This window comes from Abrus precatorius, unplaced genomic scaffold, assembly GCF_003935025.1.
Source record: "Abrus precatorius isolate BTA unplaced genomic scaffold, Abrus_2018 Scaffold1, whole genome shotgun sequence".
NCBI lineage: Eukaryota > Viridiplantae > Streptophyta > Magnoliopsida > Fabales > Fabaceae > Abrus > Abrus precatorius.
In genome coordinates, this window is record NW_020874291.1 from 3,220,283 (window position 1) to 3,292,371 (window position 72,089).

General features: G+C 31.7%; 2 protein-coding genes across 12 annotated transcripts; one reads left to right on the forward strand and one right to left on the reverse strand.

Annotated features, from left to right (window-relative positions):
• Positions 1-8,873: 8,873 nt before the first annotated feature.
• Positions 8,874-10,853, reverse strand: LOC113857960 (homeobox-leucine zipper protein ATHB-5-like). Of its 2 annotated transcripts, none has more exons than XM_027490318.1 (3): positions 10,399-10,853; positions 9,628-10,001; positions 8,874-9,220 (listed from the first exon to the last, which is right to left on the reverse strand). In XM_027490318.1, exons 1-3 carry the CDS (start codon positions 10,454-10,456, stop codon positions 8,879-8,881), a joined length of 774 nt encoding a protein of 257 aa, XP_027346119.1. In that variant the 5' UTR covers positions 10,457-10,853; the 3' UTR covers positions 8,874-8,878. The 2 variants fall into 2 exon arrangements, with proteins under 2 accessions (XP_027346119.1, XP_027346128.1); XM_027490327.1 differs by lacking the exon at positions 10,399-10,853 and adding an exon at positions 10,137-10,253.
• A 3,610-nt stretch (positions 10,854-14,463) lies between these two features.
• Positions 14,464-35,378, forward strand: LOC113858366 (protein FAM91A1-like). 10 transcript variants are annotated; one of them, XR_003503347.1, is made up of 12 exons: positions 14,464-14,742; positions 14,868-15,028; positions 16,234-16,351; positions 16,538-16,634; positions 18,340-18,446; positions 18,829-18,951; positions 19,107-19,260; positions 24,266-24,326; positions 24,423-24,799; positions 30,528-32,145; positions 33,862-34,231; positions 34,940-35,378. XR_003503347.1 is itself a non-coding variant. In XM_027490988.1 (11 exons), the coding sequence occupies exons 2-11, from the start codon at positions 14,901-14,903 to the stop codon at positions 34,088-34,090; spliced, it is 3,012 nt and encodes a 1,003-aa protein (XP_027346789.1). In that variant the 5' UTR covers positions 14,464-14,742; positions 14,868-14,900; the 3' UTR covers positions 34,091-34,783. The 10 variants fall into 10 exon arrangements, 6 of the variants coding, with proteins under 6 accessions (XP_027346789.1, XP_027346814.1, XP_027346832.1 ...); XR_003503346.1 differs by lacking the exon at positions 34,940-35,378 and adding an exon at positions 34,593-34,831 and having other exon boundaries at positions 14,482-14,742; XR_003503348.1 differs by lacking the exon at positions 34,940-35,378 and adding an exon at positions 33,204-33,524 and having other exon boundaries at positions 14,482-14,742; positions 33,798-34,459.
• Positions 35,379-72,089: the final 36,711 nt, after the last annotated feature.

Below are 72,089 nucleotides of genomic sequence, written 5' to 3' on the forward strand. Positions count from 1 at the left end.
TTTTCTAGAGATTCAAAAAATTATTGATTCTTTTAAAGCTACAAGACATTCCATCTCCAAAGAGGATCACATTGATGTCATTCTTGATGGCATAAGAGAAAACTATGACTCCTTTATCACATCTATCATTTTAAGAACTAACCTTTTGTTCGTTGATAAGTGTATTAGTCAAAAAGTAAAAAGTAGTAAAAAGAGTTCTTAAATTGAGTTGTTAAATTGGAGATTTTCCCCTACTACATAATTGTTCTTTTTTCTTTTTCTTTTTTTTTCTAAACATTAACATTTTATTGAGAACAAATTTAGAGTATAAAGGTACTCTAACCCGTTACAAATTTAAAGGGAATTAACAATACATGTCAAGGGATCATTAATCTAATTTACATACATAATCAATCTTCCTAAAGGCCCTATTACAAGCCACTTCAAAGATACATATTCCAAACATTTGGCCTAAGCTTTGATCTCTTCATAGAATTATTTTTCATAAATTTAGATCAACCCCGTAACATAGAATTGGAGCCGTGCTTCTTCCTCTTCACCTTGCGAAGTGCACTTCTAACATGAATTCTTTCATGCATTACCATCTCAACAACAACATTAGATTGAAGGGAAACTAGTCCTTGACTCAATACATGATTAGCCTCGTTTGACCCATGAGAAGGCCCAATAATTAGGTCATCAAATTTGTCAATAAACTCTTTTTGTGCCACATTCTTGCCTGTTGTTGGTTCCTTATCAACAACACCCAATTGACATAATCCTTCGTTAACTCCTATGTCCCACCAATTCCCTTCCTTATAAGTTTTGACCAACAAAGGCCCACCTCGGTCAGCCTCATTTTCAAATGCATCCTCACCCAATCACACAACATCTACATTATTATTGAAAATCATGTCATTATTGATCTTCACTTCATAATTTGAATTCTCTCTCATTCGCACATTTGCTACGTTCTCTATAGAATTTGAGTTTGTCATTTCAAACTCTTCCTGATATTATGAAATGTCTGACATGAAATCACGTAAATTTTGTCTCCAATAATCCATCCCTATGTTCCCCCTCCTCTGTGCTTTTCACACCATCTTTGGTCATTATTTTTTTTTTTTTTGTGTGCTTCTTGCCGTTAGATCATGGCTCTTCTGACCATCATCTAAACTTTCATCCTCCAAAGTGTCCAAATCTAATGAAACACCGTCATAAATCTCTAATGATGAAGTATTTAAATCATGATACCACCATCTTCCTTGAAAGAATTCTCTCCCATATTCCTCGACCACATAGATTGACAACACGAGATCATTAACATGAATCTTTAGATTTTTATTAATTAGCGCATGTATTTGAGATAGTAGGTGAACTCTTGCAAAATCTATACATCTTCGGGAATTTGTATCATCATCCATGACACAAAATCTCCCAGCAGTGACACTGTTCGGAAGGCAAGTGTACCCATCGAGAAGTAATAAAGGGTTCTTTAAATTAAGTTCCCGAATTATCGTTCCATAAGGATTGTTTACCAATTACTAAGAATTTCCTAATTAATTGTTTGAGCTTCAAATATACAAAAATAATCAACACAAGAATTTAGAAAATCAATTATAAAACTAAGAGTAAGAAACACAAAGCACGTCTTGGTTACATTTATCAGAGAAAAACCTAGGGCATATGGGTGTTCTCATTCAATCCTTTATATTATTTTTCTAATTAGATCTAAATCTGATTTTCTTGTGATTACTAATCATTCATACGAATACTATTAATATTCAACGGTCATGCAATATTAATATTCTTTTCTCTAAATTAACATCCCTAATGGTCATGCAAGACATCAATTTAAGAAAGCCTATGGAGCCTATGAACTTGTTAATTCAATAACATTAGAAGAAGAAGATTGGTTTGGTCTACCTAATTTTTCATCTTATTTTATCCTATAGATCTATTAATTAATCGAGATACGATCGCCTAACGATGTAATTAATTAGGGTTAAGAGTAAGAAGCAATAAGATAAATTCTAATCACGAAACAAAAATCAAATTTAGATTTAATTATCAAAATTCTATAAATTCATAAACAATAATCCTCATAGCCCTAACTATAGATTTAGTTACTCATGTAGAAAGAAAGGGCTAAAACAGTCAATAACATGTCCATAATGAAGAGATATAGCAAACTAGAATATGAGATGAATCGTAGGTCTTCAAGTATGGTCACTTGAAGCTCCAGTCCTGCCAAGAGTGTGCTGACGATCCGTACAAGAGGAGTGGAAATGATCCGAGATCTCGAAGGGAAAGTTATGTATAAATTCGTGCTCAGCCAAAAAAAGGAGCTTTTTCACGATGCCTTCCTATCTTTATTTATAGAATCTGAACTCCTTTAAAATTGCTAAGAGTCCGTGCATTACATCGAAGCACCCCTGTGCTTCACTGGGCATGCTTATTGCTGTGAGGTTTTTAAGCCCATTCATTTGGGCCCAAAATGCACCTGAAATCTACTCGTGGCCTCTTTATATTAAACTGCACAATTAATAAATAAATTAGTGTAAAACTCAATTAAAATAAAATATGAATAAATAGACTGTAAAATAGGGCCTAATTACAGACTTATCAACACCATCTTCTGAAAGAATACCTCTGACCAAGCATGATATGGCACACCATATAAATGAACTCATGTTCCCTTATTAACAACTACCATATGAGGATGCCACCAATCAATGGTATAAAACAACTTAGACAAGTCATCTTTATACCTAACTATAACCTTCCTCAGATCCTCCAAAGCCTCCAATTCTAATAGAACCATATCGTCACCCATAGTAATGGCCTTGACATTCAGTATGGATTCCTGTAAAATGAAGTCAGACACACTATTGAGCTTTTCTGGCCAGTGTAACCTTTCCACCACTACCTTGCAGCACCTCTCAATCATATCATGATCAACATGCAACTCGCTGTGACATCATTATTTTTTCTTAGGTACCTACATTGCATTCTTGTTTGACCCTCCAACAGCACCCTTCCCCTTCACCATATCTACATAGCTTCACCTACCAACACTACCTCTTCCTTCTACCTTGGTCCCAACGTTGGTTAATGGTTTCAACACCTTCTCACACACAACATCTTAAGTTTGTCTCGTGATTACCTGTTTATTGACAGTTCTATTATATCTAGACACATTCACTGTCATCTGCATATTCTCTATCGTTATGAAACTCAGTCTCTTTTTCATGTCATGGATATCCCCGACCTCTGCAAACCGCATAAATCCAAATCTGCATCCATCCTTATCCTATTTCTTCAAAATAAACAAATCTTCAACCTTCGCATACCTCTAGAATATGTCCCACAGCACTGACACTCCATGATTATCTGAAACATTTGTAAAGAAAAATATGGGCAATGTTTGTACACAACCAACATAAATGTTAAAATTTTGTTTGAGATCTTTTCCGTTGAGCCTTCACAAGCGTCCACCCACAGTGAACCTCCACACCCTTCTCACACCCTTTCACTCTCATTTGATAGTACAATGCAAACTGCTCTTCCTCAGCACCCTTTCTTCTCTTTCTATCTCAATACTCCTCAAGATCTTATGATTCACTCCACTCTAATTTTCCTGCACCCAAACATCTTCGAATAAGGATTCTCCCTACTACATACCTTATTTTGATGCTATGTATGTTATTTTTTTTATTTTTAAAATATTAAAAAATATTTATCTATATATTATACTATTTTTATTTTTTTATCTATATATTATACTCTTTTCTTATTTTTTTTATTATTACACTTATATTTTCTATTTAAAAATTATTATATATTTATATTTTAATAATAAATTTTGGAATATAGAGTACACATGCATTATTAGAATATTCATAATTAAATAAGACAAAATTGAGAAGAGTATACACTTTTTAATTTTTCTTAAACCTATTTTTATTAAAATTAATGAATATATACAAGATTAAAAATTTATATTAAAAAAACTTGTGCATTACACAGGGTCTAATTATTATGTTTTTATTATTTGTGAATCTTAAGATGCAATATATAGTGATAGTATTTAAACTTTTTAAATAAACTGTGGAATAAAATTAGTATTAGTAAAGGTATATATTGTAAAAATTTTATAAAAATCACTTATTAATAAAATATTAATAGTTAATTTTAAACTAAATGAATTATTATAAAAAATAGCTAAACCAAACACATTTTTAATATCTTTTGTTTTTGAAAAACAGAAAATAAAAATTAAACTAAACACGTGAAAACTATTTTAAAAAAGTAAAAATAGAAAATGCAAACACGAACCAAACGGACATACTTTGAAAACTCTTCATGCAAGTTTTATTTCCTGTGAGCATCTTCACCAACTGCATTCAAAGTAACCTTTAATCTCTTTGCTTTTACTGTTATAGTCGAACCACCGTGAATATGCAAACAAAATCAATTATTCGAAATTAACCAACAAGCCACTCGGTGAACCAGCATCCACGCAAAGGATCTTTAAATGTACAAGAATGCATACTACTCTCTCCTATAAAAAAAATTAATAAGTTTTAAAAACTAACTGGTAGACTTTTAAATTAATAAGTTAATTTAGTAAAAACTAACTAAAAAATAAAAAATTACAATAAATAATAAAAAATATTTTTATATTAATAAAAATTAATATTTAATTAATAAATAATTATTTTTAAATTTTAAAAACAAAAAATAAGTCTAACGGACTAACTTCTCCGACCTGTATTTTGACATGACAAACCAGGGTGAGTTAAGCAAACCATTAAATCTAAATCACTCAACTCAACCACTAATTTTGATGAATTATATAAATAGACCCGTCAGATCAAGTTTATTTTAACAACTTAACTGTAATATTATAGATTGATTATAATAATTAGCAATTAAATGTATATCATCTTAGATATACAATTTTATTAAAATTTAAACTAGTCCTCTCTTTTGAAATTTCTTGTCCCTAACCCACCAAGAGATATGATTGGTCCAAACCACCAAAGTAGACTAGAAAGCTTTGCCATGGCAGTGTTTCATTTTAGGCCACATATGTTACTGTTTGATGGAGAAATTGGGGATTCAGTGAATTCATGAGTATGTATAATGCCATCCACACTTTTAGATAGTAAATAAATTTGTTCATAATACTTTTTGCCAGTAATGTCCTGACAAACAAATCAATTCCTAAGACCCTTACAGTATGCATTAATTACCTTATTTTGATGCTTTGGGCCAAACATCTTTCTTCATCCCACTTTTAATTCTTATCTTCTTTCCATAAATTGAAATTGTTTTTTTCATTTTTACAAATATTGTTCTTTTTAATTAATTTTATTAAAAATTGACAATATTTATCTTTAAATATTTTAAAAGGTACAGGTCAGTAACAAAAGAATCAATAATAGGGACTAATTTTTTATATTTTAAAAATATTAAAGACTGAATATTAATTATTATTTTTTTGTATAAAAACTAATTTAAAATACAGTGATTTGGAAAGGTAAAGAATCTGATTAGTTGACATTTGGTAGCTTGGAGGCTCGATATGGATCCCGTGAAAGCAGAACAGGTAAGGACGTTGGTGGGTTTTATTCGTAATTTAAAGATTTTTAGTAATTTTTAATGTGTAATAACAAAAGTTGGTTAAAAATATTATATTAGAGAATATGTTGTAAATTCGTTAACTTTTACTTTTTAAACATTTAAAATAGTAATTTTTAATAAAAATAACGTATTTATTATATTAAAAAATATATAATAAAATATTGTTATTATTGACCATTTAAATTATTAAAAAACTGAAATTAACATCTTTTAATTTAATATTAACAGTACGAGAGATGGTTTGATTGAAAATTTTATTTTAATCTTTAGTTCAAAAAATTATATAAAAATAATAAAAATAAAAAATTAAATGACATTTTTAATTAAAAATAAAAAAATTAAACGAGGTAATCCTTCAAAAAAAAAAAATGTGATAACATGTTCATTTAATTACCAAAATATACGATGCACCGCTTGATAAAGTGGTATATTCTACAATTACTTGTATTCTTTATTTACTTGACATACACTTTTAGGTAAAAAAAAAAAAAAAGATGATATTTAATTTTAAAAGATACTTATAAAAAATTATATTTATTTATTTTAAAAAGACAAATGAGAATCGTGAGACTATGATTTCTTTCCCACAACCAACTTCTGAAATTGTTTGTTTTTTACATTTTACTTAATTTCATTTTAATTAAAAAAAAAACCCTTCATCCAATTACAGGACTCTTTTTCTTATATATGATTTTTTGAAAAAATTATCGAAATATCAAATTGTTGACAAAATTAGAGAAATATGACTATTTTTCAAAAATCACTTACGATAACTTTTTTCTCTTTTATTTTTTAAAATATTTTATTATTATTTGAAAAATGACTATTAATATTTTTAAATTTTTTATTAATTTAATATTTTTTGAAAAAATTTTATTAGCAATTTTTAAAATTTTATTATTTTTTATCTCTAATTTTTATAATTACATAAAAAAAATTTATTGATGATTTTTAAATTTTAAATTTTTATAATTTTTTTTAAAAATTATATGTTAGTATATATAATTTTTAAATATCATATATAAAAAAATATTTATCATAATATTTATATCTATAATTAAAAACTTGTAATGATTAAAAATATAAATAATAGTAATAATGTTAAAAAAGAATGTTTAAAGATTGAAATGGTGAATTTGTGAGTAGAATCCAAAGAGTCAAAGATAGCAGAGAAGATGGGTCCTACTTCTGACAGAAGCTAGACTTGGGAGGATGGATAGGTATGGTGCCGTAGCCAACTTTATAGACTCACTCTTTCCCACTAACATTCACAAAAGTTTGAAAGTGACTTTTGCGTTAATCTCATCCATCAGTTTCCTTCAACACTTCTTCTTTCTATTTTCATTACTATTCTCTTCCTTTCTTGTCTTCTTTTTTTTCGTTCTCTAGCTACTCGAATTATATCACTTATTTATTAACTCTAATTGACTATTCAATAAGTTTAGTATAAATTAATTTTATTTAAAAGAAAGTTTAAAGTGATTGATTTATTTTTCAATACTTTTATTTAATTTTAAGTTTGTAGCATATTTCGTATAATTTCTTTTGATTTAATATAAAAATTATAACTTGTATCAAATGTAAATTTAATTATTATAATAATTATAAATTTTTTATTATATTTTTATATTAGTATGATATTATTTACTTTAAATTTATGAAATAATAAAGATCTATTATATTTATATGCTCTTAATCATTCTCAATTCTAGTCAATGAAAAACTTTATTTATACATCGCAATAAATTATAATTAATTGTATCATATGTTAACATAAATTTTAAATTACATTTAAATATTTTATATGTATATTTTAATTTTATTTATAGTAATTCTTCTTTATTTATATATTTATATAAAATTGAAACAAGAGTTTTTCATGTTAATATAATTATATTAAATACTCAAAGACAAAATTTTATTGTACAAAATGGTTTTATTCGATTTGAACATATTCTATCCAATAAAAAATACATGTAATTAAAAAAAAAAAACTTGTTATATGTATTTACAACATAATAAATGATTTTTTTCTTCTTATATAATTTTTTAAGTAGGGTTGATTTTGAAAATTCATGAAGTCACTTTAAATTAGTATAAAAGTGAATATACTTTTTCTTTTCTATTTTAGAAAGAGTATACCTTTCATATTATTTGTCTGGAAAAATGACAATAAAAATATTAGCTTAAAAAGATAGAAACTAACATTCTAATTTTAGTAAATTATGAAAACCAGTTAAATTCGTCAACTTTTCCATACTAATATATCCGAAGGCTAAAGATAAATTTGAGTGAAATTTATAATATTAAGAATTAAGATAAATTTTATATTTATAAAAGTATTTAACAAACATAGATTTTTGAGGAAATAATGTGAAGGTTTGTTTATTCCTTTTAAGAATTATGCATATAAAATCAATCTTTAATAATAATTCAAAACTGTTCAAACTCTAAACTTTATATTTATTTTACACCCTCTCTCTCTGTCCCTTGTTTTTAAGGACAGTACACTCTTTTCAGGCGTAGAAAAATCCTTTTTGTTGGAAGAAAACGCGCAAAAGCACGTGGGAAAATGAAAACATGAGCTAGCATTAGCATTGTAGCAGTCTTAGAAATTGGTTTTGCTAAAGCTGATTTCCGCAGATTCACCTACCACATGCATTGATGCCAGCGAGAAAAAGAATGTGAAAGCACACAAGTTATTCATGGAATAATCCCAAATGTCTCCACATTTGCGCACACTATATTTTTTGGATCTTCTGCTTTTGATATGATTTAATCGTATACAAGATTACAACAACATAAAAGCATATAATATAAAATATAAATTTATAAGGATTTTATGTTGTTAATATAATAAGTATGAGTGAAAAAAGTAAAGTTGAATGTAGTATGATTAACTCATTACAACAATTTGCTTGATAATTCTATGGAAAAGATAAGAAAGAAACAAATATATGAAGATCCATATTATTGGTTTTGTTTTTTTCAAAATCAACTTTTTCTTTGATAGACATAATATAAATTGGAATATACAAGGAAAACTAAAACTAAAGATCCATATTAAGGTAGGAATTATCTGAATCTTCTATGATTTTTGTCCAAGCAATTACAAAATCCATAGTCTTTAATGACCATAAAAGATAAATGTCATTTTAATCAGGAATTATTCGTAACAAAGCAATTTTCAATTAGATGTCAATTTCGAACTCAATGTAGTATATTGCTTTTGAATGATCCATGCAATCTATTACAGGGTAGGGGATTGATCAACTGAAAAGAAATTGCAGAACTCATTAATACTAAAGAAACTTGGCTCTTCCATTCTCATAAAGTGAGTCTGAAACGTTTTATCTGGGGACCCTCTTGAATCAGAGTCAGAGTAGTGAAGCCAATTCATCAATGAACTTGAACTGGGCAAAGATCCATTGACACACAAAAGAGAATCATCATTGATCTCTTCCTTAACCACGCCATTTGAATTGCTCTCTGATGCTCCTCTGTCTCTAACCTCTGAAATGGGAGATTCTTCTTTCACTAACTCATTGCTTTCAGCTCCACCTCTCGACAATTTTTCTTTCAACTCTCTTAGCTGCAGGTCACACACCAAAGATCACAAGAAAGAACCCAAAAGCTGCACACTAAAAAGACTAAGATCAAAATTAGAAAAAAGTCTAAATAAATTAGACAGATCAATTTTGTGACATTAACTTCTCTTAAATATACATTTATCTAACTTTTTCAGAAATAGATATCTATACCTTAATTTTAACTTATGAAAAAAAAGTTTAATTTACCTTATTCATTTTTTTCATATAAATATTCATTGAAAAATTTATCCAAATTAAATTTAACATATTAAAGTAAAAAATTTCAACTGGGTTATGCTACAAAAGTGATTAATAAACTATAACATTATCTGATTATCTGTATAGCCGACTCAACAATAAAAGGCTTGATTGTTGTTACATATGATCAAAAGAAAGTGATTTGTGATACCTTAATAGTAAGAGCCTCATTCTCTTGCTCAAGATTATGGTACTCAACCTTGAGAACATCATAATTGGACTTGAGAACGCCATAGTCTCTCTCCAATTGCTTGGTTTTCCAACGGGCTCTACGATTTTGGAACCAAATAGCAACCTGTCTTGGTTGCAAGCCCAGTTCTTCTGCTAGCTTTGTCTTGCGCTCTGGCTCTAGCTTGTTGTCAACCTCGAAGCTCCTCTCTAAGGCTTTCACCTGATCAAAACTGAGTCTCCTTTTCTTCTCCAACACTGAGCTACCATCTTCATAGCTGTCTTCTTGGTCTAACCTATCTAACATTGCCTGAAATTCATCACTGTAACCCTGTGTTTCTTTCCTTTGATTCACACCTGCATGCACAAAGAGTGGAAAAGAATTAGCCATTGAATAAAACTTAGGCGTAATTCATTAAGTGATTTCAGTGACGTTTTCCAAAAAAAATTAGAGTTTCTTCTTAGTGATCTGTAACAACATTAAAACCTTACCTTTTACTGAGAAAATACTCTAATTTTGACCGAAAACCACAAAAATTACTTAAAGAATTGTACTTTAGTCTTAAGCCAAATATTTGTTACCAAAACTGAATCCAAACAACAACAAACAGTGGAAAGGTAGAAGTTTTATTTGATGGGTTTTGCTTCATTATGCTTCATTGAAGCGGTTGAATGAGAATGTGAGAAAAGGGTATCTGAAGAGTGAATGATGCAGTTGAAGGAACCAATTAGTGAGAAAGGTTCTTAACTTTACCTGATGGGCATATGGAAAGTGAAGTAGCCATAGTATGTGAGTTATTGAGCCTCTTCATTGATAAGAACAAAGGCCGAAAGCTGATCCTGCGCTCTGGGCTTTGTACGTGGCAAAGCGAAGTTTATGGGCAAAGAGACCAGAATACTAAGATTTAAAATAGAACCAGGTTGAGGTAACAGATGAGTAGGTGATGAAAAGAAAAAAAAAATGTTGTTGAATGCTGTGTTGTTGATGCTTTCAAGACCCACAAACAGTTACTTTTATATTCACATTTTCCACAAGGTGAATTCCTGTGTAACCAAATCATAGCCAAAGGTGAATCCAGCAAAATAAGCAAGATAGGACAAAAGTGAAAAGCAATCAAAAACCTCTATCTAGCTAATCATTATCTAATCAAAAGACACACACACTCAAAAGAGACACTAGATCACAATATCATGGCTAGATATCTTCATTGTGAGTGATGAATTCAGATACACAGAGCAATTTCATAGGGGATTTGTAAATTTATAGTGAATTATACGACATTTGGGAAAAGGGGTTAATTAATGTACTAACCTATCACTGTGAATAAGAATTTGCCTACCATAGTAGGAAAGCACAGTAACATTTTACATTTTTTTTTGTTTTAACGATAAATTCCAATAAATGTAGCACTGTTTTGAGTTATTTAAATTTTCTGAATTTAAAATCAAAATAAAAAATAAACTTTTTTTTGTAGTTTTATCTCATCCACATTTCATTTTAGTGTTGCGAATAATTATATAACACTTGGATGGTTAGAACTGTAGTGTGTAGGCAGTGTAGCGTCAATTTGGTGGATGCAAAACTAATTTTTACTGATGAGGTTAGAGATATTATAAAAATGCTTAATAGAACGAATTCGTGTCTATACAAAAACTATGAATGCAATGATCGCCGTTGATTTCGTTCAAACATCTTATATATATATATTTTAATTTAATATTATCCAATTACTGATAAAAACATGCGTTCATACCCTATTCGTGAAAAATAATTTAGTACTACATTGCATTGCTCGATATGAAAAGAAGGATATTCTTACTCAAAGGTACATACCTTGTACAATAGGGGATAAGGATCAAACACAATGGCAAAAGCAGAACTTGAACCTTCCTCTCAAGACAATGATGAACACACTGAAAAAGAGAAGAATTAGCCAGCCCATTAGCATCTCGATTAGTACAAGCAAGATTCTTATCGAAAAATCATGTAATGTCTACATGGTCAAGGGTAAGTTATTTTCTTAATTGTTTTGTTAATCATATATACACACTATGCTAAAAACGAGTTTTTAAAGTACTAACTTAGATAGCAATTAATAGAAACCGCTCTGTAATAATACATTTAAAGAGTCGGTTGAACCTCTCTCATATCTATACTTTTAAGAGTAGTTCTCTATTGACCGCTCTCTAAAATCACTCTTAGAGAGCAGTTATCTCCAAAGTCTTTAATTATCTCCAAAGTCTTTAACTTTTATAAATAAAGCTCGCCCTCAACTCATGAATCTCTTTACTCTTCATCTTGCTAATAAAGTTGATCTCTTTTATTTCTATAAGTTCTTTTCGTTTCTTTTTCGTATGTAGGTTCTCTTTATCTTCTATGCTCTCTTTATCTCCTCTACGCTAATAAATTGTTATTTTTTCATATCTACAGGTATCTTTTTCACATATCTCTTTATTTCTTTTTCTCTTTATTAATGGTGAATCATCCATTCTCTCTTTCTTTTTTTCTTCTCTTTATTAACGATGAATCTTCCTACTAGTTTGTTCTCTTTTTCTCTGCTTACTTGTGTTTAGTTCATACAGATGCGGATTGTTTAGTTAACACATCGTATAAACTCAAGATTCAATTTTAGTTTGTAATAAAAATGAAGAAATTTTAAATGTCAGACCTATAAATTAAAATTTAAATGTAATAATAAATTAATTTTAGTTTGTAACATATCTAGAAAATTGATGTAGGAATTGTCTGATTCCTTTGAATATGTAAATCATTCCTAGAGAAACTTCATTCACCGACCCTTAATTCCTTGAAGAACAATGCAATCAAACAAGAATTTTAATGAAAAAATGGAAGAAGAATAAGATGGATATTGGCGCTACTCTCAAAGGGAGATAAGCCACAAGATCTTCACCATGATGGAAGGATCCACCAATAAGAAGTAAACTCAAGGTCTCTACCTAGATCACTTGACAGAAAAGGAGTTTATCAAAACTTACTAGATTTCATCAAATCTGAAAAATGAACAAAAGTTATCAAAATACAAAGAAAAAACGCCTTATATAGGCAATAAACTACACTAGCTATTGGACTAGACCCAACTACACAAGAAGGCAAAAGTCCAAAGTCTAAAGTTTCAAAATACACTATGAGAAATAGGAATAGATCTTCAAAGTGTGGCCTTCTATGGGCTTGGCCTAAGGTGACTCACTAGGCCCATAAGTTTGCCTATGGCTTCTTTGGTCTTCTTAACCCTTGACCTAGTCATAGGGCCTTAAAGTCCCTCCAACGCATCCTCCACTTGGCTCAAGCTCTCCAAGCTAGGAGGTCCTCATCATGCCCTCCATCTTCAAAAGGATTTGCCCTTAAATCCAAATCATCATTATCCTCACAGTCATTTTTTATTTGGCCTATTTGCATGCAATACATCTAGAACAATCCTACAAAGCAAAAGAGACAATATAAGTCTCAAGAAATGTGAAAGATAAGGATCAAGTATATAGTTATGGAAAAGAACCCACCTAGATCAAAGATTAGTCTCTTGACTTGTAGCATTTTATTACAAAAGTTCATATAAAAATTAATGAAATATGCCCATAAGAAAGCACATACAAAATTATGAAAGACATGGTTATTAGTAAATAATAAGTTCATTCAAGATTTATAAATAACCATTTTAAAAGCTTAAATTAGTTTACTTAATTTTTTATTTGCATAAAAAATATAATGATAATATTTCAATTATATTTAATCTATTTTTAAAATATTTTTGTTATTTGGTAATTAAATTAATAAATTTTTTAATTATATTAAATTAATCAATAAAAATTAATTAAAAATTAGCCAAAAATTTGTTTTAAGATTTATATTTTTTTTATAATGTTTCATATTCAACAACAACATCAACAATAATAATAATCAAACTTTATTTCATTAAGTGAAGTCTATTACATGAATTGTATCACTATTAAACTTGGTCAAAAATTAAAATTTTAAATTTTTTTCTAGAGCTTTGTTTGTGATTTTAGAGAGAGGGAAGAAAAGAGTTTGAAGTGGGAGGAGAGAAGAAGAGAAGAGAGGAGAAAGAAGAATTAATAAAAAATCTTTCAATTTAGAAGTGCTTAAAATAATAAACTCACGAGAATTTATAAAAGCTCAATCTTCTCTAACAACTTCTAAACAAGGTCTATCATTAAATAAGTTTTTCTCTTTATTCCAAAAATTAACTTTCAAATAAAGTATAGCATTCTCATGAGGCTTTATCTACTTTTTTTTTTTTACTAAATAAAAGTAATAACGTCCACTCTACTCTTCTTTGCTCATGTTCAAATTACTTTAATCAATATTTTGTTATTTTTTTTACTCTTAATGCTATTTCAAAATTTTTATGTATGTAATCATTTTTTTTTTGTGTGACCACTCATCTATTTTAACATTTTTATTTTTGTAACTCTTATTTTTCTTTGTTGTTACTATAAATATTATTATTTATTACCATATCAAATGGCTGATAATATAAAAACACACTAAAACTTTCTTTCAATTTTAATAGATTTTATAATGAACCAATTTTTACTTTAATAATCAAACATTAATTTAAAAAGTTTATTACAAGAACTATATATTTTTACAAAAATTGATAAAGAAATACGCTACAGAAAGAAATTAGTATATAATTATTTTAAACAATTATAAGTTTTTTGATAAATTTATTTTCCAATATAATTTTACTTTTTCTATCCGAGTCAAATAATTCTGTTTTTTTATTTTTTTAAATGCAAATTAATTCTTTTAAAAATGATACCAAAACCGCGTTATTTTGCACAAAACCCGAACAGATTGTCCGAAACGGGTAGGAGAAATAAACCAACGGAATTGATGCCACCACCGCCATAACGGAAACCACTATCTTTCACAATTCTCACTTTCCGCCAAATCTCTCTCTCTCTGTCTAGTGCTTAACCTTCCGAAGAAGCACGAACACAACATTGTCTGTGAATTCCGATTCCGAAACCCTAGCTGAACGAACTCGACCCAAACGAATGAGGATCTGATCAGTGGATTCACAGCTGAGGATTTTCTTTGGCTTTCTCAGTAAACGTGCTTAGTTGTTCTGGATCCTGCTTGATCTTTTTCATTTTTTGATTTTGCCAATTGGTTTCGATTTTGCAGTTTCGATTGAGTGTGTTTTGTTGACTTGTGTGGTGTGTGATTTTCGATTGCAGGAAGTGGCTGTTCAGGTGTTTGGTGAGTGAGAAATGCAGCGTGCTCCGGTGACAGTTGAGGATCAGTTGTTGCAAAAAGCGATTAAGGAAGAGTGTTCGTGGGAGAACCTTCCCAAGCGGATTCAAACAACACTTTCTACCAAAGAAGAATGGCACAGAAGGTTAGAGTGACTTCCTGTGTTCTATAGCAAAATCTTCTATTTTGTTTGCTGGTATCTTGTAATTGATGATCCTTAGTAGTTATAGTACTTGAGTAAAGTCTTCAGGAGTGAACCGTGTGCTCCAGAAGTTTTTGCGAAAAAATGAAGTTATGGACTTATGGCCTATTGGGCTGTTTCTGTTATTAATTATTGATTGATATTCAAAAATTTGGGGGAAGTTTTTGCATTGAGTTTTTTTTTTCCTTGTCTTATATTGCCTCCTTTTCTCTCTCTGTTAATAAAGTATGTTATTATACTGAAAAAGGAAAAAAAAAACTAAGAATGCATAGTGATCGTGGAAGCTAAATTGTACACTTTATGTGATGAATAATAATTATGCACTTGTATTATACTGTTAATTTCTGCAAGATATTTAAATAGAGACATGATCCAAACTGTTCTACTTTTTATTGGATTCTTTTTGTCCTGTGTGTGCATGTATGTTAGGAGGTGGGACTACACATAAATTTACGAGTTGCATCGATGCAACGAAGGGACATAGGAGGCCACTCAGTACACTTTTCATGTGTATAACAAGCAACATGGTTTTGGGGGGCTTTGAAAGAACCTATAAGAATAGCTTATGACTTCCATAAATACTCTTTAGCTTATTTCGACAAGCTTAATTAATGGTATAGTTCATTAAAATAAGCTTTTTTCTATTAGTTTTATGTTTAAATTAGTAACATAAACCCTTGAATAATAAGAACTTAATGAATAAGTGCTTAATTTAATAGCTTACTGAAATGCACCCTTACTATGCTATGTTTGACCCTTTGATCTCCAAATATTTGTTCTTCTGATCTTTGAGGTGAAAACATAGTTATTTGAGGTGGATAGGCAATCTAGCGAAGGACCTTTGACATCATCATCTTAACCCAGTCTTAGAGACTGGAATGGGGTTCTAGAGTGCTAGTAGAGTTTCAAATTTGTTGGAAAACATATTTCTTAAATAACTGTAGAATAAAATAAATAAAATTTCACTGGAGCAGAGATTTTTTATTTTAAAAAGCAATACCTTCAGCAATAAAACTAAAATCTCTCCTTGGGAAAACAATTAAACCAAGAGAGTATTATTCATACTGAAAGTAAATAAAAGGATTTATTGTTACCCGATTTTCTAATTATTGTCTCTTCTTTTTATTGGCAATGGGAATTTTATGCAGGATAATTGAAAGTTGCATAAAGAAGAGACTCCAATGGAATAGTTGTTTTGCTCGTAAAGTTTGTAAGGAAAGTGAATATTATGAAGAGATGATGCGTTACTTGCGGAAGAATCTTGCTGTATGTGCTGGACAGAATACTATTTGTTTCTGAAACTATACATCAAGTACTTATTACATTATTTACATGATCATAGACACTGATAAGAAAACTTTGTCGCTAGAAATTTATTTGGAAGTAAATTGATGTTCAAATGCTTCAAAATCAAAATTGCAATATTTAACATGTACTTTTTCTCAATTGCAGCTATTTCCTTATCATCTGGCAGAGTATGTTTGCCGTGTGATGAGAGTATCGCCTTTTAGATACTATTGTGATATGATCTTTGAAGTAATGAGAAATGGTAATTTTTTTCTTGCTTGTTGCAATTCTCTAATTCGTTATCTCTTGGTCTCTCCAGTATGGGATCTATTAATCTTTGCTGTATATAGCTTGCAATTGAGTGATTTTTCCATATAAAATCATGCCATGCCATCCAAACCAATTGTTGAATACCAAATGAGTTATGTTTGTAGAATATTTTTCACTGAGTTCATCTGTAACTTGAATGTTGGGAACTGCAAGAGTTGGTCATTAATGTTCAACTTAAATTCAAAACTGTTTTCATTATACAGATTTATTGTGAGACATATTCAGTATAGAGTTGTATTTGTATCAATAAGTTCTTGCTAAGCCCTTGAAGTGAGGAAATTTGTTTCTGAAATAGTAAAGCTCTTTTCTGATTTTCTCCCCCCTGTTTTTGGGTGATGCTACATAGTCTAACTTGAGGGTGTAGACTAGTACAACAAGATGAAATGTGATTAGTTGTGACTTGTGAGTATGCATGGTGCAGTAGTGATAGGTTCTCAGTTTATATAAAACAAAAATAACAAGAATCTGAACAAAAAGAAAGATAGAGAATTGAGAAAGGAAAAGATTCTTTATTTAGATGAATAGAAAAGAAACTCAAGTGGCAGAACCTTCTTACAAGGGAAAATCCCCTTATCACTGAGAATGACTCAGTTTGTATTATTTTCTTTCCTCGCCCTTTCCTTTACAATTTCCCCTTATTTTACTCCAAAAGGAACCTCTTGTAACTAACTCATCCACCACATATTGACTCCAAATAAAACCATTTGTAAAATTGTAACTGCTGCTGACATTTTAAACTCCTAATAAAACTCTTGTAACTTACTGATAACATATTAACCATCTATTATTACTGTTTATTCCTCCTACAATAAACCCTCCAAACTTATTCTTCTCTTTAATTATTGGCATGGGCTCATGTCCAACAAGTAGATTGAAAGCGAAGTCATATGTTTGTGAACTCGGGTATTAAAAGTGTATGTGCAATATTTTTTGAACCTGATGTGGATTTAAGACCATAGTAAGGGCATTGGGATTCCAGATTTGTGGTCTTGCTGGGTATTTTCTTGAAAATAAATATTTCTATCTGAAGAAAGATAGGGAAAGGGTGTCAGAAGAACATGAAAAGAGGATGACTAATCAGAAGAAAGAAAATAATCGTGGAAATGGTCAAGGTTTTGCGCAACTTGGCATGGAATAGTTATGCTATAGGCAAGAGTGTGATAGCACTTTGATGTCATATTGAATATTTTGAAATTGATATTGATTTGGCTTGATGTAAAGTTATGTGATATAAAGTTCAAAGCACCATCCATTGTTTACAATTATAGTAGAATACCTAATTAAATAAGGAAAGAAATCATGAAATATGACAAAATATGAAAACCAATCAAGAGATCATCTAAGATACCCTATTAGATATTCTGATACATAAATAATATTATAAGATATTTTGTAGATATTCTTAGTGCTTATGCCTATTTTTTTGATTTAATTTTTAAATCTCATATTTACGTCATAAAAACTATGTAATCTATAGGAATATATATTTTTGACCAAGGAACTTCATATAGTGCTTGCAGTGTCATCTCCTTTACTGTTTGATTGTGTTCTGTAGGTTAACTAATATGTAGAATAATAAATGTTTGCTTGTGGATGAGCTGGCATAAAAATTTCATGTGTGTTTTAATTATTTGCAGAGCAACCTTATGACAGCATCCCAAACTTTAGTGCAGCAGATGCTCTAAGACTTACAGGAATTGGGAGAAATGAATTTATTGATATAATGAACAAGTGCAGATCTAAGGTACTGGATTGATTTGCGTATATGGTATACAGAAATATATTTTTGATTCTTTGATTTCAGGTATCATTATGATATTGTATGCATGTCTGTGTTTTTTTCATTACCAACAGCTATCATAGTGCCAATATTACCTTGTAAGACTTACTTTCATATAAGCAAGGAAAGGCAATTGGTTCTAGAGATGCTAAACTGAATATACCTTAATGACTATCTTCATCATTTGACCCTTAACACTTTTAATCATAAGTCTTTGAGCAGACTTTCATTTTGTTTCTCATAAATTTGAATTTAGTGTCAATAACTTACTGCCCTTTGTTTGAAACTGACAATGATTTTATAGCATTCTTTTCTTACCTATCGTTTCTGCTTTTGGAGTATCCAGAAAATCATGTGGAAACTGAACAAGTCAATTGCTAAAGAACTTTTACCCACACAACCTGTGGATTTTCCTATTGAACCTTGGTGGGGAGTTTGTCTGGTGAACTTTACTTTGGAAGAATTTAAGGTGAGGTCTTCATTTCACCCTTATTGATAGAGGAGGGTTCATTTACAAATGACAATAATATTCTTCACTATGTTAATTTCTCAAAAAGAAGTAATTTACTAATTTAGGTATTCATTTGATTTGGTTTTTTCTTGCATTGTTTTCTGCCTTTACAGAAACTTTCAGAAGAAGAAATGGCCACAATAGATAGAGTATGTAAGGAGGAGGCAAATTCATTTATCCTGTTTGATCCTGATGTTGTGAAGGGTCTTTATAGACGGGGATTGATCTATTTTGATGTTCCTGTATTTCCTGAGGATCGGTTTAAAGGTGTGTTTTACGAGTAGAAGTTGGTTCTATATTTTTTCTTACTAGTTTTTACTTTCCAAACATCATTTTCAGAGCTATACTTCTGAAGCATTTAAATTTTAAATTTCATAATTAAAATATTCCTTGTCTCTGATAAATTCTAATCTGAAGGAATGCCTGTATTCTGACTAACCCAACTAACATAAAATTGAAACTGAACAGTTATTTTTTTATGGTTTCGCAACTGAATGATTCCAAATGTAATTGAATATTAGTTCTTACGTAGTATTGTTGGAAATTGTAATTATAGCAATGCTGTAACTGGGCTCCTCTAGTTTTTGGATTTCCACCCTCTTTGGTCACTCTTTGCTGCTGCTGGTTACTGTTCTAGCAACCTTTTCCTGCAAGCACCCTCTGATCAGGTCTACCACCCACAAATCTACTTATCCCCAAAGCATTGTAGCAAATAGGGCCCTCATGCGCGCAGCTATTGTTTCATGTTTCTCTCTCCTCGCCACGCCGTCGTCGGTGCATGGCAGCACGTTTGGCACTGTTTTCAACTGCTTCTTGGTCATTCTGATTCATCAAGATCTACCCTACTTAGATCTATCCTTGTTGGTTTGTTTCATGTTGCGTGACACTTGTGTTTTTGGATATTTGGCATCTTCTGCACTGTGCAATACCTAATGGTACTGGCCCATGACACCCTTACCCCTCTGAAGACATATACTTCCACTTTTCCACTGCTATAGCGTCTGTGAGAGCTGTAATACTGAAATGCAATGCAACGAGCTCGAAATAGCAGCTGACCACTGTGACGCGATGTGATACTGTTGTATCCAACCCGAAAATGAAGATTGAATCGAATTGTAGATCCTATAATCTTAGGAAGAAAGATCGTGATTCAGTACGATCCTGTTTAGACTCAACAGTTTTGATGGGTAGATTAAATGTTGTCTGAACCAAACTTTGAAACTGTTTGAACACACTAAGTGTTTTTGACATGGATTTCAATAGTAAAGCGAGTGTGGGCATCAACAAATGTAATATAATACTTGTGTCCACATTTTGAAACATAGGGAGTTGGACCCCAAGGATCAGTGTATCTACATTGTAGGGTAAACATAATTAGAGGGGAAAGGATGGCAGTTTATGGGATTTACAAAGACAACAGTATGAACAAAAATCAAGTTCAAATTTATTAATGGAAGAAACATTACACAATTTTAGAACAATTTTAAGCACTTCAGCACTAGGATGATATAGTTTGGAAGGCCAAATAGAGTATGAATCACTACTATTAGATGCAACATTTACAACTGAGGAATGTGAAATAGAATAAAAAACAACAGGATTAACAGTGTTATGCACAAAGGTAGATGTTGAAGTAGACTTTTTGGAAGGTTGAAGCAGGTTAGGAAAGTGATAAAGACCATTGTGCCCCATTGTGCTTTGAAGAAGCACATCTTTAGAAGCCTGAGATTTGACAATACAGAAAGAAGGATGAAATTAAAAAACACAGAGTTATCTTTGAAAAATTGACTGACACTTACCAAGTTCTTGGTAATGGAAGGAACAAACAACAAATTCTTAAGACAGAGAGAAACAAATTTATTAAAAGGGGAAGAAAAGTGGCACCTGGAGATTTAATGTCTAGACCTTTACCATTACCAATGGTGATTTGATCAAGGCCTTCGAAGTGAGTGACTTGGTGAATGTTCTAAGAGGCATTGTTTACATGGTGAGATGCACTAGAATCGGGGTACCAGCTAGGCAGAGGAAGCACTTGCAACATGGGCCAAGGGACTGGGTGAAGGATGTTGAAACTGAGGAGAAGATGAGAGGTAGTAATAAGATGGCATAAAGGAAGGAAGAAATGGGTAATAAAGGTAGACTTGAGATGATGGAGGAAACGAAAAATTGGGAAATAGGGGAGCGAGTGGGTTGGTTGAGTGTGAGGGATGCTGGGAAAGGCGGGGTGAATGATTATATTTGGGCCGAGACGAAACAATACTATCATCATGGTGGTGATAGTAGAAAGAAGCCTCATGACCATACTTGTGACAAATTTGACACTGAACATTAGCATAACGTCTACAACCACTTCCTTCGTCACCACTACTAAAATAATGACCACTACTGCGATTGTGAGCAGTATTAGACACATTTCCATAACCAGACCTAGAAAAATGAGCTCGAGGAAGCATGTGTAAGATTAGCGTGAGCGGTAGAATCTTGGGAGGAAAATGGGGTACCTTTAGCTACATGCACAGTACCAAGTGTGTTCTTTCTAGACTTTTCAAGATGCAATTCTTGTACAAGAAGCAGCGAAAAAACATAATCAAAAGTGAGAGGTTCTATTTTCGAACCAAGAATCGTAACCACTGTGTCATATTCATTCGGCAACCCATCAAGAATAATATCAATGTGTTCAGTCAGTGAAACAGAATCACCAATGGATAGCAAAGAATCGAGTATAGTCTGAATATGAAGGAGATAAACAGTAATTGGGCGATCATTAAGTGAAATTGTATGAAGCTCACCACAAATTTGTTTCTTCTTTGCACGAGCAATGGAAGAAAATGCTAATGAAGCTTGTCCCAAACATGCCATAATGTGGAGCAATGTATAAGCTGTGGAAGACCCGCTTCAGAGATTGTTAACTGAAGCCATGATAGGAGCAATTGATCTTGTTGCTCCCCAAACTGATATTTAGGTGAAAGTATTGCGATCCCAATCTTGGTATGAAGCAAATTTCTGAAGAATTTGTGGAGCAATAATATAACTGAGTAGGCCATGGCCTTTGATGACTAGCTGAACCTGCAATCACCAAAGAAGGTAATTTGAATTAGTAAGCTTAGCAGTGACAATATGGGAAAACGTCATCGGAGTAGGCAACAGAGCTTTTGGTGTTTGTGGCGGGAGAGGCGATGGGCAAGTGCCATCAATGTCATCATTAGTTGTGGAAGCTATGAGAAAATAGATGGATTGAAACTAAGCTCTTGATACCATAAAAGAATGTAAGGAAGAAAATAATGAGAGAAAAGAAAAGAAACTCTGTTAGTCTCTATTTCTCTTGCTTATTCTTACTTGAGGCTTGATGGCTTTTTAGTTTGTGTTGACCTTATGGTTTTGGACTTATGCTACTAATATATTATGGCCGCCATGCTTCCACCATAAGCTGCCATGGCATTCATCACTATTTTATGGCAGTTTTTAAGCTTTCCATCATAACCCACCATCTATCATTGATAACATTAACTCCTGTTACACAAGAGAGAGAAATTTCACATAGATCACTCACATTTCTTTGCATGATTTATTCTATGTTTAATTTTTAACTTTATGATAACCTTGTTGTGGATGATATTTGACGGGTTTAAAACCTAAAGTTCTTTATGGATGAATTGTAATGACTTTAAGTCAAAGATCACATATAACACTACCACAATTACAAATTGTTTATGATACTAATGCAACAATTCATATGACATTTTCATAGTTGGTTAGTTTAATATATTGTTACTTCTAATGCATATTTGAGTAATGACTTGATATATCACATCTATGATTTGTTACACTAAATTATCAGTCTACTTGCTCACTAGTCTAAATGTATTACATTGTTTTAGTGTTAATACTTGATCCGGGATATTTTAAAAATATCATTAAGTAAGAACTCATGATCAAATAACTTGATATTATACAATATTGTATTTATTATTATAACATTATATTCTTTTAGAAAGAGAAATTTTATTATAACATTATATTCTTTTAGAAAGAAAGAAATTTGAAATGTATCAATTTAATGAAATAAATAATTGTGATACAAAGGGTATATTCATAATATATAAGCTTTTGTTGCATATACTAAGAAAGGTATGATATATAGGCAAAAATAAAGCCAAAAATAGAAACAAAAAATTGGGTGATCCCCATAATTATTTGGAAATCCTTCTAAACTCAAAATATGGACTAAAAATAAGTAATTGACTGTGGCTAAATAGTAGATTGGTGCCTTAAATTTTGGTTTTGTTTCCATTTGGTTCTCTAATTTATTTTCTTGTTTTGGTCCCTTAATGTAAAAGTGATTTAAATAAATCATATCTAATAAAATACTTCAACTCTGTCAAAAATCACTATTCATTTTCTTTCTCCTTATGAAGTTCTGCGAAAACATAATATATTTTGGCAAAATTTTTGGTTCTCTTTCTCTCTCTTTTTCTCTTTTTTTCCTCCTTTTACCTTTTGTTCATGCCTTCGAGACCCATTTCACTCATTTTTTAAATTTTAACAAAAAATTTCTCTTTTCTCTTTCTTGTTCTTCATCCTCTTATCCCTTATCCATACCTCTTCCCTTTTGAACCTGAAAAATCTTCTTTTTTTCTTCTAGGCTAGTATCTTAGTTACCCTTGATGACTGTCATTGTCTCGTTTTTTGGCTTCTTCTAAGACACTAGCACCCAAATAAAAAATTCACCTGATAAAAAGAGAAGATTTTTGAAGTTTGAAAGGGGTGGGAATGGGTTGTGAAGATGTAAATGAGGTAAGATGAGGAGAAAAGATTTTTTTTCTGACAGAGTTCAAAGAGGGAGGAAAATGGGTCATAGAGGCGTGGATGAGAGGTAAAATGAGGAAGTAAAAGAGAGAGAAAAAAAAATAAAAAAAGGAGTCTATTGGAAAATTTGCCGGAATTGTCTTCGTTGGAGTTCATAAGTAGGAAGATGAACAATGATTTTTTAATGGAGTTAATGTTTTTGACGAAAAATGACTTATTTGAATCATTTTGTAAGTTATGGGATCAAAATGAGAAAAAAAAGTTAGGGGACCAAACTGAAACAAAACCAAGAAATAAGGGACCAATCTACTAATGTAGCCAATTGACTAAACTCCCTATAATTATATGGTGCTTTATATCTCATGATTTTAGGGATGTTTTTCCCCAACAGTATAACATGTACCACATTCATTTAAAAAACTTTGTCTGTCTAATTTACCTAATTTTTATATTTATGGCGGTTCAGTTTCTAGGCTCGAAGGTTTTGTTTCCAACAGAGAGCAGTCTTATGAAGACCCTATTGAAGAGTAATGCATTTAGTTCAGTCTGTTTCCATCCTTTTCTTTTCAAATGTTGTTTTCATAAAGTGAGGCTCTAAGTAACATTGTATCTTTTTCTTCCAGGTTATTGTATGCAGTTTTTGTTGTTTCAAATGAAAATGCATCTGTTGCTGAATTGGCAGCAACTCTACAGGCTGAGTTGTCACAACTGCAGGCTGCTGCATCTTTCGCATGTCGATTGGGATGGGCAACAAAAGTAATTGATCCAGCATCTATTCTTCAAGATACAAACATACCTGGGTCTCCAAGAAGTGCAGTGAGCGACGAAGATGGTTCCATTGCTAGTCGTGGTTTTGACAGTATGCCTGTTGATAATGATTCTAATCAAGGCGATGCTTCAAGTTCAGGGAACTATGGCCTTCGTTCTGCCTATACTCGTGTTGCTTTCGTAGTTGATGCTAATATAACATCATATCTTATGATGGGTTCTGTTTCACCAGGTCTATACCTTTCACTTCCCCTACTTCCTGAAGCTTAAATTTATCTACCACAGTTTTTTTGAATTATGTTTTTTAATGCTGTAATGTCTGATATTCTGACATAAAAGGTTATAGGAAACTGATGTTAAGGTTTCTTTGGATCTCATATTGATTGTTTGGTTGAGTAATCTAACATTATTAATTATCTTTGATGTATATGTTTGCAATTACTAACACACATCTATAGGTATTGTACAATGTTTAATTTATCTTTGGGTGGTGTTTTCCTACATTCTCATTTTTCGGTTCAGTCTAATGTATGATGCTATAGTTCAATGGTTTTTTTTTTTTTTTTTTTTTGCTTCCAACATTTCTCAGTTGCTATGTTTAATTTGTTATGTAAAATGTGCTGAAGTTTATTATGCTACCTAAACTTTTTCTTTTTGAGCCTTGCTTTTTTAGAAAACTATTCGACAATGATCTGATGAATTGTTTTGAAATTCTAGAATACTTTAGGCTGGTAGTGTCTGAAACAGATTCTGTTATCACTTTTTGCATGGGACTAGAATGGAAAAGCTTCTCTTTTGATTTAACCTTTTGTTTTTGGGTTTAAAGAAAATTTAGCCTAAGGAAAAGAGGGAATGTACAACTTAATGGAGAATATGAAATCCTGCAAACATAATGCTCAGAATGAAGGAATTGATTCAAGAAAAAAGTATAAAATACAGAAAAGCTGTCCAATACATCTCTAAAATTTAAACTGCATTGTAACATCAATAGGTGAATAGTCTCCATTGAAACAAGCATTAGCTGAACACCAGAATAACCCTTAAAATTTGAAACAGCTGTATCATTAGATTTATAGAGCAGAGAGGCATCCCTAAACCCTTCTCGAAACAAATGCTCCATTTGAAGCTAGAGAACAGAGGGAGAGATTGAATATTTCTTATTGTTGTTGACTTAATTCAAAGTTTTGAGAGTTACATGTATAAATAGATACAAGGATCAAGAATAAAAGGAAAGAATGATCCTAAAATCTAAAAGGTATACTCCTGATTTACTATGATACAGCAAACATTCCTAAAATACAAAATATAAATAATAATATCAAATAAAAACAGAACACAATCTACGAAATCATCCATAATGACGACAATCTCAACACTCCCCCTCAAGCTGGTCTATATAAATCATATGCATCAAGCTTGTTGCATATTTAGTCTATCCTCAGTCCTTGAAAAGACTTGGTGAGGATGTCTACTAGTTGATCATTAGATCCCACAAAAGATGTTGTAATTTCTATGGATAGAATTTTTCACTCTAATGAAATGACAGTCTCAATATAAACAACTCACGGAAATGTTTTAACTTTTGATGTTGTAGCCATATGAACTCACTCAAAGTGAGAGCCATAGCTTGATACAAAGTGATTCTCCTTCAATTCCTTCAGCACACAAGTTAGATGGTGAATGTGGTAGGCCAATTACTGCTATATATCAAAGTATTATTGGAAAAAACTGATAGGAACCTGGCATTTCACCTTGCTGTGTGTCGCTCCCATGTATGACGAACCTTGCTGTGTGATATTGGAAAACTCCCTTCTTGACCCATTCTTGACACCAATAGAATTTGCATAGCCGCCTCCTTAAACAGCCCAATTTCATGACTGCCCGTGCTTGCCTCCACCCCCCAACTTTGCGTCAACTCCTCTTGCAATCCTCATAGCTTGCCTTCATGTCACTGGATTTCACTTATGGGTAATTTGGGGACATTGGGATGCCAAAATCTCAAAGGCCTCAATGTACACTTCTACCAAACCCTCCTGTTTTCAACAAAGACAACTATTCAAATGGATTGTGAAGACATACTATCCCAAACTTGACAATCAAAGCCTGCTTGAGATTGTCCCACGTAGGTTCTTCCTCATCTCTCCACAAGTTGACCCCGTGTATAATGGCTCCTTCCATGCATAACTTGGCCAACTTCACCTTCATCGCTTTTGTGGTCTCAGGCACCTTGAAATACATCTTGACCTTGCAAGTCCATCTCGTGGAATCAATGCCATCAAATTTTGAAAGTTTCACATTCTTGGTTGGAGAACAGAATTCCTCAAAACTATCAAGACCCCAATTGATCATTCTGCGAGGCTCAACTATTCTGATTTTGATCTCTAATTCTGCTAAATTTCTGAATTTCTCTAAGTAACATTTATTGTGTTACCTGCATTTCCCACATTTGTTTGTTAAATGCTGCTTGTTGCTCACTTGTTCACGATAAGAAGTCTGTAGAACACCAATAACTTATTCCACTTGCTCAACCCTAGATTCGAGGATTAGGTTTTTCCACATATAAAAGGAATATAGCACTGAAAATGCCAAGTTGCTGCCTAAGTAGTTAAAATTGGTAATTTACCTTGAATCATAAAGGGGAATGAAAAATCGTAAATGGAATTGTAAGATTTTACAAAATTCATATATATACACACACATAAATTCATATATATCTATATAAATTGACAAATTGAAAAAAAAAAAAAAACATTAAATCACTAAAAACTCTAAAATAAAGTAGCACTCATAAATCATAATTTATACAACAATAACCAAGTCTTATCCCACTAGGTCTGCTCATAAATCATAATCTATAAAGTGTTGAAAAACTTAGCAACTCAAAATACAAATTATCAATCTTTTAACAAATTACAAGGCATAAAATTTAAACACCAAAGAAAAATAGTGAATAAGAATTGGAGCTTTCAACCCTAATTGGGCTGGGCCCAGACCCAGTACCAGCAGCACTAGCACCTTCTTTTGAAGCCGTTTACACTCGAACTCGCTGACCAAAACAACAACACTCAAACTCAGAACAAAGCAGAGAAGATGCAAGCAAGGTGAGAACAACAGTACTACACTTGAGCAAGAGCAGAAGATGAGAAGAAAGCAGAAATGATCATGTCTTAGACCAAGTTGCAGACAGCTGGCCCAGGTGCAGACCAGGTTGCACACACTGAGGCTGTTGGAGGTAAAAAATGGTGTCTAGGTTTGACCAAGAACAGAGAGGAAGGAGCGTGACTCAATAAGTGATATAGGGTTTGAACGAAATTGTTTTTTGGAGACCAACCAGGTCAAATCTGAGTCACACTATAAACTGGGATTTTGAGTCAAAGTAAAATTGTAAGATTATGGGGATTATACAATTTAAATCCTGATTTTACAACAATTTCTCTAAGGAGTATTTTTCCAGCAACTTGAATTGTTCAAGCCTTCCAAATCATAAAATTGAGGGATTTTATTATTCAAATCCTGAATTTAGTTACCGTGGTTGCTGCAAATGAGGTACCTAGCAATCAAGCTGTTTTAAAACAAAGCAAGCAGTTACCATTGAGGAGAAAGGGACAGATAGTGAAGTAGGCGGAGACTAGGAAGGTGGGATGTGAGACTTGTGCTGGTGAGGTCTTGAGAAAAAAAAGGTGGGTGGCAGTGCATGAAGAACAGGAACCAGGATGCAATGGCTCTTGGGGGAGCAGCTGATCTGACCATGTTCACGATTATGGGACAAGTGCCGGAGCTCTTAGGTTGCCAGAATAGGACTGGATGGCAGAAAAGCTAAGGTTTGTCAACTTTCATCAGGCCCACTGAATGTGGGCTCTGATACCTACTAGAAGCTTGAGAAGAACAAGGAGAAAGACTGTCTAAAAGACATAATCCTGATTTACTATGATCCACTGAACATTCCTAAAATACAAAATATACAGTAATAGTATCAAATGAAAACAGGACACAATCTACTGAAATCACCGATAATCATGTCATAATTTCAGCAGCTCCTATATATGCACATTACCGCAAGGTTCTGATCTCCCTTTGATGAAATCTTTCCAGCATAACCATCTAAAGACTTTCCAAAAAAGGAGGCAGATAAGAACCTTGGGAGAATCATACCACAAAAACTAGCAGTATAGTTGGAAAGTTCAGGGCCTTATAAACTCCACACTAGAATCACATACTTCCAACTCAAGTCCCATACATTGCAATGGGATTCTAACAGAGGCAAACATTAGAGGTCACTGAGGGCAATAAACAGCTTGCTCTGTTACAAAAGGTAAACAGCTTGTTCTGTAAAAAAAAAGGGTAGCCACCTTTAAAGTAAAATCAAAATTACACTGTTATGTATACATGTGATAACTGTTTATTATTATTCTTAGGCCTATTTGATTGTGTTTTATTTTTTTCATAATGTATTTTATAAAGCAATTTTTATAATTTTTTTTGTGAAAAAAAGAGAAAAGAAAAAAGAAAGTATCTGCTTGGGTAAAACATTCTTGAAAATAAATTTATGTCACCTACTTTGTCTCCTTTCCATACCAAATGACCTCTGTCAGCCACACCTTAGCAGGCCACCTTGAGACCCCAAGATTCTTCCCCCATTAGCTACCTACCTCCCCAATCACTGTCTATGACCATGTCCCTCAACCAAAGCTGCCACTAACCCATTCAACTGCTATTGCTAGTGGAAAGATCAAGTACAAGCATCTGAACCACAGCCAAGAAGGACATGGAAGCTTTTGGAAGTGTACAGAGTTTTAAGCTGGAAGTACCCAATTTCATTTTTCATTCATGGGGCAAGTGGTAAAATCTTTAGAATTTGTTGAAGTGGCATGTGATTCTTGCAATATAAGATGGTAGCTTGCAATTCATAGGTTGGGGTCTTTGACACAAGGTTTCCTCCTCCCTTGTGAATGAAAATGGTAGAATTGGTTTCCTTGTCCAGCCACAAATTAGATGGATTGTTGTCTCACACCAAAGAACTTAGAAAGATGACAGGAATTGAAAGTCTTATTTCAAAATTGCTGGCAAAAAAAGAAAACATTTTGAAAACAACAAAAATGGTGGAATTGGTTTTTGTGTCCAGCTATGAATTAGATGGATTGGTGTCTCACACCAAAGAACTAAGAAGGAATATGGCAGGAATTGGAAGTCTTATTACTAGTTGCCACCAAAAAGAGAAAACATTTTGGAAACAGTGAAAATGGTGGAATTGGTTTCCATGCCCTGCAAGGAATTAGATGGATTGTTGTCTCACACCAAAGAACTAAGAAGAAAGATGTAAGGAATTGGAAGTCTTACTACAAAATCACCACTGAAGAAAAAGAAAACATTTTCAAAACATCTCATAGCTGTTCCTGTTCTCTGTTTTATAAGACAGTATTTTAGAACTTGTTTTCAAAACTTTGAATGAGAACACAAGCATAATCAAATAAGTTCTTTTGCTATTTATCTTTTGAAAATAATAAAGTATTTTGAAAAACAGTATTCAAACAGGCTCTTAGCCTCCAATTTCATAGCAAATAGAAAATCTTATTGAGCTGGGAGATGACATCTAAATTTGTGGGTTTGCAATTTGTAGAATTAAGAGAGAGAGAGATAGATTAGTGTACTGGAATTGGATGCTCTACAATGTGTAAAGACCCTTATATTTATAAAGATACATATGTAACCCTACTGGGCCAAGCCCGTTATTGTAATACTAACATAAACCCTAATCCTAATATGTCTATTATAACTATTCATAACACAATTACATTGATTATTGATTAATAAATCCACGTGTTTTAATTCTATTTCAAAGCAGCAAAATTTTCCTTTTGATCTTTTCATTATAACTGTGTTAATCTTCTATTGTTTGTCTTCGTATGTCTATATCTGTCCATAGTCTAACCGAAATTATTTTTCCTGATGAACTTTGTCAGGCTTGAAATCTCATGCTGTTACACTCTATGAAGCGGGGAAATTGGGTCATGCCAGCATTTCTGATCTTTGCAAGGATCTTAGCACTCTGGAAGGTGCCAAATTTGAGGGAGAACTGCAGGAATTTGCAAATCATGCATTTAGCCTGCGTTGTGTATTAGAATGTTTACAGTCTGGTGGAGTTGCTTCCAATGCAAAAGTGGATGAAGGTTCTGATAAGATACACATGACTATTGCAAGCAATGATGAGTCCAGTTCTCTAATAGCTGAAATCTCTTTGACTGACAAATCAGGAGACCCTGGTATTGCAGAAGCTGGAATGAATAATTATGATTTATTAAATTCAGATTTAGAGAAGTCTGTAGCTGCTTCTGCTTCCTCTGAGGCTGTTCATAATGATATTGTGGGTGGAACCTGTTCTATTCCTTTGGAAGGTGATGGTAGTAACATACAGAAATTTAATGAAGACGGGAATCTCCAGACTGATGAGCAACTAATGGTTGAAGGTTCAGATGTTGGAACAGACATGTTGAAGAGAATAAAGAAATATCGTGTTGACATTCTCCGCTGTGAAAGCTTGGCTTCTCTTGCACCAGCAACTCTTGATCGTTTGTTTGTTCGCGATTATGATATAATTGTGTCTATAGTGCCTCTTCCTCATTCATCAGTTCTTCCTGGACCCACAGGTCTGGTACATTTTGGTCCCCCCTCATATACTTTTATGACTCCTTGGATGAAATTGGTATTATATTCAACTGTAGCTAGTGGGCCTCTATCAGTTGTTCTGATGAAAGGACAGTGTCTGCGCTTGCTTCCTGCTCCATTGGCTGGTTGTGAGAAAGCTCTCATATGGTCTTGGGATGGTGCTGCAGTAGGAGGGTTGGGAGGGAAGCTTGAAGGAAATTTAGTGAAGGGAAGTATACTCTTGCATTGTTTAAATTCACTTCTTAAACATTCAGCCGTGCTGGTGCAGCCTCTCAGTAGGTTTGACCTTGACGAATCTGGAAAGGTGATTACAATGGATATCCCTTTGCCCTTAAAGAACTCTGATGGATCAATTATCTCTGTTGGAAAAGAATTAGGAATATGTGAAGAGGAAAGTTCAAAGCTGAATTCTCTCTTGACTGATTTGGCAAACAAGATGGAACTGTGGACAGTTGGGTATATTCGCCTACTGAAATTATATAATGGAAGGGAATCAGATCAGTTCTCACCTAAAGAAGAGAAATATGAATGGGTTCCATTGAGTGTTGAATTTGGGATGCCCCTGTTCAGTCCAAAGTTGTGTAATAATATATGTGAAAGGGTGATTTCATCTGAATTACTTCAATCTCAGTCATTTGAAGAACACCATCATGCAATGCAAAGCTTAAGGAAAAATTTGCGTGACATTTGTACTGAGTACCAAGCATTAGGTCCTGCTGCAAAGGTTCTTTACCAAAAGGAGTCAGCTAAAGAATCCCCACGAAAACTTATGAATTATGCTAGTGGGAAGTGGAATCCACTTATAGATCCTTCTTCTCCCATTTCAGGGGCATCAAGTGAGTATCAAAGGTTAAAACTTGCTCATCGACACCGCTGCGGAACTGAAGTTTTAAGCTTTGATGGCAGCATTCTTAGGTTTGTTAAATTCTAAATGTTCAATTATTGAAGATTGCATAATTTTCACTTCATATAAATCAATGGATATTTTAAGATTGTTTGAACCAAGATAGTTAAAATTGGAATTTTACTTTAAATAGTAAAGGGTAGTGAAAATCGTAAATTGAATCACAAGATTTTACAAAATTCTTATATATCTTTATAAATTCATATTATGCATATAAAATAGCATAAATTAGGAAAAAAAAACCTTTAAATCAGTAAAGGCACTTAATTTAAGTAGCACTCACAAATCATAATCCATATTCTGTAAGAATGTCATCCATTGGCATGAGTTAAAAATATAGTAGAACAGAAAAGATGAAAGAACAGGAGCACTAGACTCAAACTTAGGGTTTAGCCGCAGACCAGGCTCACATTGGGAGGACTGTAGAATTGACCACGACTTTAGGGTTCAAAGCTGCTGGAGGTAAATTGGGTTCAATAAAAAAGAGATATGAAAGAGGTGTCAACTACATTAGGGTTCAACAAATGACACTTTTCAAGGAATTTTCAGAATCAAAGTGAAATCATAAAATCCTTCAAATCGAGGGGTTTTATGATTTAAATCAGGATTTTACAATGATTTTATGCAACTAAGATTTAAATTGGTAAGGCTTCCAAAATCATAAAATCGTAGAATTTTATAATTTAAATTGAGATTTTAACTACCATTGTAGAATACCTTAGATGTTTATGGTAGCATATCATGTATACTTTGTGGAATTTATTAGAAGCAATCTAAGGAACTAATATAGGATTATATATCTGTATAATTAGGATTAAGTCATTGTAATTAATACTAACAATAACATAGTGACCATATGGTGACTGTCTGAAAACAATTTTATCCCTGATTTTATTGTAATTTGTTCTTGTAATTCTGAAGTTAGTATTGGAGTGTTTGTCAACCCATCTCTCCTGAAACCCTAAATTTTCTGTGCCCACTGCTCCATGGCAATCCCTTCCCCTTTGTTTGTCAATACTGCTAGTGACTCCACCCTTTTGTGAATATTTTTGGAGATTTTTCACTGCAGATAAGTTTTCCAGTGACCTCAAACCTTTCAGATCTAGTCTGGCAATCCCTGGGATCATAACTGCTTACTCTTGAGTCTTGACACCAAACTTGAAGTTGTGCTGCTGTCATCTTATACATGCACTACCATGCATCACCAGCTTCACACTTCTAAAAACTTGCAACCCTGCATGAGAGATCCCGAGCACTTTTGCTACTTATCCTGGTCACTTCAAGGGTGTTTCAGATCATGGGTCCTGCAATTTTGACATGCATTGCATGTATTATCAACACAGACCTGCCCCCTCCTTTCAACATGCTCCAAATATTTCTGTTATTTTTGGTAATTTCCCTTTGATTTAAGGCAATTTTAGATGTTTCCGTTGTCTCTGGTTTCTGAGACTAAGACTGTTCCCTCTTATTCCACTAACTAAATACAGACCAACATTGACATCCATTGCTTTTTTTTCTTTATTTTTTTTCATTGTTTTTTAATTAATGTTGTTGTGTGAGTGGAGATGATCATAGTAGTTTAAAATTAAAATGGCAATAATTTTTACTAAGACATTGAAATATTAAGAAACCTGGTATAATTCCTTCCATCTATTCGTTATAGGCAACAAATTTGGTGGTTTAATCACACTAATTCTCAGAAACATCGCTTTTGGATGGTCATACAGATCTTATGTCTTAACTCCTGTTTACGAAGCTGAAGTCACTCAAGCCAACGCAATTAAACCTGAACCAGATGAAATTGATAGTAAAGAAGTAATCCATCCTGGAGTAAATCTTCTTTTTGATGGTTCTGAGTTGCACCCATTTGATATAGGTGCCTGCCTGCAGGCACGTCAACCTATTTCCTTAATAGCAGAAGCAGCAGCTGCCTCAGCATCGTTAACCATCAAATAGTTCTGCAGTTAATACTGATTACACCACTTTCATGTGCATGAATTGAAATGCTAGCGAGTCACGTGCCAATGCTATTGCTACTGTTTGGTTTGTTACCATCCTCGAGATTGTTGGTTGCACAAAGTTGGATTCTGGTTGAAGGTAACTTTCATCCTTTTGCTGGTCTGTATTTTACAAGTTGTGACGTTGTTTCAGTTGTTAAAAGCTACTCCCAATGCTGAACCTCTAAAGTATTCTTTTTACTCTCAGCAGCTTTTAGGCTTACTGACTCTAATTTTTAATTTGAAACAAGGATGTGGATAAAATGATGCCCAAACAGATTTGTGGAACTTGCAGATAGAATCTCTTTTAATTTTCTCTGCGTTTTTTATTCCTCCCTTGTCTGTCATATTTTTGGGAATACCTTTCTATCTCTGCTTTCTACATTTTAATTCAATTTTTTTATGCTTGTGTCAATTTCCTTCGTTAAATTGGACTGGTGCAATCCTGTTAATAAATGCAGGTTTCATTTGTTTTGGGTTTCGCTAGATCCAGAAATTCACGTCTGTTAGGGCTGTGAAAAGAGGAAAAGTGTAATATTTGTTAATTTCATTGATGTACGACATGACATTATGCTCCTGTCATCTATTTGCAGCAAAACGGACATTGAGCCAACTTATTCATATTAGAGGAAATATGGCCAGTCTTAAAAATTATTGCGTTCAATTTACATATTCTAAAATGTGAATATAGTGTTACTTTAGTTACGCGGCGCCCTCCATTATTTCCAATGTTTTTGTGTGTTTTCAATTCGAATGTTAAGTTAATTTAAGCAGTGTTGAATCACGTCTGGTGCGGATGCTTTTGCAGATACGAACTTTTTGCCGGTCGTTGGTGAGACCTTCGACCTTATTCAAGATTAAAATTCACAGAAGGGCCTGCCAAGTATTAAGTGATTCTTCAGTTGTGACACCTGACATAGATCGAACATGATGCTGGTTTTTAAAAAATGTTAGGAATCCAGTTAGTCCTACTATGTTTAAAATAATTATTATTGTCACGTCATCACTGAAGATTTAAGGATTTAAAGTGTTGACTTTTTAAGAAAATTATGGACTAAAACTATGAAAAATTTGACGAACTAAAATTAAAATTATATAAAACTACAGGGATTAGAAGATATTTAAATTTATAAAAGGATGCAGAAAATAATACAAATATAATGTAAAACACTGCTAAATCATGCAGGTGTTAGACAATATGTAAAATATTCGAGTGAATATGACTAATGATGGGTGCTTTTAAAGTTTTAGAATGTCGTGCATTCAGAACGGTAATTCAATTTTTAATTTTTTTTTTATAAAACCAAAGCCAAATGAAGATGTTACAAATTTTTGAAATAAATTATTATTATTATTATTATTTGGTTTGGTAAAGTTTTATTATTTGAATTATTATTGATTGCAATCTTCGCAATCTTTTTTGTTAACAGAATGGATTGGGCCGGCTATTAATGGTTGCTGAGGGGGTAGAAACAGAGCAACTTTGCATTAAAGTGATAAATTTGACCCCCCAAAAAAAAGTGATTAAAGTGATAAACCATCTGTTGAAAATACTCTTTCAATTTCTCTTTTTTTTTCTTAGCTCTTCTGAAACTTTTATAGCCAGCCAATCTATGATTTGACCTAGTTTTTGGTCTTTTATTCGATTAGTCCTTTCTTTATTTTACATTTTCATTTATCTTTCTTTCCTGTGATTTTCTTCTAATGCAATACCAATCATTATAATTCTTTACCCATTCTTTATGTTTTCATTCTAATCATGAATTATGGGATTGCATGGATCGCCCACTTCCATCGTCATTATTTGCATTCATGGATTACATTTTCTATGAACTCAGAACTTGGGAGACTCATAATTGAAGTTTGTCGAGATTAGATCTTCTAGAATACTATTAGAGTATTGGAGTAGATAAAAGATGGCATATTAAAGGAGGATATTTCCATTTGTTGAATGCTTCCTTATTACTATTTTCAATTCAGTTGTATATGGGGGGCTGTGCTAATGCTTTGAGTGTTGTTTATACATTTTGATATAGAGATCATTGGCTTCACTCGTTACATTTGTAATGTCTTTCCATCAAAAGTGGATCGAGTGTGCCTTTCCAGATGATCGTGATCGTAGAAAGTATATACATAATTTGTCGTGCCTGGTGGTCAGACCGTTCCTCGGTATATGTACAAACTGAGAGAATGGTAAATTCTTCCATAAAAAGGAATACTATATTCTACATTCATTTCCATGGTATATACATTACTAGGTTCATTACTAATATCTACTATGAAATTATAGTGACAATGCTGCTGCCACTCTCTAAGTACGAAATTTAACCTATTATACATCATTACTTCTAGACTAAACATTATCGGTGGAGTGATCATCCTGCTTTCCTAAAACATTTTAGTAAGGATGAGCCTATTTTCACATTACTAAACATGATTGATAGTAATATCAACTCAGACATACATGAATAACAAATACATTCTAGAGTAATTTCATATACATACAATGATCCTAAATATTATGATTTCCTTCCATCATCCTTTTTAATATTCCTAAATTCCTTATTTCAATCATTCAATGCCCTTGGGATCCCTTGAAATCTCCCTTAGTATAGATAGTTGCTGGATAATCGCAGCACATAGATACAACGTATACTGACTCAATCCTTTTTAGCAAAAATATGGTCAGGAGTTTAGGTCAGGAAATGACTGTGAGGTCTGTGGTGCTTTTACTCTCATTAGTTATGTGAAAATTAAAGAAAAACATCCACTACCCTCATTTTTCCATGATTTTTAAAATCGTCTCTATCTTCCACATTTCTAGTATATCTTTGAACTATCCACACTTATCTTTATGATCTTTCCTTTCTCATCATCATTTCACTTTTTCATTTTTCTCATTATAGTTTCTCTCTTTTTCATTTCTCATCCTATCATAAGTTTATCACTTTTAGGGTAACATATTTTTCATCTTTTTTCTATTTCTATTTTATTCAATTCTACTTTTACATCATATATCAATCATTCATTAGACCTGTCAAAAAGGGTTAAGGCCTTAGGGCCAACCCTACCTAACTTTAAACTAACCCATCTAGCCCTAAATATTATAATTAATTAAAAATAATAATTTGGCCCTAAGTTATTTAGCCAATAATATATGGGTTAGGGTAGAGTTACCCATGGGTTAGCCCTGACTTAGAAATTTTACTCAAAATCTCAAATTTTATACGAATCGTAGGAACCCTATCTCTCCATTGGCTCTCCAAGCTTCATGCTTATTTTGCTCCTCTTTGCTCTGCTTCTCTTTCACTGCTACGTTTCTCTTCCACCAGCCGCTTCCACAAAAAGGTATGTCATAACTCAACAATTTATTCTACATATATGCATTTGTGTTGTCGGGCACGTGTGTCTTGAAAACGGTGGTGTTGGTGTTGGTTGTGAGTTTGGAAGTGAAGGGTTCGATGGGGAAGTAACTATAGCGGTTGATAGATTTGTGTCTTTGAAGCATAGAAGGAGATCTATCAAGTTGGGAGTGTTCATGTTCATGTTCATAGGTTTGAGTTTGAAATTGTGGGGTGTTGTGAAAACGGGGGTTTTGGATTTGTGGGTCATGGGATTTGTAAGGGTAGGAGTAGAAGTTGATGGATTTGAGTCTTTGCAACATGGATTTGTGGGTCATGGGATTTGTTGTTGTGGGTGTGGAAAGTCATGTACTTAAGGATCTTGTTGTTTGTGGGTAATGTTGGCAAGTTTTGAAATGATGAAAATGGTTCCAATTACTAGTTGGAGGTGGAGAAAGAAGACAGTGGGATTGAACCAGGTGAAGAGGGTGCCCTAGAATGTCAGTGTGGATGAGATTGATTCCTCAAGCATGGTTTAGATTTGAAAGTGAAGATTGGAGAAGTTTAGGAATGGAAAGGAAAAGGGTTTTGAATGTTTAGATATTTACCTTAGCTTTAAAGTTGTAATTACATGTATGATGAAGGGTTGGTGTTGTTGGCATAGTTCATTTGCTTTATTATTATTGACAAGATTAATGCTTTGTACCAGTTGTGCAACTCTTGGGATTGAAGAAGAGTTCCATCCTCGGGCTTTTTGACATGAATAATGTAAGTCAACAAGTTGTTGCCATGCTCTTCAGCAGTTGAAGTTGGATTGACACTAAGCATGAAAATGATGAGGCCAAGAAGGGTTGCAAGCTCCACAACGTGCTTGCATTTTTCCATAGTTGGAATTTACAAAAGAAATAGAAAGTTGTAATTGCTATGGCTTATGCTTGGTCTTGTGATATGTATATATACATATACATAGTGTGTACAATAACAAAAAATAGATGTGATTAACTATGTCCAGTTGGCCATACTACTTAAAAAACAAGGACTTGCCATTTGTTGGCCTTGGACGGCTTGTTAGTTGTCCATGTACAGCTAGGTGTGCAGCAATATCACAAGATCAAGACAAAAGCTTGTGCAATAAATTTGTATAATTCTTATACAACAAAGTAAGAAATAGTAAAAAGAAAGATATAAAATAAGATGATTGTTGTAACAAAAAGAGATAAAAATAAATGTTAATTTTAAGATAATAGGTAATTAAATTAAGCTACAAACATGGTAATGTTCATCTAATTTTTCTTTCTTTTTTTTTATTTTAGTTATATTGTTTATACAATAATTTTTATGACATTTCTATAATAATATTATTTGTTGTGCTTTGCTTGCAGTCTTACTCTTGCTGTATTTCCTTTTGCTGCCTTTATAGTGGGAAAGTTGGCACAACGAAAATATATTTTTGAACGTGTAAGTGATTCAGCTGAATGAGTTTTTTATTAGATTGCTCAAGGAAAAAGGGTTCTATAATAGCATTAAAGCCTTGTGTACTGCATAACCTAAAATAGTTTTGGAATATGGTCAATTGTGGTGTGCCATTTGCTCAACCATATAATCTTCAATATTTACATAATGATAATATTATATTGACTTTAATATTGTAGGTTGTTGTTCTACTTCGTATAATTATTACCTTTGATGCAATTTGCTATTTGGTTTTAGTAATTCTCAGGTCAATTTAGTATTTTTGTATATATTCTTCAAATTTTATACCAGAGCCTTAATTAGGATATCTTTTTGTTTTGACTTTTGTGGTTACTCATATGTCCATTTTGAAAGAATTTGCTAATAGAATATTACTTTAAATTGCTAATAGATTTAGCAGAATTTAGTAATTTCATAAAATAAAAATCTACTGATATAGCTTTTATAATAGATTTTGCTTTAATACATTTATCAAATAATACTTATATGTATTTGTTCTAATTTTTTTTATCTTATGTTTGTTTTAGTGAATAGGAGCTATAAATTATATTATGGATTCTATGAATAAGACTGTGAATATAAATAATGAAGTTGTTTTTGAAACTCCTCATGTATTATTTGAAAGTGTCAAGACACCTAAGAAACAATTTTCAAATGTTTGAAAATATTTTACTAAAATTGGTGTAGATAAGGATGGAGTTGAAAGAGCTGTGTGCAAATATTGTGGCCATGATTATGCTATTGGAAAAAATTTCAAGACAAAAAATTATTATGGAACGTCACATTTAAGTTGACATGTTTCAGTTTGTAAAAACATTTATAGTTCAAGTGTAGATAAGATATAAATTTTGGTGCAAGAAAGATTAACCAAAAGACTGAACGTAACATTCTTGCACAAGGCATAATCAAACATGATCTTTCTTTCAACTTTGCAGAGTATGATATAATCAAAGAGTGGATCAATTATGTGAATCCTAATGTTATAATGCATTCTAGGAATACTATTGTGTCACATGTTCAAAAATTTACATGAGAGAGAAGGAAAAACTCAAATAAGTCACGTGTAATATTCCTAATAGAGTATGTGTCTCACTTCTGATGTTTGGACATCAACTACGAGTGAGGGTTATATTTGCTTAACTGTTCATTTTGTTGATGAGAATTGGAGATTAGTAAGTAAGATTCTTAATTTTTGTCAAATGAAACCACCTCACACTAGAGTTGAATTAGAAGCCACTTTATTTGATTGCTTAAAGCAATGGGAAATTGATAAAAAAGTTTTTTCTATTACCTTAGATAATGCTTCTGCCAATGATAATATGCAAGATATTTTAAAAAATCATCTTCATGTGCAGAATAATTTGTTGCGTGATGGAGAATTTTTTCATGTCAATTGTTCTGCTCATATATTCAATTTGATTGTACAAGAGGGTCTAAAAGTAGCTAATGAAACTATTTAAAATTAGAGAGAGTGTTAAGTATGTGAGAGGATCCAATAGAAGGATGCTTAAATATCAAGATTGTGTGCAAGATGCTGGAATAGACATAACAATTGGGTTAAGATTAGATGTTTCTATTAGGTGAAATTTGACATACTTAATGCTTGAGAGTGCAATCAAGTATGAAAAAGCTTTTGATATTTATAACATTCTCAAATTCTTATTTCATATAGATAATAATTTATAATAAAGAAGGGAAATGAAGTGAATTTCTTTTGTATTTATAGCTTAAAGAATTGAAGAAAATATAGAACTTATATTTCTTTTATTTAATTTATGAAAACTTAAAGGTATTCAAACTACTACAAGAAATAATTTCAAATTTTTAAATTTATAAATAGAATAAAAACTAAAAATTTACATCTTGGTGATTTATTTAATTTGTATTACATGCTTATGAGTAAAAAATAAATGAACACTACTTTTCGGTAGAGTAAATTTCTCTCTAAAATTGAATGAAAACTAAAAATTAAAAGTAGCTGACTTATTAAAATTAGGTTTATACTTCAAATTATTATTTACAACAAAACTTATCAAAATATTATAAATCCAGAATAATTAACATGAAAATGGTTACATATTCTTGTCAACTTTGAATGGAAACTAAATTAGAATTATTAAAATTTTCAAAATTAATCAACGTCCTAACGGAGCAGTCTTCTCTATAACTCCACTGAGAATATGATCCTAGAATGGATCAATCTTCATTTATTTTTCAATTTCATTTCCTAGAAAATAATTTGTAAAGGTGAGTATCCTTTATCCCACTAAATAATTTATTTTATAAGTGAATCAAGTAATACATAAAACATTATTTAATATTGAATGCATATTGAAATGGTACTCGCTCATGTATTATATTAATTTACCTACAACAAGTCAAACATTATTACGTCACATCAATACACGACATTTCACACACAACCAAATTCAATCATTCCATCCTTGACTTATACCACTTTACTCATTTCATAGATCAACATGTCATAATAAATGTGTTATAACCATATTAATCAAAGGATTACGATACATGCATTATAATTATACCCGTCGATGTGTTACAATACCTGTATTATAATCACACTAATCAATCCGTTATGACTCACTTATTATAATCACACATCTCATAATTCATACTCATTGCATTCAGGATCCTTTGAGGTCTTTCATAAGTATAGATAGTTGCGTGTTAGCTCTTGCACATGGATACAATGTATACAATAAAAGAGCTCATTAGCAAAAGTATAGTAAGGAGTGTTAGTTAGGAAACGAGTGTGTGGCCATATGATGCATTTGCATTTTTTATAAATTGTGCACACTCAAGCGAATGTCATCCATCACCCTACGTTTTTCCTAGATTTTTCATGAATCGTCTTCATATTCTATACTTCCAGTGTATCTTTGTAACTATCCATACACATTTTAGTTAGTTTTTCATGACACATATTTCCTTAATATTCCTCAAATATTCATATCCATTTCTTTTCATCACTTTTCTCATTATAATACAATTTCCACTCTTTTTCTTTCTCTTCATAATAAAAATTTACTATACTATGCCATTCATGTACAATTAAATCATCAATCAATCATTTACATAAATTCTTTTTCATAATTTTCTTTCACAAGTAATCAATTTCACACTAATTCTTTTTATTACATTTTAATAATAATAGATTTCATCATTCAAAAATAGTCAAACATTTTTCATGAATCAATTTCACATCAAACAAATCAATACAATGTGCTGAAGGTCAGACACCTTTACACTCAACCTAATTGTACAATTTAGAAAATGCGTTGCTGGAGATCACACACTCTCGGTCTTTATGAAAATCGTCTATCCTAAGGTTTATCCTTTTTTCCCAACACATATACATATATGTAGAATAACATTTTTATGAAAATCTTCTTAAAAACTTATTCTTAAAACATATTATGGGTTTTCCATACTCAAAAATCCATTTTTACAATGTATTTGTTAAAAAAATATTAGGGATCTACCATCCTAAGCAATAGAATATGAATTTTAAGCTAAAAATATATACATAAGAGTTAGGGTTTGGAATCAACTCCCTTTACCTAGAAATGGGTCTCTAAGACTATGTTCTTCGCGAGATCTAGAGGAAAACACAATGTTTCAACGAAGGTATCATCCAAAGACTAAGTTTTTCCTATATATTACAAAGAAAAGTACTTTTAAGAAAGGAGAGAACAAAGAAATAAAAGTGAGATTGAAAGATTGAGTTTCAAAGAACTTACTTGGGATAAAGAGGAAAGGATGTTAGAGCTTAGATTCGGAAGAGATTCAAGGTTTATGGGAGTTTTCTCTAAAAAAAGGAAGTGAGAGAACGGAGAAAGAGATGAGAAGAGTTTCCTACTTAGAGAAATGGGGTTTTAGAAGCCCAAAATTACTTAAATACTCACTTTTCTCGCGAATTCTCACTTGAACGAGAAAACCAAACAAAAATTACTATCGAGCGAGAGCATTTTTGCTTGAGCGAAAACAGGCCTGAGAGCTACCCTTTTCTGTCGTAAATTTTTGCTTGAGCGAGATATTTCTCGCTTGAGCGAAAATACAGTTGAAAAAATATAATCCATTCTCGCTTGAGCGAAAAATTTTCACTTCAGCTAAAAGAAATATTCTTCTAGGCTAAAAGGAATATTCTCTCTAGGTTTTTTTTTTTTTTTTTTAGCCAACTCTTCATTTTGAAAACAAGAAATATGCAATTGAAAATCTAGGATGTAACAATATTCTTCAGGTTGTTGATGGGAATTATAAATATTATCCATCATATGAGAAATGGAGGAAAGAGAAAAATTATGTGAATTTTTAAAGCCATTTTATGAGACTACAAATATGGTTTCTAGTTCTTGTTATCCGACTTCAAACTTATATTTTATGCAAGTTTGGAAGATTGAATGTTTGTTGAATGAATATTTATTGAACGAGGATGATGTTATAAAGGATATAGCTGTAAGAACAAAAGGAAAATTTGAAAAATATTGGAGAATTATTGTGTGTTGTTAGCTTTTGAAGCTATTCTTAACCCTCATTTAAAGCTTGATTTTTTAAGATTCTGCTACACCAAACTTGATCCTTTAACCTCTCATTAGAAGGTCAACAACGTGAAAGATAAGTTTGATAAATTTTTTGGAGAATATGTAAACAATTTTAATGCTACAAGTGACTCTCAACCTTCCAATGAATCTAATTTGTTGCCAAAGTCACATGGAGATGGAAATAGGTCAAAGAAATCAAGATTGTTCAATGTGTGTTCTTTTATGTCATTTTAATTATAGCATGTTTCTGATTTTCATTTTGCTTAAATGGTTATTACGTTATATTTTGCAGGAGTTTAAAATGTTTCAAAATAAAACTATGTCTACCATTGGTAAGAGTTGTTAGGCTAACATATTTAAGAAGGTGTTATTCCTATTAAGTTATGTTGAATATACTTGGACTGTATGAAATTCCATATGCTAGAATGTGAGTGGGTAAGTTGTGCAATTACTGGATGGAAGTTGTGAGTTGCAGTGCTGTTTAGTTGAGTGTTGAGTAAGCCTAGTAGTGAGGAATTTGATTGGATATCAAATATTTTATATATAAGTATTACTCCTTTTAAATGGTGCTATATATACTTAGGTTATATAAAAGCTGTATACTTACTGACTAGGAAGCATTGTATTTGTAGTGATGTAGGATGGTATTGTTGAAAGTGGTTAGCAGTGCGGGTTAGGAATTGAGTAATTAAGTGTGTTGTAAGTATGATAACCTAAGAATTATAGTCAAGGACTTGTGTTGTTTTATTTTAAGAAGAAGTAAGAGTTTTGGGTGCGCTTTAGCGAGGTATTTCTCGCTCAAGTTGAGACTAAGTTATGCAGAATTGAATATTCTGGAGTGTTCTTGCTCAAGTGAGATCATTCTTGCTCATGCGAGACAAGATAAGACCTTTCTAACTGTCTCCTTACCCAAGCGAGAAGGAATCTCGCTCAGGCGAGAGGCGACTTCGCTCAACCGAGAGAAGCTCGCTCAGGTGAAGAGTCGCAGGAAAGCAAAGTAGCTCTTTGGACCCGACCTCGCTCAGTCAAGAAAGCTGCTCACTAAAGCAAGATGCATCTCGCTTAAGCTAGGTGTTTCTTGCTCAAGTGAGAATAACATAAATTTGGAAGGTTCCACTATCTGGTTTTCTCGCCCAGGTGAGAGAAGAGCTCGCTTAAGTTAGTGCGTGCAGATCTAGAGGGATATTTAAGGAGCCTCAGTGCCAGAAATGTTCAATTACTCACCAGACAACTTTCCTCTCTTATTTTCTCTCTGTTCTCTCACTTCTTCTCCTTAGAGAAAACTTTCTCGAAACTGAATTTCTTCCCAATCAAAGTGAGATCGTTTATCTCATCAAGATCTAGGTGAGTTTTCAGAGTAGATCTGAGCCGTTCGAGCCATATTTCATACTCAAATGCTTGATCTATCTCTTTGGGATTCACTAGAAGCAATCCCTTAGAACTCGTTCCAAGTAAGGAGAGGTTAACTAAGTTGATTTGGTTTATACGATAGATCATCTCGTTTTATCTGAGGATTAATTGTTGTATGAACAAGCCTTAGGGTATAACCTAAAGTATGTATGGTTGAGTGTATTTCTCTGCTATATGATAATTGTTTGGAAAGCTGTGGTAGAACATGATGTGCTGTAATGCTGTGTTATATATGTCGAGGATGTTAATATACGCGAAAATACTTAAATAATGTTTTAAGCGGCTTAGTTTCATTATGTAATATATACTAAAATGTTTAATTAATACTGCGAAATGCATGGTTTTTCTGTGAATATATGTATGGCTATGTTATTGAGGCTGGATGAAAGTGTATGCATTGCTGTATTGCTGACGCTAAGAATGAAAACTTGCTGTGCTATAATATGTTGATTTAGCTGTGCTGCATCACATTCATCTTCATCATCCTAGAGTTGCCTCGAACATTGAGTTGTACTTGTCTAGATCCAGATACCGAGATGGGTCACTCCTAGACCAGAACAATTTCTTTGAATTTCTTAAGCTGTTAAACCAGCTGGAACTAAATTGTTGCATTTGCATTAGATGGGCTGGGAATGGGTTGAACATGCTGCATAAATTGATTGAAGCTGTTGTGCTGATTGTTGTAAATTAAATGAATTGTACCAATGATTTTTAACATTTTCATACTCTGTAGTTATGATTCTTTTTTATATAAGCTCACCTTTGCGTTTGTTTGTGTTGTTGTGTGTGTGCTGTAATGATCGTAAAGTGGTATGTGAGTAGGAGTGACAGGTGGAGTGTCTAATTTACCTGCTGGGGAATCTGGCTAAAGAGTAGTCTGAACCAAAGGTTTTGGAATATGTATCTTAGTTTTAGTAGTTTAGATTTTAGTGTGAACCTAAGCCACTTGGTTACAAATATAAGGTTTTAATGTAACTATTATGCAGAGATTTTATATTATGAGCTCCATTTGGAGCCACTGTTGTAATTATATACATACTCTTATATTATCTTTATAATATGTAAAATATCTTTGAGGCTTTATTAATCTGTTGATTTGGACGTTAAAGTCAAAGTTTCTTTAGAAAATTATATTATTTGTAATATATCTGTATTAACTCATAAATGAAACTAAATTGGGAATAGTAATTCAGAATGTCATTAATCCTTATAAAAAGAGGTCGTGACAAGAGTGAATTGGATTTGTATTTGGATGAGTCACAAGTTAATTATGATGATACTGAATAATTTGATGTGCTTCATTATTAGAAGAATAATGAAAAGAGATTTCCAACACTCTCTATATTAGCACGAGACGTACTTAGTATTCCAATCACTACAGAAGCATCAAAATATGCTTTTAGCATTGGTGGACGTGTTCTCACTATATATAGAAGCTCTACATTTCCAGGAAATGTACAAATGTTAATTTGTACTAGGAATTGGTTGCATGACTTTGTTGAAAGTCCAACTAGTAGTATTTATTGTAATAACCTTTTATGATTATTATATAATTTGTACAAATATAATTTTATTTAATATTATTTTTATTGCTTTTGAGTTTTAGATAATGATGAGACAAAGACAATAGAGTCTAGTATGCAACAAGATGTTGAAGACTAACAAGCAGGTGAAGTATGAATCTATTAAGAATTAATGTGTCGAGTTTTCTTTTTTACCAATTGCTTTATCACCTTTTTCCTGTTTCTTTCAAAGAGAAAATGACAGAGGTGAATTACTATGGACAATTTTAATGTGTTTAACATTGCTCTGCAATGGACAATGATGAGTCTTGCACATTGGCTTTGTCTATTTTGTTGTTATCTACTTCTTACTTGTGCTAAAAAGACAAAGGAGTGGTTTTGTTTGTAGTTGGACTGATGTTCTTTTGTTATAGATAGATTTATGTAAATCTAGATTGTTTATAGAAATTATGTTATTGCATTAATATTGGAAATTGAATTTGCTGGAATTTTGCTGTTAACTTATTCTACAATTGTTTATAGATAGACTGATGTTCTATTTTGCTGTTATTGCACTAATGATTAATAGTTAATTATGAAATTAAATTTGCGTTAAAAACTTACGATTGTTAGAATTTTTTGGCCTTTGAAGCCCTGACCCTAACCCTGACCCAATGGGCTTTTTGGCCCACAGGGCTTTTTGGCTCTAACCCACATAGGCTAGAGTTAGGATTGGGCCAATTGGGCTTTTTGACAGCTCTACCAATCATGCCAAAGGTCAAATATCTCTGGGCTTAGTGTAAAACAAACATATATATGTATACAATACAACATCTCATTTTAGTCATCAAGAGCAAAGAAAACATATTCTAGTCAAACATATTTACAAACAACAAACACACAATAACATTTTCGTGAGCACAAAATATATAATGTTCTTAGTAATGAAATAGAAATCTCCTTACTTCAAATAGATAGTTTTATGAATAAGTTAGGAGAAAGTAGAGAAAAATAGAGATGAGATTGAAGAGTCAGGCTCCGAGAAACATACTAATGACTCAGTAGAATCAAGATTCAAGCTCGGATTCAAAGTAAATTCAAAGGTCAGAGGCGTTTGTCTAGGAGGAAAGAAGAAAGAGTTCAGAGAAGGGAAAGTTTCTTAGATTGTAATACAAGTTTTTTAAGTGGAAAGCCCTTAAATACTCCTCAATCTCGCGCACTCTTGCTTAAGCAAGCATATTCTCACTTGTGTGAGGTCATCCTCTCTTGGGTGAAAAAATCATATAGTGGTTCCTCAAGCTTTTTCTAATATTCTCGCTTGAGCGAGAAGGGGTCCAGAGAGTTGGCCATTTTTCCTGTGAGTTCTCACTTGAGCGACTTATCTCACCTGGGTGAGATCACTTCTCGCTTGAGTGAGAGGATAGTTAAGCGAAGTTTATCCTATCTCACTTGAGTGAGAATGCTCTAAAATCACGTGGTTCCTGAATTAAAGAAGACCGGGTATGATTGAATTTAAAGAAGACATAATAGCAAACTTTCATGCAATGTGACAAGAGTCAAGGGAAAGACTTCATGGTCAAGAGGTTATAGTTATGGGTATAATATTTTAAATTTGCATTGGACTTGGAAGCTCAATCTTGTGTTTAACCGATTATTGATAAGGATAATAGCCTAAACTTAGAAAGTAGGACTTTCTTTTTTTGCGTGAAGATGATATCAATGCTGTGATTATGTGTAAATATGATATATAGCAAAATTATTTTATTCAAATGTCATAAAAAATATAAAAAACATTTAAAAATACAAATTCTGAAATTTCATTGTTTATAAAGCTAGTTTTATTTAAATAAAATAATTTAGTGATCCACTGAATTAGTCACTAAATAAACTTTGTTTGTTATCAAGGATACCTAGTTATCAAAGACCTTTACATATATCATCCCACCATATATTCCAAATGTATTAGTAAGTGTGCTACTTGTGCTAAATATTAGTGATATAAAACCATTTGGAACAAAGTTAAATTGTTGAGAATGATGATAAGAATTATAGGAATGATAACTTTAAGAAATTGGTTGAGAAATAGTTGCATTATTAATACTTAAATTTTTGTGGTATGATCATAATGTGTGATCACATGATCTTGTGCAAATGTTTCTCAACTTTGATGTAGTTTAGAGATGATGAAGATGAAGTTTTAAAAATTGTTTGCAATTTTAACTTAAGCGAAAATCACTTTTTTACTAAATTTGCTTAAGTGAATTTTGTTAACTTAAGCGAAAATCACTTTTTGCCAAATTTGCTTAAGCCAATTTAAACTGCAGACTGCAGTTTTCTCCAAAACTGTAGATGATCTATATCGGATTCTAACTAGTTGCTAAATTTAATCGCTAATAAAAATAAAAATATTTAAATATCACAATTTAAATATAAATTATATAGCAAAGGATGTTTAGTAAAAAATATAAAAAATTTAGTTACTAATTCAGTTTCAAAAATTGTTAAAATAATCGGTATGGAAAATTCATATATAATTTATTTTTGGGACCAAATAATCAATTACTAATTCAATCATTAAATCATTTTTAACATTTTAGTAATTAAATTTGTAACTAAATTCCTTCTTTTTGGGAAATTAATCACTAATTACGATCAATTATGATTAATTGTTAAATTTAGTTATTAATTAATAATTTTCTTGAAGCCAGAGTGAAACTATAAAATGTCATAATAATATTCAGTAAGATAAATATCTTTGTTTAACAAGATTCAGGTATCAATGAAATAATTTAAACTCTGCTTGGTGATCACACATTTCATGATTTACGTTAACTAAATATTTGAAGAAAATAATTATTTATATAATATATTATCACATAAATTGCTTACGTTAAATTAATTACATTTGGTATTATTTTGCTGTATAAAAAGTTTTATATTTAATATTATGTAACTAAATCTTAAAAGAGATTATATAATCACATAACAAAAATCCTATTTGAAAAGTTAAATTATAGTTAGAATATAAATATTACATAAATAAACTAGATTCGTACAGAATTAATTAGTCAAATCATCAATTGATGCTCGTTATGAATTCTTTTGTTGTTGTAATAAATATAAGCTAAAATTTAGAGTGTGTTAAAATCTTCTTTGATATGTTACTGTTTGGGATAAAGAAAATTTTCTAAGTTAAAATCATCTTGAGGAAAACTACATTTCAACAAGTTTTGAGAGTCAAGAAGGAGCTAAAAAAATAGGCCTAAACATAAGGGAATATTGAAAGATTATCCAAGACCTTTAATATGTTTTATTAAAAGGGACACATTTCGAGCTATTTTAGAAAATTTTTGTCACATTGTTAATTTTTCTCTAAGCTGCTAGAAAGACAAGGAAATATTCCAAGTCCAAAAAACTAAAGGCTTTTTCGAGGAGTTTTGAGAAGTTTCCAAGTCACTAACACCCAAAACTGCTCGAAAAGCAGGATTGGCAAGAAAATATTCTGTCCACAAAACTAAAGGCTTTTTCGAGGAGTTTTGAGGAGTTTCCAAGTCACTGACACTCAAAATTGCTCGAAAAACAGGACTGACAAGAAAATATTCTAAGTCCACAATAACTGATGGCTTTTCGAGGCGTTTTGAGGAGTTTTCAAGTCCCTGACACGTAAAACTGCTCGAAAAATAGGAAGTGGTCAGAAAATATTCTAAGTCCACAAACTTGGTTGAGCTCCAAAGTCCCTCCAGAATTGCTCGAAAAACAAGAAGTGGTCAGAAAATATTCTAAGTCCAAGAAGTAGTCAGAAAATATTCTAAGTCCACAAACTTGGTTGAGCTTCAAATTTTCTCCAGAATTGCTCAAAAAATAGGAAGTAGTCAGAAAATATTCTAAGTCCACAAACATGGCTGAGCTCTAGTCCCTCCAGAATTGCTCGAAAAACAAAAATGAGCAAAGAAAATATTCTAAGTCCACAAGATCAAGACAAGCTCTCAAAACTCCAAAAATTGCTCGAGAAACAGAAATGAGCAAAGAAAATATTCTAAGTCCACAAGACTAAGACAAGCTCTCAAAACTCCAGAATTGCTCGAAATGAGAAGTCAAGAAGAAACTATTCTAAGGCCATAACACAAAATGAGTCACTTAGGTTTCTCCCAGAAATACTCGATAGATAGAAAAACAAGAGTTTTGATAGGTCAAGTCATTGCAAAATCCAAAAGCGATTACCAGCAGTTATCAACATTCACCACTACGTAAAAGAGATCGTGGGCGATAGCGGTTATGAAAGAAGTCTCAACCAACGACACGATCACAAGCAACCGTGGATAATGGGCATCAACAGTTGGAGGAAGTTACTAAGAAGTGCCCGCAAAAGGAGGAGAACGGTGGTGGTCTTCATGTCTATAAATACTACAAAGCGCCATTTTACAAAGGACGACTTTTTGCACCCTGACACCGCACCTAAAACTCTCTGCAAGCTGCAACCCTGCACCGCGCCAGACACCAGCTACAAGGAGACTCACGGTGGCCGCTGTCCGCGGTTGTGAGGAGTCGTACGTTTACATTCACACACCTTTACATTCTTGCACATCTACCTTTCTGCATTTTAATTTCAGCTTGTTGCTTATTTCATTTCTGCAATTTGTTTCCTATTTCACACTTTTCTGTAAAGAACCTCTACGTTTGATTCAATTCTGCACGTTTACTATTCCATATTATGGCTTAATACTCTTTTTACGCCGTTAATTTGAGCATCATGTTAACAATATACTTAAAAGAACTCAAAGAGAACCTAATCCAGTCCCCTTATTGTTCTTGGATTATTTGTTTACAAAACTGTCATTTTTCACCGTAAACAGTTACCATGTTTGTGTGCATGATCTGATAAAAACATTTATTGATGAATTTGAATTTGTCTTAGGAAGTCAAAGCTCGTCTCATAGATTGAGACAATGAGTGATTGTTTTACTTGTAAGTATTGGATTCATCAAAGCCATTGAAGGATTTCTATTAGAATGGCGTTAACACCAAAATTAGAAACGTTGAAAGATAGGGTAACTTAAATCATTCAATTTAGCCGAATTAAAAGAAGTTAAACGGGTGACTCAAGTGCTAAAATAACAGTTGTTAATTTAAGTTTGAGTGGCTTATTTGACTAGAATGCATTAAGCAATCTTGGACACGAAACTTTCTTGCTTATATTAGTCTTTATATTTTAATACTCTCACTCAACTCCAATTAAGTTTGGGCTAGCTATAACTTGTATGTTAAATATTTTCTTAGTATGACTTACAACTTTAAGTTTTATGTCTCTACTTGTGGTCCTATGCTCTTTCTCTTAAATCTTAATTTGTCCACATGATCTGTGCTACTTTTTCTGAAATTTTTTTATTCCATATGTCTAATTTTTATGCTTGACCCTTTTTATCTTTAGCCTTCATTATTATTTTTCTCTTAAATCTAGGCTCTAATATCGTATAAAGATTTTAACGTGACTCTGTACAAGACAGAAATAGAATGTCTGGGTTTAAATTTAAGTGATTTATTTGTCTACTCTAAAATACATTAGACAATTTTAGACATGAAACTCTTATCTGCGGTGGAATTGGTAGAGGAACATTGTATGAAAACTGACTCTAGATTTTAGGGATTATCATTTTAGAGGAGAAACAACTATTATAACTATTGTTAACTTAGAATGAGCTACACAAGCTTCAGCTCTACTTGAAATCCTAGGAGTGTGATAACTTCTTCAGAAGATGCAGTCAAATAATCAACTAACTAGAAAAAGGAAACCATACTTGTTGAAATTAGCTGACATGACTTAATGCTGCGACCAAGCTGATCTAACACACTCTTAGTGGACTAAGATTGTAGTTGATAGGTTAAGGAGTAGGTAATTACTTGTATAGGTAACACTTCACCGACGATTTAGGCCCGTATAAATGAGAGTGCTATATGTAGAACACTGCAAACATTTATTACATTGAAAGCTACAACTATTTATAATTACCTATTAATTATTCAATTAACTCCGCTCTTTAGTGGGCTTCTTCTATGTTATCTAACAATCGAATTTAACTCTACTTGTAGGAAAGGGTGGCAGGGTTGTGTCTGCTTGGTGGTGCATGCTTGTAGCCATCTTCTGCACAATGACATGGATCTTGCTCTGAGTGCCTTTTTTGATAGCGAGTGCAGCAACAATAATAAGCATTAATGACAGTTTTATTCACAACACCACAACCATTTTCGTTACCATAGAAAGAACCACTGTAACAAGATCCTTGGCCTCGTTGAGGTGTCATACTTTGCTTTGTTTGATTGTGGGTACCTTCAAGACTTTGGTCTATCTTAGGGTGATGTTGAGTACCTTTATCATCGCAGAAAACATTATTAACGTTAACGCTACGGTCACCGTTTATCACTTGGAGTTGAGTTTGAGAGTTTGGGGTTCTTTCAACACAGTGACGACACAAATTTGGCGTCCAACGTTGGGTCTGTGAGACTTGATTGAACATCTCAAACAAATCAGAGGCAGGGTGAAAGATTGGCCCTTCCACTTGCAGACAATTAGGGCCATCTTCACCACGAATCTTTGCCACCATAGACACTCCTAATTTTGTTTTACTCGAAGCCACCAAATAGTGTGAGACAATTACCAAGAAAGGGTTTTCAGTACCTTTTTTTTTTTTCTTGCACTCAATAACCACCATACCCCTTTGCTTTTCACGCCCTCGAACCATGTAAGGGTTGATCGATATTTCCGAAACGGTGCCGTCTTTGTTCGTGAAAGTTTTCATGTTGTCGATAGCATTCTCATCGTATAGAATCTTGGGTCGAACTTTCATTGTGGTTGGCGGTGCTGCCAACCATAAAATGTCGTAGTCTTGAACGACATCTGTTTTGGCGTAACGCACGTCTACATGTTCACCTTCTCTTCTTTCTACCATCATTTCGAATCTGTATGGCCAAACACGCCATGATAAGAAGTTCATTTTGTCACTGTCTGTGATTGAGATGTAGAACTTCTTCATGCGATTGCTGCCTGGTTGCCTCGTTGTCTTGATCGAAGCTTTGCAGGTTCTGTCGTCTATGCAAAACGACACACATTGTTCCTCATAATTGTAAGAGCCTTCTCCATCTTTGGTTGAAGTTCCCTCAACTCTACTGGTTTCCATGGATGCACTTTCTCCCAAACTTAGTTTCTTAGTACAACGGGGAGGGGTGTTTCCCATTTTGGGTGTAACAAGTTTGGTTTACATTAATTATGTTATATGCATATTTATTGCACTTGAGGGGAATCAAAGGTGGGCCACCTACTACATTGGCGTTGTTCTTCCGCAACCTACAAATTTCCATCATTTTTATTTATATTTATAGTTTTTAGATGATAAATATTTCATTTTTAATAAAAAAATTATCATTTTTAATCATTTATTTTTTACTTCAACGATCAAGGTTAACAATTTTCCAATAAAAAATATTAACTTAATATTTTATATTCTTTTTTGTTTATATTAAATGTTATTTAATTTATTTATTAATTATTTTAAAATATTAAGAGCATTTTTTTATTTTCTTTCAATAAAATTCTTTATATTGAAAACATGTTTATCAACAAACCATAAAATATAAGAACTCTTATCTCACTTTAAAAGCAAGAAAAGTATTTTAAATAATACTTGGTTAATATATTTTATTACTTTTAGTAAAGCAATTTCAGTAAAATTAAATTACTTTATAATACTTTTTTAATAAAATTAATTGTTTACTTAAGATATATATATATATATATATATTAAGTAATATTTAAAATAAGAAGAAAATAAATAATTTTATGCAATTAAACAATTATTGTATGTCTATTATATTTCTAATTTTTTATTTTTTTCTACTTTGGTTTCGCATGAAATGAAGACGTCAGAAAATATCGTCACTCGTCATATTCTTTTATATGGTTCATTTCTTCCATGCATAAAGCATATGCTATCTTGTGCTTATCCATTCTTTTAAAATTTCTATTTTAGAAATAAAAATGATCAATAATTTTTCATAAGAAAATGATAAAACTGTGCATTGAATTTTCACACCACTTTTACATGTGTTTTCTTTATTGGTCAATTTGAATTTGCAGCAAACTTAACCATTAAACATCATGTGGAGAAAACATTTTCAAAGCCTGGTATAAATATAAAAGAAAGGTTCATTCTACTAAAATAAATAAATAGAAAAAGAACTTGGGAAAACCAAGGTAACGCAAACTTAATGGACTATGCTATAGTTTTGCTTTCGCAAATGCTCGTCGGAGTTGCATCAAGTTTGTTTTGTGTCTTATATATAGAGAGTGTAAATGTTCAATAAGTGAATTTTCATTTATAAACATGGAAATAATACACTTACAATATAATCGATCGGGTCAATTATATGGTCAAATAATGAAAAAGGACACGTCGTATCTCAGATAAAGCAACCAAATCCCTTTTCCATTAATCTTCAACCAATGAGATAAAGCAAAGAATCTATTTTGAACGACGCCAATTAATTAGCTCACCTAAAGTGTAAACATAGATAGATAGATCTCTTAAAAAGTTCAATTCACTTGGCGTATCACTTAATACAAGTTATTGTATTTAAAAGTGCAGTTAAATAACCATTTTTAGAAATAAAATTGAAAAGAAACTTCACGTACAATCCTTCTCAAAAGTTAACTTTAAAGATTGGTTCAATTATGCATTAATTGCTCTTAATCTTTACTTTTGATCACTCTCCAAAAAAAATATTTCTGGAAGCGATTGCACGTGGATCATTTCTTAATCTCTACTTCTAAGAGTTATTATTTATGAACCATTCTCCAAGATTAAATTTTGAGAATCGATTATATGTGAACCGCTTTCCAAAAGTTAAGTTTTGAGAGGAGTTTTTTGAACTGCTCTTTAAAGTTCTGAAAAATTTTAGCAGATTTTTTATAATTTGGCATTATTATAACTTGATAGACCATGATCAATAATTCAAAAATAGTGGAAACATTTCAGCATCCAAAATATAGTTGATACTTCAGAATTTCAAATTACTTGAAAAGTACACGTGACAATCAATTATTAAATCAAATTGAGAACAATTGAATGTCCTAAAATAACAATGAGATAAAGCAAATAATCTATTTTGATGCCAATCAATTAGCTCACATAAGTTGTTGTAGCTGAGGTCGCAACGAGACGACAAAAATATTTTAAAAAAGACATCTTTTATGAATAAAAAATGTTTTCTAAGAAAATCATAGTTACTACCAAAGTTTATTTTGAGACAACTTTAGAAAAACTTCAAAAATAATATGATCCTTGAGACTTAAGAGGGGAACCTTCTTCCATGTTACCTGAAGTCAACTATGAAATAATAAACTTAGTTAACAATAAATAATAATATAGAATATAAAATAATGTCATTTAAAATAATAAAGTCAAATTATTGATGTTTAGGTGCACATTTTTCTTTTCTTAGAAACTTTACTATCTTTCTTATGACCTTTAATGGTATAAAAGGATAAATTTAACTAAATATCCTCTTCATGATCATGTCTTGCATAAAAGTCTCCATCATCTAATACTGAATCACTATTTGGCATGTGTTCTACAACTAAGAAGGGATCATCCTGTAACACCCTTTTTTTTATTGTTTATTTGTTATTAATTATTATTGGATTGTGTTTTAATTTAAAAGTCTTTGAATGAAGTTTGTTGCAGGGAGTCTCGCTAAAGTGAGATTAAATGTTCTTAACCAGGTGATTCCAGAGTACTCTCACTCAAAAGATATGAGTCTCGCTCAGGCAAAATAGGATAAAGTTGTCCCAATTTTCATCTTGCACAGGTGAGGAATCACAAAAAAAAATAATTACAATCTAAGTTACCTTTTCTCTCTTTTTTTTTTATCTCTCACTTTCTTTCTTAAAAAAAAACTCCCTTGAACCCCAAGGATTCCTTAAATCTAGACTTTTGATTGACTCTAAGTATATTTCTCGGATCCTTATTCTCTAATCTCTGTTCTTTTCTCTTTGTTTTCTACTTTCTCAAAAGTATCCTATCTTATGATGCTCAGAAAATGCTCTATTCTTTGAGCAATATTCTTCACAAATGTTCTTCTAAATCTTTGATTCGAGGTAAGGAAGACTCTACCCCATCATTAAAATATAGCAAATATTTTTGTGCTCATAAGAGTGCTATGGTGTGTTCCCTGCTTGAAATATATGTTTGAATGCTATTTAATATTTAACTATTGTGAAAAGTTGATTATGTATGTTTGGTTGATTTGAAGTGATTTTAAAATACTCTCTTAACATATATATAGAATGGACTTAGTCCTAAGATGCCTTACTTTGTGTATGGTTCATGTAACTGATTAATATGAATAAGTTGAAAAAAAGAGTATTAAGCATAAAAAGTAGTTAAGAAATTAGTGTGAATAGTTACAGAGATACACTGGGGATATAAAATGTAGAGCCGATTGTAAAAAATTTAAAAAAATGTAAGGTGGTGAATGACATTCACCTAAGTGTGTATAATCTAAGAGCGAATGCATCATATGACCTCACACTTATTTCTTAGCTAACACTCCTGCCTATACTTTTGCTAAGGAGCCCTATATTGTATACGCTATATCTATGTACAAAGGCTAACCATAGACTATTCACTTCTTTGTGTAAAGCTTCATAAAATGTTAGAAGCAACTATTAATTGTGATCACAGTGCACGAGAAAGTGCTTATTTGAGAAATAAGGGCATTAATCATGTCACTGAGAGTATATAACATATAGAAAATGATGACATATTTATTTTGTGGTCAATAATGTGATACTTTAATTGATTTTTAAGCAATTGTAATATATATATTATAGTATTTGGTGATGTATTTATCTTAGAGATGAATATATGGTATAGTATCCCTTTTGACTACTCAGCTAGTGGTAGGATTCATCATATGCTTAATTTGTACATATATCAAGGAATAGTTTGGATGCCAGATCTAGTGGATTACGTGTATACCTTCCATGACTATGTCCAAATAGGAAGACCACGTACTTTTACCCAAGAGTTGGAGACCGGCACAAAGGTTATGGCCAATACTGGAGACCATGGTGAGGATGAAGACCTAAAACAAGTCCTTAGTGTTTTGGATATGGATATTGACTGTTCTTAGGACTTAGTTTATTTTGATATTGTACTTGTATAATCTAAGTCCTAATGTATTTTTATAACAATTTGTAAATATTAAACTTTTGTATGTAAATGAAATTTAGTATATGTATATTTCTCTATTGTTGCAGTGTAAATGTAATTATTAAGGTATGGTTTATCGTTTATTATTTTAATATTTTTGTAAATTTTTATGAATGGACTTATTTACCATAAAGTTTTAAATTTTATCACGTTTTTATATTGCATGTTTTCAAAAAAAATTTATTTTATTCCTTTTCCTCTTCATAAATTGTTATATAACTTAAAGAAGAAATTATGGGTGTCACACATCCTCAACATTAACTTCATCTTCCATGCTTTCGCCATCTCTGAAAGTGTTGATATTATTTGACAAGACAATTGACCACAACTTATCAATAGGATTAGGGACATAGAAATCTTGTTGAGCCTATGATGTAAGGATAAATGGGTCATTTTGATAACTCACCCTCTTAAAATGGACTCTTATAAAGCCTAAATCATCAATTCAAACCCCAATGTTGTTGTTATCCCACTTGCATCCAAACACAGCGACTTGAAAATTTGTGTAATCCAATTTCTATGTATGTTCAATTACCCCAAAGTATGACATATTTGGATAAATGGGATTTTTATCCTTTGCACTAAGATATGTAGTTATTGAGTAACAAGAGTCACCCCACTATTTTGCATTGTACTTTGGTCATCATGTTTTTTTTTTTTTTTTGTAAGAGGTGAACACATTGATTAAGTAATAAATGTATGAAAATGCATCAACACTAGGAGCTTTTGATAACCATTGAATCTTTTGTGGAACATAATAGGATAAAACGAGATAAAGGGTTAGGTAGATCAAACTTAATTCTTCTTTTCCAACTGTTATTAAATTAACAAACTCATTGGTTCTTTATGCTATTTCTACCTTTTGCTTTGCATGATGATTGAAGGGTAATTGCCTAAGGAAAAGAATATTAACATGCATGATCATTGGGTGTTAATAGAATAAGTATGGATAGTTGGCGAATATAGAGAAACTAATATTGAAATTAAATTAAAGAAAACACAGAGATACATAATAAGTCAAACCATATGCCTTAGGCTCATCTCATCTAATTTCTGTTAAGAATTGCATTATTGTCTTTTTAATTACTTTTGAACTTGAATTCTTTTTGTTTTTAATTTATCATACATCCTTTTAGTTTAAACAATTGAATCAAGGTGTTCTTAGTACTTAAAATAATTTCTGTAGGACGATAACTTGGAAACTTCTTTGAAACTCCTTTATTACTTTTCAACGAGTACACTTGTCCACGAACATTCATGATTTAACTTAACAAAGGATGTAATTTCCTTTTCTCATCTTAGCTAACTTATTAGAAGGAAAGTGATAAGTCTGTATTTGGCATACTTTTATAGCCTATATAATTATGTATGACCATTATTTTATCAAGTTTTTACACTAATTTCTACGATTATTATATACGCAAATTAATAGGAGAAGGCCACAATTGGATTTTTAATTCATTTTGGGCCAAATTGGTTGAAAAAATAGGGCTTCGCAGAAATCAACACGCCTAGACTACACCATTCAGCATGGGAGTACTTCGACCATATGCACGGCCAAGCTTATGGTCTTTCACGACGTGCTTACCTGGAAGAAGTCCAATTCAAAGAAATTTTCGGGTTTTCAAACTCTATTAAAGGCACTCAAGAGCAACGACTTTAGGACCTTTTTTAGCCTTTTGATATTTTCTCAAACCTTACATCTCTTTTCACATCTTTCAACCTTGGTGTTGGCCAGTCGCTAATGACTACAAAAGCTTTGAGGGCGTGTCAGATCAAGAGTTCTCCTCATCTTTTCTCCATTAGAAACTCCTCTAGTTTGCTTTTACTTTTCAATTACTATGGATTGGTCTATTGTCAGATTAGTGTATTTATGTATACTTATTATTCCATTTGAATTGTGTTGTGTATACTTAAAGTGTATGAATTATTTATATATTGGAATGTGAATGTAAAAGTTGTATGATTGCCAAGTATGGAGCAGTATAGTCTCAAGTGTTGTGTCATGATTTTGTTAAGTGTGTTGTGCAAGAGAAAAGTTAGGGATTATGATCGAGAACTAATAAGTGTGTTGTGCATGAGAAAAGTTAGGGAATATGATCGAGAACTAATATAATCTCATTTGGGAGAGAGATTGAGAGTTTAGGGTGCAGGGTGTCTCGCTTAAGTGAGTATAAGTCATGCAGGATTAGGCAATCTGGAGTATTCTCGCTCAAGCGAGATCAATCTCGCTCAAACGAGATCAAATAAGATCACCCCAACTGTCCTCTCGCCCAAATGAGAGCCGATCTCACTCAGGCGAGAGTGAGGAGTCATAGGAAAAATGGCTCTATGGACTCAATCTTGCTTAGGCGAGAATGCTGCTCGTCCAGGCGAGATACAGCTCGCTCAAGCGAGCTGTTCCTCGCTCAAGCAAGAATAACATAAATTTGAGAGGTTTCACTATCTGGTTTTCTTGCCCAGGCGAGGGTGAGCTCATCCAGGCGAGAAAAGAACTTGCTCAAGCAAGGATTAGCTCGCTCAAGTGAGAGCGCACAGACCTGGAGAGGTATTTAAGGAGCCTTAGTGTCCATAAACGCTCATTTCTCACCAGACAGCTTTTCTCTCTGTTCTCTCACCATCTTTCCTTAAAGAAACATTCCCAAGGCTAAATTTCTTCTCGATCTAAGTGGAAAGCGTTGTTTAGTGTGGATCTAGATGAGATCTTGAAACCTTAATCTTTAACTCTGGGTTTTATTCGTGGGTTTCTCTTCTCTAAAGTCTCTAATTCTTAATAGTGAAGAAATCTAAACCGCGAGTGTTGTTTCTATACTTGGGAACTCATGTGAAGTTTGATCTGAAGAAAATTTATTCCAGGTAAAGGAAAGCTTATTCGTCTAGTAAATGTTGAGCTATTTATGAATCTAATTCTGCATTAACTGAGAATAAGTCGTTGTATAGTCAGACTATAGGTTAAAACCTAGAGTAGTATAGTTGAGTGGATTTCTCTGTTGCTTAATGAGTACTAAAATGTTGTAATGAGATGTCATATACTGAAATACCGTGATATATGTGCTGAGAATGTTGAAGTATATTGACAAGTCTTATTAATGCTGTGAGCTGTTTAATTAGTTTAGAAATGTTTAATTGATATCGCGAGATGTTTGGTTTTGCTATGAATATACATGACTGTGTTGTTGAGGCTGGGTAAAAGTGTATGTATAGCTGAAATACTGAGACTGATAATCTATCTAGTTGTGTCGTATTATGTTAATTTAGCTATGCTACATCACATACATTTTCATCATTCTAGAGCTGATTAGGACGCTTAGCTGTGCTGTGTTTGGATCCAGATACTAGGATAGGTCGCTCCCAAATCGGATAATAGTTCCTCTGGATTACTTAAGCTGTAAAACCAGATGGAACTGAATCGCTGCATTTGTATTAGATGGGCTGGGAATGGGATAAACATACTGCATCTATTGATTGAAGCTGTTGTGCTGAATGTTGTGAAATATATTAGCTATTTAAATCATTTTATATACTCATACTCTATAATTATGATTGTTAATTATATAAGCTTACCATTGCATTTTGTTGTGTTGGTATGTGTGTTGTAATGATCGTACGATGGTACGTGAGCAGAAAGAACAGATAATGTGTCTACTTCTCAAGCTGGAAGGTCTGACTGAGGGACGACGGGGTTGGCATTTTGAAGGAATTATAGCGTAAATTAATTATTTTTATCAGTTTAGATTTTAGAATTAGGTCTAAGCTGTTTGCGCTATAAATTTTCAAGGAATGTAATTATTATACAAAAACTTGTATTTTAAACTTTTCGCTGTATAGTTGTTGTAAATGTATAAATTTATGTAAATTTATTGGCATAATATGAAAATGCCTTTGGAATTTTATTATTTTGTTAATTTGGATGTACATATTCAATTTCTTAAAAATTTATACACTTTTACTTATGTATATACTATCTCATAAATGAATTAAGAAAGATAATGCGAGATGTCATTGATTCTTTACAAAAAGAGGTCATAACATTTATTATTATTTTAATTTTCTTTTATATTATGTTTAGTTAAATCCATAGTTAGGATTATTTCGTGTTTTTGTTCTTTATTGGTGTTACCTTATTGTGCTATATTTGTATATCAGAATTAATAACTCTTAAATATAACATAATTAAATATATTGTAGCCAATTGTACCACATATAGTTAAAGGATTTAGAGGATAAAATGAGACGAAGGATTAGGTGGACTAAACTTTTTAATTCTTTTCTTTTAGTCGTTATTAAATTAATAGCTCATAGGCATTTTATGCTTTCTCTTCCTTTTACTTTACATGATCATTAGGTGATAGTTTAAAGAAAAGACTTTTAAGATTGCATGATCACTAGGTGTTAATTAATAGATTTAGTATGAATGATGGACAATCATAAGAAATTGGAATTGGAATTAGAATTAATTTAAAAGAGAACATAGAAAAGTGTAAAGATAAAACCATGCGTCCTAGGTTCTTAATTAGTTTATTGTGAGATGCAGTGCTATTTTAATTTATTGTTAATTAATTTTATATTCAAATCCTTGTTATATTTAATTTTGCATCTTTTAAGTTGAAATAATTAAATTAAATTTTTTTTGATAATTAGAAACAATCCTTATAAGACGATACTTTAAGAACTTATTTTAGAACTTTTTATTACTTTTTTATAAATACATTTGTCCACAAACACAAAGTATTTATTTAAAAAATTCAGTGGCTATATCTTCCTAAGGAGAACTGTTTCCTTGCAATTGACCTCTCAACTAGCACTTTGCATTATCTCTTACGGACAATGAAAATAATCTCGAATGTACTACTTTCTCTCTTACTCCCTTCAAATATAATGTATCACAAATCTGAACAAGGTTTCCAAATATTTATTAATATCTTTAAAGTCAATATCTTAAAATTGATTTTTTTTATATTATATTGAAGATTGCAAGTTGAATTTGAAAATTTATTGAATGAATAAATTTGTTGAAAATTATATTTATTAATAACTAAAAAAATAAGATTGACTTAAGTCTAAAAATTTCTAACTAACATAATTTGAGTAACAATGGTTAAATTAAATGGTTAGGAATCAAATTATCCTTCAAAATTTTACTTCATGTGAAGATCAATATCTTTAACTCAAATGTAATGATTAAATTGAATGATTTAATGAATGAGTGTTTTTACATTAACTCTTAATATAAAATCTTAATATCTTCGATAAATTTAACAAAGAACAATATTTTAACATAAAAATTAATAACAATCACACCAAATCTTAACTCATATATCTAGTTAATTAGAAAGTTGAGATTTTTATTTCAAATATAATCATTTGACCAATTTCTCAATTTTGAAAAATGCTTTAAATTCATGCATTTGAATGGCTAGTTCAATGCAATATTAAGCTCAAAAGCAAAAAATAATTTACTATGAAAAATCAATTAAGTTGAGTGAAACAACATTACATAAAGTTGATTTCAGATTCAAACATATCTTAAACTACACAATTCAGGAAAACACTGCAAAAAGCGAAGAGAAAAAGGGAAATGAAAATTGATCTATGTAAAATTCCTCCATTAATGAAGCTTGACATTTGTTTCTAAAGTATCTTTAACTCCAATCTTATATAAAAGTAAAGAAAAGAACAAAGAACAACTAACTCTAAAACTCCAAAAATGAAAAATAATCCGAAGATATCAAAATTCGCAACGCATCAACTGTTTACAGAAGAGTTAGCTCAACGTGGGAACACTGAAATCCTAGTATCCTATCATGCATTGCTTATAGAAAGTTCTAAAATTTTCTTTAAGTAATTAGATGTGAAGACATTAAAATGTGAATGTCTTGACTTATAGAACATATTGGTTTTGCTCAAGAGCTAGAATGTGAGGATATTACCAAAACAATTTCCTGATTCGCATTAAGCTTTAAGAGTTCTCGAACTAATAAATAGGAACATTATAATCTAAATGTCTTCACCTATTTCGTCAGCAATAAGTTATTTGATATTTTATATTCTTTTGAACTTTGATTTGTCCTTTTTATTCTTTTTAGCATCTGCAATTTAGAATACATCTCAACTTATCAATTCTACCATAAAAATAAAATCATTTGAATTTTCTTCTTCCAACTAACTATTATGTAAAATTAAGCATTTAAGTTTAATTTTATTGCTTTTTCTACCCAAATTATTTCTTTTCTTTTTTTCACAATTAGCCATGTAACGCCCTTTAAAATGTTGATTCATCATCTATCTTCTCATGTGTCATTCAATTGTTCATCCTAATTAAGTTTTGTAATTTTAACTTATTAAGTTTCATTTAGTAACTTCACATGTACTTGTTTTCTTGATTTTTTTCTTATTTTATTCTTCTTTAATCATAATTTTTATCTTAATTGTCTTTTCTGTGCTCTCGTTCAACTTGGTCTAAATCATTTTCATTAATTTTTTATAATTGGACCTCTAATTACATGTCCTTTTTTTTTTATATATATAGTAATTGAGTTCTAAATTACATTACTATTGCGATTTATAATGCTATTTTGATGATAAGAATTTTCTTAGAATAATTTTGAAATAGAATTAGTAAATTCCTAATACTTTTTGGTATAAATCGAAGATATCTTCCACCGAAAGTTATCTTGTTTGAGCTAAGTAAGATCATTAAGATCAGCAAATTTCTGAGTATTTGAGCAACATGTAGATGTAGCTCAAATAGTAAGTTTTTATTATTTAGATCTTAACAAGTTTATTAAATTACTAATTAAAATCTCAAAGAATCTGAGAAATTATTTTATAGAAGTTTAGTAAACTCAAAAAGAAGATTAAATTTATTACTAATTTTATGGGGTGTTACAATTTGGAATGCCTCAATTGGAACCTGATCATTTCTTTGAATTCGAGTTTTTGATTAGTCATATTGTTTAAAGCGTAATCTTGCTCTAAATCGTTGAGCTCTGAAATCATTTTGAAGTTATAATCTAAGAAAAAATAATGAGAGAACATTTAAAGGCATAGTTATTTTAATTGATTGTTGATCTTTAAATATAGAATTTGCTTAGGAGTTAGCCCAGCTAATTACTACGAGACCAGCACATTGAACAACTAGTAACTAAGTTAAGTAAGAATAAGATAGTTACGAGAGCTATCAAGAAGCCTAATTAGCCCATTCATATCTCTAATAAACCCTGTAGGGCAAAAGGTCCATTAAAACCCTTAGGATCAAGATTTTATGGACAGAAATATCAATTAAATATTATTTTTAAAAAAATAGTAAGAAACGCGTAATTAATATGTTTCATTGATAACTAAAAGCTGTATATACAATTTATTTACTATTTTTAAGAACGTGCAAAACAATTAATAGAAAAACAATTTATTACTATATTTTCAAAAATTTTAAAATACAAAATAAAATAATTTTTATAATTATTAATAAAAATTTATAACTGAATTTTTCCGGGAAAAAAAAAACAATTAGAACCCTTCTGCTGGTTATCATTTTCGGACTTTCTTGCTGCAGATAATAATAGTTTCTTGTTTGTCTCCCTGCTAGAGTTGGCCATTGAGAAGGTGGAATCGAGTGAGGTGACGTTCACGATGGACGAACGTGAATTTGCTGAACCACTGCGTCTCTTATACTTCAATTAGCTCTATATCTTGTCTTATAAAAAGGATAAATTATACTTTATTCTTAATAATTTTACCCTTGCATAATTTATTTTTAACATATTTTATGCCATTAAATATTTCTGTATTTCTTTTTTCTTGATATTCAAATACACTAAGTTTTTTTGTGTTATTTTACTTATATAAAGAAGTTGATTAAAAAAAAAATATCACTGCACCAAAAACCAACTTTTATAGAAATTCTTTTATAATAATATATTTAGAGAGGTTATATACTTTAGAGAAAGCGCTCTCTAATATATATTTATGAGAGTTGTTAATAATTTTTAAATTTTTTTTTTATAAATAAAGCATGCATTATAAATCTTTTTATTTTGTTAACAAAGTTAGTATCTTTTATATTTGTGAATTCTCTTTATCTTCTTTGTTTTTTTTATTTTTTATATATTAATAAAGGTAGTCTCTTTTACATATATAGACATTTTTTGTTTTCTCTAACAAAGTTTGTATCTTTTACATTTATTGTTATTTTTTGGACAATTCTTTTTTTTTATTAACCGTGAATTATCCATCTAGTATTGTAAATGTGGACCGTTTGGTTGATACTATGTACAAACTAAAGTTTTAGTTTTGAATTATGATAAAAATAAAGAAAATTTGAATATAATAGTAAATTAATTTTGTTTTAGATAAAAAAATTCATAAAAAAAATTTTAAATTTTAAATTCGCAGTTTATATTCATATTTTAGAGGAGAGTTATATATACACTCTTTAAATAATATTCACTTTCTCCAATATCAATAATTGAAAGCGATTATTTAAGAAAAGTAAATTTAATGTTATTCTAGAAATTGAAAGAATATTCTATACTCTCTTACAGACGTGGAATAATCATGATAAATAATTTTAGTAGTAGAACTATTGATTTATTTAAAAAGATATAAATATCCTTTAGTATTATAGTATAATTTTTAAAAAAATATTTAATTACTCTCAAGTTTAGAAAAGTAATGCAAATAAATACATGTAAAAAAAACTTATAATAACTATACAGGAGTGAAGTTTAGTTTCCCAAAGAACTATATGGTAGCACCCCTATTATTCAGTATGGTGCTTAACCATTGTTGGAATGGGTTGTTATTTTCACTACTAGACTGCAATACTGTAAATTGCCTTTGAAGCGGAGGATCATCAACAGTTACAGTTTGAGAGATGTGAGAACTATTTTGACTCGCACAGTGAGGGCACGCGTTCGGTGTCCAAACCCCACTCCTTGAAACTTGATCGAACATCTCAAACAAGCAAGTAGCAGGATGAACAACCGGTGCTTCCATATGCATACCCTCTTCGCTAGAAATCGTTGCCGTGACAGAAAACCCTGTATTTGTGTTTTGCAAACTTGCAAAATAGTGCGACACGATCACAACGTAGGGATTTTGGTCCCAACCCCTTTTCTTCCACTCAATCACCACAAGACCCCTTTGCTTTTCGTATCCTCCAACCTTGTAAGGGTTAATTGATGTTTCAGTTATGCCACCCCCTCTTGTGTTTGTTATTTTTGTGTTCTTGGTGGCATCTTCATCGTATATATTCACAGGTGAGGGTACATTGGAGAGGGGCACTACCATCCACAAAACATCGTTATTTTGCATAATCCATGTCTTTGCATAACGCACCTTGAGGAGTTGTTGTTGCTCGTGTGCTTTTTCTACCATCATTTCAAATCTATACGGCCACGCGCGCCATGAGAGTGGATTTATTTTATCACGGTCGGTGATGGAGATGACGAACTTCTCCTTGGGGTAGTAGCTGCCACGCGCCATGATCCTCTTCATCGTGAACGTGGCGGTTCTGTCATCGACATTGTATGACACACTCATCTCCTTGTATGTTTCTCCATTTGGTTCCTCACCGTGACGCACGTTGATGGAAGAAAAATTTCCCTTTTGTTGTTGTAGTCGGGGAATATAAGAATGAGTGTTTCCCATGGATAAAATGAATGGTGTTTCTCTAAATTTGTTTATGTATATAGCTGAGTGGTATATATACCCGTCAAGATGTCTTAGCAATTATGCTTCTCGTACTGCAAATAAATCTTCATTATTAATAGTTTCCATATTAAATTTGTGTTTATTATTATTTATTTTTAATAATATTATTTAACAAAAATTTAATAATTAATATAAATATTTAAGTTTTTACTGATAATATAATATAATATAATATATTACACTAACAAATAATTTATTAAAATAAATATTAATATATATTATCAATATGTAAATATTCATACTATATTAATTAAAAAATATTAAGAACTTATTTTTTATTAAATAAAATTTATCTTAATAAAAATGATCTTAATATTTAATATTTTTATTTGTCAATAAATTTTTTTGAAGTGTATTTAAAGAAATATGTAAAGTTATGACTAAAACTTTAATTTAATACTTAAAAAATAAAAAAAAACACTAATAAAAAAGATACAATAGAGTAGTTCTATCATTTTTAGAGAATGGTTCAAATTACTTTAATAAGTAATGTTATTGAGAGTGAATGTCATTTAGAGAGAATAGTGAGAAAGATATCTACATTTTCTTGAGAGTATGGTATGGATTACTTCAGCACTGTACCACCTAGTACTCAAACATTAATTCTAGGCATTTTCTCTACTTTTTTACCCTAAAAAAATAGGAATACCTTGTGTCCTTGAATCGATAACCATCTTTCGACTAACTTAGCCTCCTCGGTCCATCAAGACTAACAAAGAGTAGTATAGGAATATTCATCTATTGCTCATCGACTATGCCTTTTGACTTGATCTTAAGCCCCCTGATCCACCCTCCACGAACCTACATGTGTGAAAAAGACTATCTTTATTAACACAAAAATAAAAAAGAAAGCAAAGATTCGTAAAATGAGAATAATTAATAAACAACGAAAATCGTTTGCCACTTTGATTAATCCTTAGTTATTTTGTAAAAATTTTAATTGATATAATTAAACTAACGTCACATTATATTTGATGTGCTATATTACATTTTTTCTAGATTTAACTAATAAATTTGAATAAAAAAATAAAAATTACGTGTTTAATAGTTTTAATATTTGTTCAAAAGTTAAATTCAAAAATTTCTACTCAATTTAAGGACCCATTTAAGGTTTTAATCGTAATAAAACTATTTTACTAAGTCTGAGTACTGATTCTCTATGGATGCTGCATCCACAATAAGTGGCGTTGTTCTTCCGCAACATAGCAAGTTTGAAAATTTTAATTTTATCGATTAGAATTGAAAGGACATTATTCATTTGTCATTTCTTCCACTCCTTTGGCATAAATGCCTACTGCTCCTTTATCCTTTATTCATTCTCCACCCTCGTTCTTTTCTCTCTCTCGTTTGTTCTTCCTATGTTAATGTCCACTGAGATCAGAACTCTCAGAAAATCTCTAGATAGTTCTTGAAATTACATGAATTTTAATCTTTTCAAATTTCAAAATATAAAATTATTAGTCTATAATCTTATTAAAAATATTTTTTTTATTAATTTATCATTTTCAATTAAAATATAAGCGAATATGCTTTTACAATTAATTAAGTCGAGAATTAATAAGAAGTATAAAATATTTGAAACTTGACTTAAAATAAATAAGTTAAACTGAAGTTTTAACTTAATTCAAATTTAAAGTCAAATTTAAATTTAAATTTGACTCATTAATTAATTTATAAATTATTATTTTTCTCGTTTTACAGACATATTGAATAAAATTTTATTTAAAATTAGTAAATATCTTTATGTTAAAATGTTAAGTAAAATAATAATAAAATATTATTTTATTTACATAAAAATAACTTAAAATTGAAAATAAAATATTTGATGATAAATAAATTATAGTAGTTTATTTAAAATAAAACTCTTATTGTCTCTGGGTTGTAGTCATAGGAACAATGAAAATTACTGACATTGATAAGAATCTTGTTATTGAATTCAATTAAAACAAATATCGACAGAAAACATTTACTAGATGCATTTACAGTAATAATATCATACAGGCCAAATTGTATTTATGTTCTTTTAGATTTAACAATCACTTTGACATCTTCTTCATGTACATGCACGTGAAATTGAGAGCAATAGTTTATATAAACAAAAAGATATATGTTATGTTATTGCCTAAATTGAGGGAAATATGTATAGGTAAAAATAGTTATTTAGTGAAAATTTTTAAACAGTGTGAGCATAATTTATTCCATGAAATATTATACTAATAAAAAGTTTTATTGATATAGAACGTTAGTATATACAATCAATACATTAAATAATATCAATATAATACATCACGTTATTAGTATAAACCTTCTTAAGAGAGGAATCCATTCTAAGTGTATAGAGAATTAACAGTTCAGTTTCATTTTATTTAAATAAAAGTAGAGTCAGATTTTTACTCTCTTCCTTTTAAGGGTAAGATTTTTAACAACTAAAAGAGAAATTGAAGAGTGCATCAAGTAAATCATTTATTATCAAAGAGAATGATAGAACCTCACAAGTTTAATGTTTTCCTGGTTCAAGAGAAGGAGGCTCTCCAGAAATAGTGACAGAGGAGAAAAGAAAAAAAAAAAAAGACAAAAGTTATAATTTAATAATTCTCTGTTTTGCATTTCCATTCACACCTCCTTATATGAAAGGTAGGTTGTTACATGAAAAGTAAATTACCATCCACCTGTCCACTAAGATCAACAAGTCACTAGTTACATTTCTCAATAACATAAAAATAAACATTAAACATGATAATTTTTCATCGAAGTTCATTTTTTTGTTGTTCCTTTAGATTGACCATGAGGGTTACTATTAGTAGTTGTTACTATGGCAGGCCTCTGGGCTGTATCATTACCTTGCCTTGAAAAGAAACCATGTTCTCAAGGTCAAGATTAGGAAAAAAGAGTAAAGGAGTTATAGTTCTCCCACATGGCTCTAGACTTAAGTTGAAAAGTCCATTGAACCAATATTTGATCTTCAAAACTTTGGCTGCCTGATATGGTCCTACATCCCAAAACACGTATAGGTTCGAGGATGGGGTGTGTCCCATCACTTTGGGCTGTTAAAGGGAGTGTTTGTTCATGAGGGTGGCTATAACATCGTTGCAACATGGAAACATGGATGGGGTATGTCCCATCAATTTAGGCTGGTAAAAGGAGTGTTTGTTCATGAGGGTGGCTATAACATTGTCGTAACATGGAAATGTGGATGGAGTGTGTCCTTTTAATTTGGGCTAGTAAAGGGAGTGTTTGTTCATGAGGGTGGCCATAACATTGTCGCAACATGGAAACCTGAAAAATAGAGTGAATATTTGTTGTAAAAGGCAGATCAAGTTCATATGCCACAAAACTGATGTGTTGTAAAATTTGAAAAGGGCCATAATATCATCGTGCAAGTTTTTGGGAGTGACATAAAGCAACAGAAGATTGATGGTAAGGTTGTTGTCATAGAAAAACTAAATCACCAAGATTAAAGATAACCTCTCTCTGATGTTTGTTTGCAGCTTGTTTCAAGCGATGCCGTACATTACGAAGATGCTTCTTGAGTTTTAACAAGACAGTTTGCCCGTGAGTCAAAAATTCATCTAACATAGCCATCTTTGTGCTGCCATTGAGGTAGGATTGTATTGTAAGGGGCAGTCGGCCATAGAGAGCTTCAAAAGGAGTTATAGCAAGGGAATAATGAAAGGAGGTACTGTACCATAACTCGGGGGAGGTGCAAAAATTGTGTCCACTTGTGCGGCTCCTCATTGACAAAGCATTAGAGATAAGCTTCGAGACATCTATTGAGAACTTCGGTTTAACCATCGCTTTGAGGGTGATAAGCACTGGAATAGGAAAGAGTAGTTCCTTGGAATTGAAAAAATTCTTTCCAGAATTGATTGAGAAAGAGTGGGTCACGATCACTAATAATGGACTTGGGAATTCTATGTAGGAGATAAATTTCAATGGCAAAAAGCACTACTAAGGTATGAGTAGTGAAAATAGTAAGAAGGGGAAAAAATTAAGCATATTTAGTGAGGCGGTTGACAATGACCCAAATTAACATTTTTCCATGGGATGGAGGTAAGTGGGTGATGAAATCCATAGATATGTCCTCCCAAACTTGATCAGGAATAGGTAGAGGTTAGAGCAACCTAGTAGGAGCCTGCGTCAAAGTTTTATGTTGTTGGCAAGCGTGACAAGTTATGAAGTGTTTAACCGTTTTGTGCATGGCAGGCCAATAGAAGGATGTAACTCAACAATAAAGTGGCTTTGACACCTGAATGGACTCAAATGGGAGAGGAGTAAAATTCCAACAAGAGAGAGTTGAAGCCCTGAGGAATTAGGAACGAAAAGTCTATCCTTAAAATAGAGCAATTTATTACAAAATGTGAATTGCGATCGCATGTGTGAATTAGTGTTCCAATTGTTGATGAGAGCTTGTCCTTCTGAGTGGTTAGTGTAAAAGTGGCGAAGTTGGTCTATCACTTGCAAAACTGGTGAAAAGACTACAAGAAATGTAAGGCCTGAAGAGTTAAATTTTTTAGAGAAAGCATCAACAACTTGATTGGATGAGCTTGGTTTGTAGTGTATCTCGTAATAAAAGGCTAATAACTTGGTCAACCATTTTTGTTGTTCAGGGTTTGTATAGTTTGATGGAGTAAGTTGCGCAAATTTTTTTTTATCAGTGTAAATATGAAACTTGCAGCCTAATAAGTATTGTCT

Bases quoted from the DNA above. Each gene is read 5' to 3' on its own strand.
- LOC113857960 (XM_027490318.1), bottom strand. From the start codon at position 10,456: ATGAAGAGGCTCAATAACTCACATACTATGGCTACTTCACTTTCCATA. The intron at 10,002-10,398 runs GTAAAGTTAAGA...TTGTGCATGCAG, and splicing joins ACTTTCCATATGCCCATCAG to GTGTGAATCAAAGGAAAGAA. The intron at 9,221-9,627 runs GTATCACAAATC...TGTGACCTGCAG, and splicing joins ATGAGGCTCTTACTATTAAG to CTAAGAGAGTTGAAAGAAAA.
- LOC113858366 (XM_027490988.1), top strand. From the start codon at position 14,901: ATGCAGCGTGCTCCGGTGACAGTTGAGGATCAGTTGTTGCAAAAAGCG. The intron at 15,029-16,233 runs GTTAGAGTGACT...AATTTTATGCAG, and splicing joins AAAGAAGAATGGCACAGAAG to GATAATTGAAAGTTGCATAA. The intron at 24,800-30,527 runs GTCTATACCTTT...GAACTTTGTCAG, and splicing joins GATGGGTTCTGTTTCACCAG to GCTTGAAATCTCATGCTGTT.